The sequence below is a fragment of the Dioscorea cayenensis genome, chromosome 5 (genome assembly GCF_009730915.1).
Source record: "Dioscorea cayenensis subsp. rotundata cultivar TDr96_F1 chromosome 5, TDr96_F1_v2_PseudoChromosome.rev07_lg8_w22 25.fasta, whole genome shotgun sequence".
Lineage (NCBI taxonomy): Eukaryota > Viridiplantae > Streptophyta > Magnoliopsida > Dioscoreales > Dioscoreaceae > Dioscorea > Dioscorea cayenensis.
In genome coordinates, this window is record NC_052475.1 from 118,149 (window position 1) to 187,572 (window position 69,424).

General features: G+C 36.7%; 10 protein-coding genes across 17 annotated transcripts in view; 8 read left to right on the top strand and 2 right to left on the bottom strand.

The window, feature by feature from the left end:
- LOC120261402 (pleiotropic drug resistance protein 2-like) overlaps positions 1-5,499 on the top strand; it is a 6,781-nt gene extending 1,282 nt beyond the window's left edge. The window contains 18 exon segments of the mRNA XM_039269285.1: positions 1-74; positions 171-255; positions 375-653; positions 764-943; positions 945-1,768; positions 1,851-2,011; positions 2,155-2,258; positions 2,349-2,514; positions 2,604-2,735; positions 2,872-3,040; positions 3,043-3,373; positions 3,463-3,753; positions 3,819-3,902; positions 3,996-4,123; positions 4,197-4,424; positions 4,521-4,692; positions 4,820-5,074; positions 5,166-5,499. The exon segment at positions 1-74 is cut by the window's left edge and continues 15 nt beyond it. Of these exon segments, the coding sequence (XP_039125219.1) occupies positions 1-74; positions 171-255; positions 375-653; positions 764-943; positions 945-1,768; positions 1,851-2,011; positions 2,155-2,258; positions 2,349-2,514; positions 2,604-2,735; positions 2,872-3,040; positions 3,043-3,373; positions 3,463-3,753; positions 3,819-3,902; positions 3,996-4,123; positions 4,197-4,424; positions 4,521-4,692; positions 4,820-5,074; positions 5,166-5,435 (3,933 nt within the window). The 3' untranslated portion in view covers positions 5,436-5,499.
- An 8,428-nt stretch (positions 5,500-13,927) lies between these two features.
- On the top strand, positions 13,928-25,466 carry LOC120261282 (1,4-alpha-glucan-branching enzyme 2-2, chloroplastic/amyloplastic-like). The gene is given in 23 exon segments (XM_039269113.1): positions 13,928-14,177; positions 14,514-14,677; positions 14,911-15,383; positions 15,656-15,754; positions 16,132-16,174; positions 16,354-16,413; positions 16,900-16,980; positions 17,652-17,768; positions 17,913-17,996; positions 18,692-18,813; positions 19,165-19,284; positions 19,949-19,985; positions 19,987-20,079; positions 20,175-20,285; positions 20,698-20,826; positions 21,597-21,700; positions 22,082-22,226; positions 22,977-23,124; positions 23,247-23,347; positions 24,227-24,304; positions 24,427-24,582; positions 24,758-24,832; positions 24,933-25,466. Coding segments are annotated over 23 exon segments (2,757 nt in total). The 5' UTR covers positions 13,928-14,047; the 3' UTR covers positions 25,020-25,466.
- A 4,809-nt stretch (positions 25,467-30,275) lies between these two features.
- LOC120261283 lies at positions 30,276-33,699 on the top strand. Of its 4 annotated transcripts, none has more exons than XM_039269115.1 (4): positions 30,276-30,285; positions 30,660-31,374; positions 32,254-32,449; positions 32,700-33,699. In XM_039269115.1, exons 2-4 carry the CDS (start codon positions 30,667-30,669, stop codon positions 33,338-33,340), a joined length of 1,545 nt encoding a protein of 514 aa, XP_039125049.1. In that variant the 5' UTR covers positions 30,276-30,285; positions 30,660-30,666; the 3' UTR covers positions 33,341-33,699. The 4 variants fall into 4 exon arrangements, with proteins under 4 accessions (XP_039125049.1, XP_039125051.1, XP_039125048.1 ...); XM_039269117.1 differs by lacking the exon at positions 30,276-30,285 and having other exon boundaries at positions 30,292-31,374; positions 32,700-32,874; positions 32,905-33,699; XM_039269114.1 differs by lacking the exon at positions 30,276-30,285 and adding an exon at positions 30,292-30,533.
- A 1,384-nt stretch (positions 33,700-35,083) lies between these two features.
- LOC120261437 lies at positions 35,084-38,988 on the top strand. Of its 2 annotated transcripts, none has more exons than XM_039269323.1 (5): positions 35,084-35,237; positions 35,467-35,636; positions 35,775-36,235; positions 36,332-36,650; positions 37,696-38,988. In XM_039269323.1, the coding sequence occupies exons 2-5, from the start codon at positions 35,529-35,531 to the stop codon at positions 38,851-38,853; spliced, it is 2,046 nt and encodes a 681-aa protein (XP_039125257.1). In that variant the 5' UTR covers positions 35,084-35,237; positions 35,467-35,528; the 3' UTR covers positions 38,854-38,988. The 2 variants fall into 2 exon arrangements, with proteins under 2 accessions (XP_039125257.1, XP_039125258.1); XM_039269324.1 differs by having other exon boundaries at positions 35,089-35,237; positions 35,462-35,636.
- Positions 38,989-42,426: 3,438 nt separating this feature from the next.
- Positions 42,427-43,581, bottom strand: LOC120262054 (heterogeneous nuclear ribonucleoprotein A3-like). Its single transcript, XM_039270106.1, has 2 exons — positions 43,465-43,581; positions 42,427-43,270 (listed from the first exon to the last, which is right to left on the bottom strand). The coding sequence occupies exons 1-2, from the start codon at positions 43,465-43,467 to the stop codon at positions 42,632-42,634; spliced, it is 642 nt and encodes a 213-aa protein (XP_039126040.1). The 5' UTR covers positions 43,468-43,581; the 3' UTR covers positions 42,427-42,631.
- A 603-nt stretch (positions 43,582-44,184) lies between these two features.
- Positions 44,185-45,760, top strand: LOC120262064 (proline-rich receptor-like protein kinase PERK10). Of its 3 annotated transcripts, XM_039270118.1 has the most exons (4): positions 44,185-44,307; positions 44,441-44,620; positions 44,743-45,065; positions 45,150-45,760. In XM_039270118.1, exons 1-4 carry the CDS (start codon positions 44,305-44,307, stop codon positions 45,535-45,537), a joined length of 894 nt encoding a protein of 297 aa, XP_039126052.1. In that variant the 5' UTR covers positions 44,185-44,304; the 3' UTR covers positions 45,538-45,760. The 3 variants fall into 3 exon arrangements, with proteins under 3 accessions (XP_039126052.1, XP_039126050.1, XP_039126051.1); XM_039270116.1 differs by having other exon boundaries at positions 44,743-45,760; XM_039270117.1 differs by having other exon boundaries at positions 44,755-45,760.
- A 370-nt stretch (positions 45,761-46,130) lies between these two features.
- On the top strand, positions 46,131-47,582 carry LOC120262066. 2 transcript variants are annotated; one of them, XM_039270120.1, is made up of 2 exons: positions 46,131-46,750; positions 46,975-47,582. In XM_039270120.1, the coding sequence occupies exon 2, from the start codon at positions 46,992-46,994 to the stop codon at positions 47,499-47,501; it is 510 nt and encodes a 169-aa protein (XP_039126054.1). In that variant the 5' UTR covers positions 46,131-46,750; positions 46,975-46,991; the 3' UTR covers positions 47,502-47,582. The 2 variants fall into 2 exon arrangements, with proteins under 2 accessions (XP_039126054.1, XP_039126053.1); XM_039270119.1 differs by having other exon boundaries at positions 46,132-46,862.
- A 3,406-nt stretch (positions 47,583-50,988) lies between these two features.
- Positions 50,989-51,882, bottom strand: LOC120260430. The gene is made up of 2 exons (XM_039267904.1): positions 51,737-51,882; positions 50,989-51,629 (listed from the first exon to the last, which is right to left on the bottom strand). Exons 1-2 carry the CDS (start codon positions 51,833-51,835, stop codon positions 51,051-51,053), a joined length of 678 nt encoding a protein of 225 aa, XP_039123838.1. The 5' UTR covers positions 51,836-51,882; the 3' UTR covers positions 50,989-51,050.
- Positions 51,883-61,811: 9,929 nt separating this feature from the next.
- LOC120261408 lies at positions 61,812-62,544 on the top strand. The gene is made up of 2 exons (XM_039269289.1): positions 61,812-62,108; positions 62,203-62,544. Exons 1-2 carry the CDS (start codon positions 61,812-61,814, stop codon positions 62,542-62,544), a joined length of 639 nt encoding a protein of 212 aa, XP_039125223.1.
- A 6,760-nt stretch (positions 62,545-69,304) lies between these two features.
- LOC120261068 overlaps positions 69,305-69,424 on the top strand; it is a 4,969-nt gene continuing 4,849 nt past the window's right edge. The window contains exon 1 of the mRNA XM_039268741.1: positions 69,305-69,424. This exon is cut by the window's right edge and continues 27 nt beyond it. The gene's annotated coding sequence lies outside the window, so the exon portion shown is untranslated.

Genomic DNA, 69,424 nt, shown 5'->3' on the forward strand with positions numbered 1-69,424 from the left:
CTTGGTCTTTTTCCGTCCAAGAAAAAGGTCCACAAAATACTCCACAGTGTCAATGGTATCATTAAGCCATCCAGGTAGTGAGTTTATATATATTCTAATATTGATTTCTAATTCAGCTGAGAAATGTGAGTAAATCTTTGTTTTTTTTTAATGTATTATTACTATTCCAGGATGACTCTTCTTCTTGGTCCACCCGGCTCTGGAAAAACAACATTATTACGTTCTCTCTCAGGAATGCCAGATAGAAACTTAAAGGTGCCTGCTCCCATGTCCATTTTAATATGAATTTTCATAAAACCATATATATATATATATTTTTATAAACAATTGTGTGATATAACAGTAAATTTCTGTGTGTCAGATATCAGGGTTGAGTGAGTTATTGTGGACGTGATCTGTCAGAGTTCATCCCTCAAAGGATAAGTTCATATATAAATCAGCATGACATGCACATCTGTGAAATGACAGTCAGAGAGACATTGGATTTCTCTGGACAATGTTCCGGTGTTGGAGGAGGCTATGAAATGCTGCTAGAGTTACTAAGACGTGAAAAGGCTGCAGGTATCAAGCCAGACCCTGATACTGATGCTTTCATGAAAGCATCAGCAATGCCAGGACAGAAGTCCAACCTTGTCACAGACTACCTTCTCAAAGTTTGTTCTTTTCCCTTCATAGGCTAGTAGGCTACTACATATATATATTATTATAGTCTATATTCCAAGTCATATTCCTGTTAATATATATATATATATATCTTTTGTAGGTGATTGGTTTGGATATTTGTGCTGATACTATTCTGGGTAATGAGATGAGACGTGGTGTTTCTGGGGGTGAAAAGAAACGTGTAACTACTGGAGAGATGTTGGCAGGGCCTAACAGAACACTGTTCATGGATGACATATCAACTGGACTTGATAGCTCCACCACCTTTCAGATTGTTAAGTTTTGTGAGACAAATGGTTCATGTCATGGATGGAACGGTGCTCATGTCTCTTCTCCAGCCGGCACCTGAAGTCTTTGAACTTTTTGATGACATAATCTTACTGTCCGAGGGGCACATTGTTTATCAAGGTCCAAGAGAGCATGTTCTTGAGTTCTTTGAGTTCATGGGTTTTAGATGTCCTGAAAGGAAAGGAATTGCAGACTTCCTGCAAGAAGTCACTTCAAAGAAGGATCAAGAGAAGTATTGGTTCAATGTAAACCAGCAGTCTTTTAGATACATTTCAGCTCTTGAGTTTGCAGAATCCTTCAAGACATTTCATGTAGGCAGGTACATCTCAGACAGTCTCAGCATCCCTTATGATCAGAACAGAGCAGAGTATAATTTAATAGTGAAGGAGACAAGTAATAAGTATGGCATCTCAAACTGGAAGCTCTTCAAGGCATGCTTCTTCAGGGAATGGTTGCTAATGAAACGCAACTCATTTGTTTATATATTCAAGACATTTCAAATCTCAATCATGTCAGTGATTGCCATGAGCGTGTTCTTAGGATCACAAATGCATCACAGAACCATTGCTGATGGAACAAAGTACATAAATGCTTTATTTTACGGTTTGACAACTGTGATGTTCAATGGTATGTCTGAGATAGTGATGACTATTGAAAGGCTTCCGGTGTTCTATAAGCAGAGGGATTTTCTGTTTTTCCCTTCTTGGGCTTTCGCATTGCCATATATAATTCTTAGAATTCCTATTTCACTACTAGAATCAGGAATATGGATGTTGATTACTTATTATCCCATGGGTTTCGCACCTGCTGCTAGTCGGTAATGATCTATAAACATAATTCATCTACTTGTGCTGCATGTTTGGAGAAGTTAACATCTTCATTTGTATATAAATATTCAGGTTCTTTAGGCAATTCTTGGCATTATTCTTTATACACCATATGAGCTTGTCAATGTGCCGGTTTATCGCTGCAGCTGCAAGGACTATTATTTATGCCAACACATATGGGAACTGTTTTATGCTTCTTATTTTTGTGCTAGGAGGTTTCATTATATCTAAAGGTTGTAAGCTCATCTTTGTCCAGCAACTCCTCAATTTAAAACCATATGTTCATATATTCAATGCTAAAACTAAATTTGAACTATACTAAGCATTGTTTTTATCTATTTATTTATTTTTGTTTGGATCCCTTTCCATTGAACAGATGATGTCAATTCTTGGTGGGCATGGGCCATTTGGGTTTCTCCTATGACTTATGGGCAGGATGCTATTAGTGTCAATGAATTCCTTGATCCTAGATGGAACACTGTAAGAGATTATATATATTGATAATCATCTAAAAGCTTTTGATATTGATGTGATTAATCCTTACTTGCTTGTGATTCTGATCTTTTTCAGCCAAATACTGATCCAAGAATTAATGAACCAACAGTAGGGAAAGCATTACTCAAAGTCAGAGGCATATTCACAGAAAGCTACATTTACTGGATCTCCATTGGAGCTATTTTGGGTTTTGCCATGGTGTTTAATGCTTGTTTTGTCATCTTTCTTAAGATCTTAAATCTTAAGTCATAACATGCTCTTTTTATTTTCAATGTTAATCTAGCTATTCATTTAATTCAATTTTGCTGACTGGTTTTCTCTCCATGGCAGCAATTGGGAATTTTCATGCTGCCATTGTAGATGAGGATGCAGACGTTAATGATGTTAAGGAAAAAAGATCAAATGGAAATCAGAGGCAAAACATGTCAGACGATAATACATCATCTAAAATCATCGGTTCAGGTTTGAGTTTCTAACCACTTTGTCATTAATATTCACTTCCTTGCCTATAAGAAATTACATATCTTTAAAATTCTTTGCCGGGATAATTAGCAATATATACTAGCTAAGCAATCTGAATGCTATGATAATATGACAGGTAAAAAGAGTAGTGAACCGATGATTTTGCCTTTTCAGCCACTTTCACTCACATTCAGTAATGTGAACTATTATGTAGACATTCCAAGTGTAAGTCAGGTAAAAAAAAAAAGGTTTTCAAGTAATCATACACCGTTTTTTTTTTCAGTGTTTAAGAAATTCGAATTACCATCGCTAAGAGTAAAGGAGCTAAGAGTAATCGTCTTCAATTACTGTCCAATGTAAGTGGTTCTTTTAGGCCAGGTGTCCTCACTGCACTAGTTGGTGTTAGTGGAGCTGGAAAGACTACTCTGTTGGATGTTTTGGCTGGAAGAAAGACACAAGGCTTTATTGAAGGATGCATTAACGTTTCTGGTTATCCAAAGAAGCAACAATCCTTTGCTCGCATTAGTGGTTATTGTGAACAATTTGACATTCATTCACCCCATGTTACTGTCTATGAATCTCTGCTTTTCTCTGCTTGGTTACGTCTCACACCCGAAATAACAGAAAAACAAAGAAAGGCATTTTGTACAAATCTTCTCTTTTTATGTTTATAGGTAGAGATTAATGGAAGATGTTTAACATTTTAGCACACTGTCATAATATGTAGATGTTTGTGGAGGAAGTGATGGGCCTTGTTGAGCTCAATACATTGAGAAATGCTTTAGTGGGTTCTCCTGGGGTGGATGGATTGTCCACTGAGCAGAGGAAGAGGCTTACGATAGCTGTGGAGTTGGTAGCAAATCCATCCATCATCTTCATGGATGAGCCAACAACTGGACTTGATGCAAGATCTGCAGCAATAGTCATGAGAACAGTGAGGAACACTGTTGACTCTGGACGTAGTGTGCTTTGCACCATTCACCAACCAAGCATTGATATCTTTGAATCTTTTGACGAGGTTGGCTGCATTTGCTTTTGCTTTGATATGTTTCTTCAAACTAAGGTTGATGTGTTTGCCTGCAGTTAATGTTGATGAAAACTGGAGGCAAGCTCATATACTCTGGTCCCCTTGGTCAGCATTCACAAAACCTTATTGACTACTTTGAAGTGAGTTTCACTCTCCTTTTTTTTTTTTGTTCAAAATTATTCTGCTTTTTATTGAAAATGAATGCATCACAGACTAACAATCTTGTTCTATAGGCTATTCCTGGAGTTCCTAAAATCCGTGAAGGTCAAAACCCTGCAACATGGGTTCTTGAAATAAGTTCCTCTGAGGCTCAATTGAACATTGATTTTGCAGAGCTGTATTCCTCTTCCTCTCTTTATAAGTAAGTGAAAAGCTTTGCTGTTCAAGATACACTGGGAATTTGCATAACGTTTTCTGTGGTGTTGTTCATTCAGGAGGAATGAGGACATTATCAATGAGCTAAACATTCCAGCACCAGGCTCCAAAGATCTCAACTTTCCCACAGAATATGCACAGAGCTTTGTGACTCAGAGCATTGCCTGTTTCTGGAAACAACGGCAGTCCTATTGGAGGAATACGAAATATAACAGCACACGCATCATCACAACTATCGTCTATGGTCTCATGTTTGGTACTATGTTCTGGAACAAGGGTAGTAAGATGTAAGCTTTTGCTTAATCAATCAGCACTAACATGAAAATTCTTTTGAAATGAACTAAAACAGTTGCATGACAATATTGTTGCGCTTGCATGAACAGAACAAAGCAACAGGATCTGTTCAACTTGTTGGGAGGCATCTACTCTGCTGTCTTCTTTCTTGGTGCAATGGCTGCCAATAAGGTGCAACCTGTGATTGCCACTGAGAGAGCAGTTTTATACCGTGAAAAAGCTGCTGGGATGTATTCATCCTTGTCCTACGCCTTTGCTCAAGTAAAAAGAACAATGATATTTGATACACTAAAGAAAAAAAAAAACAGAGCAAATGAATGAGTTGAAGTTTCACTTATGATTATATAATTCTAACATGTTGGTATTATTATAACTTTTGGCTTTACAGGTTAGTATTGAGATGGTGTACGTAGCAGTGCAGAGTCTTATTTACACCATCCTTCTCTTCTCTATGATGAACTTTGGATGGCAAGCAGACAAGTTCTTTTGGTTCCTATATTTCATTTTCATGTGCTTTGTTTACTTTGTGTTATTTGGCATGATGCTTATGGCAATGACTCCGAATATCGCCGTTGCGAGCATTCTCTACGCCTTCTTCAACTGCCTATGGAACTTGTTCTCCGGCTTCATCATACCGAGATCGGTAAGCACACATATTTATAGAACTGGCTTAATTTGCAGCATATAACAGTGAGCTTCATTCAGTGATCCGTTAATGCATGTCTTTCTTACAGTTAACTCCCATATGGTGGAGATGGTACTACTGGGTTTGTCCTGTTTTTTGGACAATCTATGGCATTGTAGTTTCTCAAGTAGGTGACAAAGAGAACTTGGTTCTGGTGCCTGGGCAGGCTAGCATCCCTGTGAAGGATTTGCTGAATCATACTCTTGGATTCCAACAGAGCTTTCTTGGTTACATGGCAGTACTGCATTTAGCATTTGTGCTCATCTTCTTCTGTGTGTTTGTGTATTGCATCAAGTTCCTCAACTATCAAAGCAGATAGATTTGTTCTTCATTTTGACACCCATGTGGGGACATCATTTATCATATTTTTAGACTTTATTCTATTCAAATGTTTATCATATATATATATATATATATATATATATATATATATATATATATATATATATATATATTTTAATAAAATCAATAAATTCTAATATATATATATATTCTAATTTATATATATATATATATATATATTTTAATAAAATCAATAAATTCTAATTTATATATATATATATATTTTAATAAAATCAATAAATTCTAATTTATATATATATATATATATATAGGATGAAAACAACTATTCTATTCTAAGGCTTCATCATATCTTTTTTCTTCTTTTATTTATTTTTTTAAAACAAATATGGGCACAATACTTTATTCTAATTAAGTGAGTTGATGGTTTTGTAGTCCCTTGTAATCTACATCCACCTCTAGTAGATTTAGGTGACATTTATTAGCGGAATAGGAATGGAATGAAAATGAAAAAGGGAAAGAGAAAGAAAATAAAGCGGTAGGAATAGAATTAGAAATAAAAACTGTGTTTAGTTTGAAGTAATGTCATTGAGAATGAAAAAAGATAAAATTTATAAATATGATAAAATTACCTTAATACCTTTAATACAAATAAATAATTTATAGATATAAAATAATGAATAATATTCAATGATAATTTTTTTAATTTATAAAATATTTAAATATCATTGTTAAAAATAATTATTATGATTAAATATTTAAATTAAATATCTCTTTCATGATTATTATAATTATTTAATAATTTTTATTTAATTAAATATGTCTCAAGGTCAAAGTGTCATTTCACTTTAATTATAATAACTAAATACATAAATTAATTATTTTATTTGATTAGATATCTATTAAGGGCAAAAACATCATTTCACTTAAATAACTATATTACATAATTCATATTACTTATTATTTTTTAATTATTTTAACTAAATACTTAAATTAGTCCATTTTGTTAAATATTATTTATTTTAATTATTATAATTAGTTATTAAAATTAATAATTTTTATTTAATTAAATCTAATCAAGGGTAAAAATATCATTTCATCATGAATAATGTTCATTACTCCTCATTCCTCCCAATTTTAGGGGTAATACAACTCCTTAACTGTAGATAATTGGATTATCTAGAGTGACCATTACCATTCTAATAGTTGGTTACCCAAACATGGAATTAGATTACTATAGATAATTAATTCCATTCCAATAGCGCCCAATCCTTGCATCTAAACACCCCCAATTTTTTTTTCCTTCATTGTTGTTTTGTCTTTGGTTTTATTTGTTGTTGTTTTTCCACTTGTTGTTTTATTGATGTCTTTCTTAAATAAATTATGGTTTATTCACTTGTGTATATATATAATTAATGTTCACTTTATGAGATAAAAAAATGTAGCTTTAAATTTAATTAATAATTAAACAAGAGATAGTACCAATTTTGCCTTTAATTATCGCAATACCTTAAAAAATAATAGCTACAGTAAGGGGAAAAAAAGCAAAAAGGTATTACAATCTAAAGCTGGTGATCTATGGTATCAAACTGCAAAGCCCTGTTCAAGCAAGATTGAGTGTTGACGGTGACGGACTATCACCAGGCAAGTAAGACTCAAGACCGAGGAAATCCTCTTGATGGCAGGAGGGACGAAGGATTGGCTAAATTGGTTGGAGGAGCGCACCGAGCACGTGGTTGGGCGCCACGATGATTTGCTAGGAAGCTTCAGCAAGGGAGCAGACCCCTCTAGACTCTTATGTGCTAGGTTAGAAGACCTAGGCCTACAGAATTTGGAGTTATGAAGTTATGGTGGAGAAGCCGAAGGGTCGAGGATGCTCAAGTAGGACAGAAGTCCTTCAGTTCATGGGAGGAACTGAAAAAGGAGCTGAAGGTCCAGTTTTTTCCTTGCGACACAAGTTGGGTTGCAAGGCTCGCCTTGTCAAAGTTGAGGCAAACCGGCACTATCTGGGAGTATGTGAAGGCATTCACATTTCTTATGCTCGACATCACCGACATGTCCAAGGAGGACAAGCTGTTATATTTCATCATTGGATTGGAATAAGAATGCAAGCGGGGCGGGGCGGGGCGGGGAATGGGATCCCTTTCCACGGGCAGGGATTCTCCGCCTCAAAATTCCCCATGGGGAGAAATTCCCCCTACTCACTCCCCCGTGGGGATCCCCGCGAGGTCGGGGAATACTCTCGGGGACAAGGAATTCCTATTCCATCAAATTGTTTTTCTTAATTACACATGTAACACATCATATATGAAATTTTTAAAAATAAACAAAATATTCCTCAAAATAAGTATTATTTAATGTATAAGAAAACAACAAACTAATGAACTAATCGATGGTATAAAGAATTGAAGATGGGGAACTGCGGAAGTTGGGATTTCATAAGAGATGTTCCACTTACAAGTTGAGATTTCATAAGAGATGTTCTACTTACAAATTGAGATTTCAATAAAGTTGATAAATTAATCAATTTAATCTAAATTTTAATATAACATATTTATCTATAGGAAATAAAAAGTTTTGATTAAAATTTTTAAAACAATTTTTCATATAATTATCTCCAAGTATTACATTGAAGTAACACTAGTTTTTAATTTTATTAGTTTGAGTTTTAATTTTATAAATATATTATATAATCATTTTATTAAAATAATTTAAGATTTTATTAAATAAATATGTTTTAATGAAATATATAAATATAAATAGTTAATAAGTTGTATAAAATAATTGTGAGTCCCATTTTATAATATAAAGATAAATTAATGAGCAAGAGTTTAAATGTTTAATGGATTGAAAAAATAATATTTATAATATATAATATTATTTCAAATTTATTGTTACAATTAAATTAAGTTTCTATTAAATATGAAAGTTATATTTACTGAAACTTATTAATAATTAAAAAAATTAACAAATAAATATTTATTGATTATATATATAATATTATATTAATGTTGAAATAATCTTTAACAAATATACTAAAAATATATAATATATATTTTTTGTTGGGGAATCCCTGTGCACCACGGGGAGCGGGGTGGGGATCCCCGTGGGGCGGGGAGAGCATTCCCAGCTCCCGTCCTGCCCCGCTAGGCGGAGAGGAATTTTTCCCCGTTCCCCGCCCCGGAGGGATGTTTCGGGTAATCCCTGCCCCACTAGCATCCCTAGATTGGAACCATGGGAAGCGCTGCCATCACCAACAAAATTTCTGACGGAAACTATCACCAATGGAATATGCCGTTGGTGATAATATGAAATTCCATCACTTATATGTTCTAAGATGCTAAATCTTTTTTGTTGAAATTACGTCACAAAATCCGTCGGTGATATTGACTTTCATCAACGAAAAAATCCCGTCTCTAATGCCCATGTTTTCTTTGTAGTGGAATCATCATAGGACACAGTACAAATAACCTTGAGAAGGGAGGGACCTGTGTGAAAAATACTTAGAGAAAAAGCTAGCCGACGTCATGAGCAGAAACTCCTCTCTGACCTTAAAATACTAGCATTTTATAAAAAAGAAACATATATATATATATATATATAAAAGTCGTTCTAGAACCATTTTAATGTATCTTTACTAAGTCATCAAGGTAAAGATATTATTATCCCAGAGTAACTTGAAGTATAGACGATGCGAGGAAGAGGACTTCTGCTACCTGTGAATAAGACAAAAATAGAGGAAGTTGCCGTAGAATCAATGGTTGGCAATGAGCTGCTAGCATCTAGTGATGTTAAATGGTCTTATAGCGTTTTGCTGGGCAGGAATGTGTCCTTTGCAGTGAGGGGAACATGGAACCTTGCAACGAATTCCATAAGCTGCATGGGGCATGGGAATGCAGCGAATGCTGTGTATATATATAGTTTTCTGCCTCTTATTTCCACAACCAAGTGAACTCACGTGCTCACTAAACCAACGAGACGATGAAGGTGGACTCTCATGGCAAAGGGGACGGAGGTAATAACAACATGTCCCTTCAAGGTGTTCAAATTTTATGTGGTTTCAAGTTTTTCCAAGTTATATTGATAAATACTGATCATGATCGTAAGTTTTACAACATTTCTCCCTTGTTAGTATTCTGCATTTTAGTACTAGATATACTATGATCTGCACCATCCATCAACCAAGCATTGGTTTCTTTGAATCTTACAATGAGGTTAATTAGTTCTCTGTTACCTCTTTGGTATGTTTCTTGTCAATGCTAGCAACACAGCGTGTGGCTCTATTCCGTTTAGAGCTGCCATTGATGAGAACCGGAGGCAAACTATCATATGATTGCCTCCTTGGCCAATATTCTCAAAGCCTCATTTGAGTATGTACAAGTGAGTTTCTACTTCGTTGAGGAGGGAAAAACAAAGGCATCTCTTAACACACATCATCCTGACAAGTATAATTTTTTTATGTAGGCAATTCTGGGGATTTCCAAAATCCAAGGTGGTCAAACCCTGCTACATGGGTGCTTGACATCACTTCCCCATCAATTGAGGCTAATCTAAATCTTGATTTTGGCCAGCTTTATATCTCATCATCTCTGTGCATTTAAGTTTGGTGTTGTAAATAATTTACCATAGATGTCCAATTGCATCCTTCATCTTTTTCCTCTGGTTCTCTCACTATATTTCTTAATGTTATTCAATAGGACAAGGAGCTCATCAAGGACCTAAGCATTCTTGCACCATGTTCCAATGACCTCTACTTCCCTCACAGTGTGCAGAGTTTTGGAAGTATTCAGAGTATTGGTTGCTTCACAAAGCAGCAACAGTCTCACCCACTTCTTCATAACTCTAGCTTTGGGTATTCTCCTTGGCACCATGTTTTGGAACAAAGGGAATGCAACTAGTTTCAATTTTTATTTATTACATCCAAGAAATACATCCATTTTTACTGTCCAACTGCAACTCTGAACTATGAACAGAAGTAAACAACAAGATGCTCTTAATCTACTTGGGGGTCTTTATTCTATTTTTGCTGTATTTCATAGTGCCCTCATTACCAAATTAGTGCCACTCATCATCTCCACTGAGAGACCACTTTTCTACAGGCTAGGGTAAGAGCAACACGAATGTATTCAGCATTGGCCTATGCGTTAGCTTTGGTAAATAACCATTGCTACCTATTTTCAGACTTTTTAATTTTTAACACACACACACACACACATATATATATACACATATATTTAAGATTGTCTGCATCGCAAGTAAGCATTGAGATTGTTTACATTGTAATCCAAAATCTTGTTTACAACCTGCTCTACTTCTCCGTATTATAATCTGTCAAGATGGAATTTATTCTCTACTCAGACCAGTAGGGTATCTTTTTTTTTGGAAAGGGATGGTTAGCTGCTTACCAGCTCTTAGGGGGTTGTATTGGGTGTAATGTCACTTCTGGACATGAGACATTATTCTGGAAAGATCGCTTGGCTCAATGGTTGTGCACCCATGTTCTTATGGCCGGATACTTATAGAAACGCACAACATCCAAATGGTTTTGTGCGGGATCTCGCCCATTTGTTAGATGAAGCCCCATTCATCGAGGAGCCGCCTATTCGAGTACACAATAATCGTCTGCGACCACAGATTAGGGAAGCGGGAAATAAGAAATAATGGTTGCTCACGGTAATGGTGCCTTCTTGGTGAAGTCCTTCTATAATTTTCTGAATGACGGCGGGTTGCGTTGCCCTGTGGCTAGGTTTTTCTGTCGTAACTTTTGCCCTAAGAAAATAAATCTGCTTAACTGGCTGGTATGGAAAGATAAGGTTCATACTCTGGAGAATCTTGCAAAACGTAAATGCAATAAGCTACCGACCGCTACTTGTGTGATACGTCACTTAGCAATCGAATCGGTTGATCATCTCTTTACACAGTGTTCTTTTGTACAACAAATATGGGGTCACTTCTATAGGCTCTTTCAGCTTCCTGAACGACCTCTATCTATGAGTAACCTGTGGGACTCATGGAGGACGCTAGTTCTATATTCCATGCGGGAGATGGGGAATTTAGTGGTGAAAGCACTTGTTTGGAATATATGGCTTGCTAGGAATGATTGTATTTTTAATGCCATTATTGTGCCTACTGATGTCATTATTCTTAAGATTGACTGTATGCTTTTATCCTGGTTCTCTGATGTTACAGACGAAGCAAAAGCGAAGTTGGAAGACTCCATGACAACCATTCGCCGTAGTATGGAGTTTCCTGGACCTCGAGCTGAGGAATCTAGTGGGGTTCCGACGTTGGAGGCACTTGGACCGAGTGTGGGCTAGATTTTTTATTTTGTTTTGGGGCCAGGAGGATGGACTTCTTTCCTCCTTGTTTTCAATTACTTGCGTTTGTTTTCTTTTGAGTTGTTTCACCACATCTAGTGGTGCTAGGTGTTTATTTTTGCTTGTTCTTTTATCGTGTGGGTAGATTGTTGTATTTCATTTGTCTTTTAATTGAAGTGGTTTATCTACCTTTTCAAAAATAAATAATAATAATAATAATAATGCAATTTGAATTAAAATTAAATAAAGTGATTCATGACTTTATCTAATGGAATCCTAAGTTAACTTTAATTGCCATTTTGGATAATGATCTACAATGGAGTTAATATCCTTTGATGGTAAAGATTATATTTAGTACATCACCAAAAGTCTCCTATCTAATATTTTGGAAAACCCAGTTCCATCGACGGGAGAGAATGTGATAGATTGGAAGAGTCTGCGGATTCTTCAAATGCAGATCTTAATCCCTTTGTGCGTATTGTCTGAATTGCTATGGCTGAAGGTAAGTGATCATGCTTCCGCTATTACATTAATTATTCAATTAATTTGACATATTAAATACCTTACTCTAATTTTATAATTTGACATAATTAAATAAGTAAATATTGTATGCCAATTAATTTCAAACACAGCAAATATGTTCCTTTGGTTCCTCTGCTTCGTGTTTTATGTGCTCCATTTACTTTGCTTTGTACAACGTGATGGTGACAGCATTCACTCCCATTCCTAACAATATCATATCCTTCATCTCAGTCTTCACAGTACCTAAACTCAAAATCAAACACACGTGGAGTTTTACATGAACGCCATTATTCCGTCTTTCATGCAGCCGACCCTTGTGCAGTGGAGGTGGTACTACTGGGTTAATATGTCCAATGTTCTTAACTATTTTTGGGCTAGTGACATCTCAACGTGGGGATAAAACAAACTCGGTTGACAAGGCCTAACATTAATTATGAGTTTTCCTTGGAAGAAATTAATACTGGGTTTTAATTTCCAGCAAGGTTTTTCTCCCTGTAGTTCACGCTGAGTTTGTGCTAATCTTCTTCTTTGTCTTTGCATGCATTAATTATACTTAACTCCACCAAGTTCCTCAACAACGAACCAAAATAGGCAAAGAGTACTATATTTTTATGAACCAAATTTATGACAACATCCGAGTTCTGTAACATTTTCACTGTACTTGAATTGAAAATGGCTCCACCACGAACTGTAGGCCGGGCTGACTACTGTGTGTGTAATGTATGCATGTGGTCCCATTCCAAATATATTTTAGTATTATTTTATACAAGACGAGATACATGCATGCAATAAGCAAAAGTGCAAACTGACCACCGTTGCAGTCCTTTCCATCGCTCTCAGCGGATCAAAGCATCATCATCCGGGATCCAAAGAAAATTCCTTTCTCTTCTTCATTGATCATTGGCCCACATCCTCCCTAGAAATCAAGTTATCAACAACCGCTAAATAAAAAATAATCCTCAATGATATATTTTTAAAATTTCAAAAACCTTCATTGTAAAAAACAAATGCCAACAGCCAACTCATCTAGGTATTCTTCGTCGTGCCCCTACTCATTAGGAGATCCTTTTTACCCTTGGGAGCTTTTTTTGCCACTCTCTTTATGCTCTTTTTACTCTTCTTTATGTTTTTTTTTCTCATCCTGAGATTGGTGGATGACGTTATGCTCTTTTGGTTCATCATATATGATTACTCTATATATTTTATATTTAGTTTTGTGTACTTGATTGTTGCACTGTTGTCTTACTACTTTTAGTTTAATTAATGCATTTATGGACCATTTCTTTAAAAAGGTAAAAAAAATCTCGTCTATCATTGCAAAAAATCAGTTTGTTTATAACCGAAATTCAAATTCATGAGCATTGTTATAACTTATAATTAGAGCTACCAATTTTGTTTTAAATTTAGCGGGATCTCTTAACTTTAACTCCTTGGTAGGAATTGTAATTTAATTTCCAAAATTAGAGTAGCGGCAGTAAAGTAATTATTATTATTATTATTGTTAAGTTAAGTGAAAGAAAAGCAGCGCGCCAAAAAGCTACCAACCTTTCGTTTCTGATCTCCTCCACGTGGCCCCCATCATATCACTTTGCTGTCAGTTCCACTATAAAAGGCATTGTGGGGCCCCACTTGCAGGGGATCCACACCATTCACGCAGGGCTGAGTGAGCCGTACACGTAGCAACACGGCTCTGCTTCTTCTTGCGCTCCGTTTCCATTAAACTTATCATCCCTCTCCCTGAACCCTTTGTCTCTTGATCTTTCTTGAACCCCCTGAAGAAAACCCCATCGAGATGCCGTTTGCTCTCTCCGGGATCCTCCTTCCTACTGTGCCGGGAACGTCCTCCCGATCCGATTTTCGCGGCGTCCGCCGGAGTAGAGCGAACGTCTCATTTCTTTCCACCACGACGAACTCCAACTCTAGTGAGTGAGATCTCTTCATCTTTCTTCGTTTTTTCTTTTTTTCCTTTCCTTTTCTTCTTATTGGCTGCAAAGTTTTGGTGTGATTGGTGTCAAATATGGTATCCCGTGCTTCTTCGGGATGAGCGTTCCCGTGGTGATCTTTTTATTTTTAGTAGATTTGCCTTTTTCTTTTTTGGTTTTCTTTTCTCTGATCTGATTGGTTTTGTCCTTTTTTTTTTTGCTGTGATTCTGTTTTGTTCTTGGTTTTGGATTGGTATGTGAGTGATGGTTGTGGTTCTTTTCTCGATCTTGGATTGGCCCTGCTTGGTTTAATGCTAACCTTATTCTTCTTTTTAGGGAAGATATGTGCTTCGCTCTCTCCTTCTCCTTCTTTTGACTCGGATTCTACTTCTACGACTGTGGCTGCTGCTGGTGGGAAAGTTCTTATCCCAGGTGGCGAGAGCCAAGAATCTACTCCCCCTGCAATCAAGGATCCTCAGGTAGCCGATAAAGATCACAAGGTATAATCAACTCTGTTTTTGTTATTATTATTATTTTAAAAAAAAATATATAGAAAAGAAAAATAAAAAACCAAGAATTGTGAATCTTAAGATTTTCCTGTATAATCAAGAGTGTTTGATTTACTCTAGTTTCACATTGTGGGTTTTGTTGATTTCTTGAAAGAAGAAAAAGAAAATTCAAGGACGCCCCTATCAATTGTGGATGTTAAGATTTCCCTTTATATTTTGCACAGGTGTTTGAAGATGTAGTAATTTTACCCACCGAAGTTGAGAGTGCCATTGAAATTGAACAAAAATCTGTTGCTTCAGAAACCCTTGTTGAGGTGGATAGTGCCATTGAAGTTGAACAAAAATTTGTTGCTTCAGAAACCCTTGTTGAGGTGGATAGTGCCATTGAAGTTGAACAAAAATTTGTTGCTTCAGAAACCCTTGTTGAGGTGGATAGTGCCATTGAAGTTGAACAAAAATCTGTTGCTTCAGAAACCCTTGTTGAGGTGGATGGTGCTATTGGAGTTGAACAACAATCTTTTGCTTCAGAAACCCTTGTTGAGGTGGAAGGTGGTGAGCTTCCTGAGTCTTTGGCCACTGTGAAAATTGATGAGCCAATGGAAGAGAAATTAGGAGTTATTCCTCCCCCTGGTAGTGGCCAGAAAATTTATGAGTATGACCCTCAGTTAGAAGCTCATCGAGCACATCTTGACTACAGGTGAGAAACACTTACAATTTTATGATTGTGATGTATTTTCAGATAGACTTTGGTTATTACTGTATTTATATCTATAGACTATAGGTAACAGATGGATGTTTGTATCTTCTTACTATTTGGCTTTTCACATTATGGATTCTTCTTTGATGTTCCTTTTGGAAGTACAATGTGCTGCCTGGCTGCATCTAGCAAGAGTCTTTTGGGGATTGTTCCTGCGTGAATGTCGTATCTATGATGCTACCATAGCTAAAGTTATCTTTCTTCAAGTGCAGATATAGCCAATACAAGAGACTGCGTGAGCTTATTGATGAACATGAAGGAGGTTTGGAACCATTTTCTCGTGGCTACGAAAAGTTTGGCTTTATCAAAAGGTTACCTCTGCATTGCCTTATAAAAGCTGTTTCTATTTTTGAATTTGATCATACAATTCTCATTTCCATCTAGAATTGAGGGTTTTGTCTCTACTCGATAATATTCTTTTTATTCTTATTTCTATATGTATCAATTGTGCCAAGCCAACTTTATTTTTAGTATATATGTTGTGATTAGCAATTAAATCTTGCATGATGCATTTTTGGTTTTTGTCTAGATTTTTCCTTGTATGCTGCACAAAGATGAGTTTGATCATCTGCTTTATCTTATTCCTTTTACTTAGGTTGATTGCTTTAGGTTATGATTTGCTCAAATGCTGGTGATAGTTCTCACAATTATGTATGATGAACCTTTCTTCTTCTTCTTTTTTTCCCAGTGACAACGGCATAACGTATCGGGAATGGGCCCCTGGAGCAAAGGTTTGTTGGTAAACATGGCTTTGCTCTGTGTGTGTGTGATTGGTCATGATGATGATCCATTTTTAATCTATGTATTACCAGGGGTTGATTCTCTTAAATGTCTGGATTTAAAAATCTATTTCAACAATAGCATCCTTGTCTTTTAGTACCCGAAAATAATGTCGTTCATTTGCTTTCAGTGGGCAGCACTAATTGGAGATTTTAACAATTGGAATCCTAATGCTGATGTCATGACGAAGGTATGCTACTATCCATGCTTCCTTTTAGACTATAATATTTTGCTAGGATCTATTTATTACCTTTTTCATTATCGTGAGCAGCTCTTGCTTCAGCTAATTCTTTTTACTCATATTACTTGTAGAGGGTTGTCTACTGATTTATATTAGACTTTCCTGAAACACAAATTTTGAACAACAATAAGGTGGATGATTCATTGGTAAATTGTTAGTGCTGTGAAAGCACGAAAGGTGGTCTTGTAATAAAGATCTCCATCCCTATGTTAGATAGATTCTGTTGTAAATTTATTTTCCTTATGTAAAGAATTGGAGGCCTTTGTTTTTTTTTTTTTATGAAGCCAGAGTTTAAGGTCTTGATCTTAGGTTGAAAACTCTCAGTCTTTTGAATTGAGTTTTTAGCTTCATTTTAAGGTGTTTGAGTTTCAATGGTTGATAAACAAACTAATGATTTTATTATATGGGTGACGACTCTAATGCTCGACTGTCTAGAATGAATTTGGCGTGTGGGAGTTATTTTTGCCCAACAATGCAGATGGCTCACCACCAATTCCTCATGGCTCACGTGTGAAGGTACTATTTAGTTGCTGACCATTAAATTTTGCCCATTTCTTATATTGTAATAATTTATTGAAATTCTTTGGAATATCTGAATGATATTAGATCTTGTTTATTCATGCAATCTATCATTGTTCCTAGTTTGAGTTATCAGAATTTAGGAGTTCTAAAACATGGATGATCTATTAGCTCATTAGATTTCTTCCTGGTAAAAAAACCTGATGTTGCGTGCTTTTATAGCATTTGTTGATGAAAGAAAGTTAAATCTCTGTATGATGGAAGAATTGATCGTATAGTGACAAGCTGCTGCCATGTTATTGCACACTTGAACTCTGCCATATTTCTATTGCTTTCTTAGAAATGTTCAAATATAAAGGGGGAGAAAGCTTTTATCTGGAAAAGCGAGTAACATAATAATAGTCCTATTTTGCAAGTGAGAATAGTTATATATGTCTCAATTATCTTCATTGTTTGATTGTTGTATATTCATCTGTTTGTGTCTTTTCAGACCCTGTCAAACACTTTAAGAATTTAATGGCCATCAATGTGGTTTACAAGTTGTTCATCGGTTGTTTTATTATCCAAATATATCCAAAATATTTAATGATCAAACGCACCCTCTTCTTCACGTATAATTATCCGGCGAACTAATCATCACTAACCCTATAATCACAATGTCACCACAGATACGTATGGATAGTCCATCTGGCGTGAAAGACTCAATCCCTGCATGGATAAAGTTCTCTGTTCAGGCCCCTGGGGAAATACCTTACAATGGTGTATATTATGATCCTCCGGAGGAGGTATTATTATTTCCCTGTTAAATATCATTTGGATAAAAAGCTTCCGAATAATTAATTAGTTTTTTTCCTGTGATGGGCATTTGGTATTTTATTTTTGAGTATTTATTTTATTTCTGAAATTCAGTTTTTCATTTATCTACATAGGAAAGGTATATATTCAAGCATCCTAGGCCAAAAGCTCCAAAATCTATACGTATTTATGAGTCACATGTTGGAATGAGTAGCACGGTAAGCCTTCCACATTTTTTTTAACCATTCCATCTTTTATTTGTTTTACATCAATATTTGGTGCAAGACCTTCCATATTTCTTGGTGTGCCTTCTCAAACAATTACACAACAATTATGGTGAAGGGCTAAGGTAGTCGCTACTTTATATTTTTCCGGACGTGGTTTGGTTGGGGTTAAGAAAATCACGTTTAAGTTGGTTTTTGAGTTAAATTTGACTTAATTAAAATAAATATTTTAAAATGATGGGCATTTTTTATTACTTATTATTAATATATACATATATTTTTAATTAATTCAATCTTGAAATATAAGTTGGTGGGACTCCCCCCAAATAGTTCTTAATGATTGTTGATGTTGACATTTTGATTCTTCTATTGAACAATAATGAGCATTCCTGTGCAATTTATTTCAATAATTTCATGGACAAACTATTATTGAATTATTATTTCCTGTGTGGAAGTATAAATTTTTCATATAATACTTTCAAGCATGGGTTTTTGGTGCAAACTTGAAACAGTGTTACTGCCAAAACATGATAGTTCTTTTCTTTTTTTGATAAATAAGTAAATTAATAAAATGGCCATATCTATAAGGAACCTTAGGCGACATTAATTTCTGTTGTTCCATGCTTGTATTGTATACAATATTCACTGGTATTTTGTTTCTTTACCTAGACTTGGGTTGTCACTTGCAGGAACCCAAGATTAACACATACGCTAACTTCAGGGATGATGTATTACCCCGGATTAAACGACTTGGATACAATGCTGTTCAGATAATGGCCATTCAAGAGCACTCATATTATGGAAGTTTTGGGTAATTTACACCTTTTTGGATTTTGTGGAAGTTCAAGCTTAACATATTTTTTTTGTTGTGACCTAGCTAAAGTACTGAAACTTGCAAGCCATATTTTTGGCATTCATTGAATCACCTGTTTGATATTTTCCAAATTAAACCATTTGAAATCTGTCAAATCCGACAGTTCCTCTTCATTATGTATTTAAGAACCAAGCTAACCCTTTTTATTAATTTTGTTCAGGTAGAGAAATTTCCTAGATGTGAAAGTTATGCTATGCTCTTCATGTTTCTGTTGGTCATATATTATCAATCAGTGTTCTTGATACCTGTCTAGTAACCATTATGTTTGTTGTTTTATATTTTTTGTAGGTATCATGTAACCAATTTCTTTGCGCCAAGCAGTCGTTTTGGAACTCCAGATGATCTCAAATCCTTGATTGATAAAGCTCATGAGCTTGGAATAATTGTCCTAATGGATATTGTGCACAGGTTATATTCAAAATTTTTTTGTATCAGTCTTTTTTTTCCTTCAGAAGTATCCTTACCTCTTTCATATTGGTCATGTTATCTTTAATAATATGATGGTTTTGTCATTATCCATTCACATTTATTGTTTTCCCATTGTTTCTCTAACTGATAATGCTAGCAACTTGATCAGACGGGGTTATCGAGTGAAATTTTAGAAAATGAGGCTCTGTACACTTCAAAATAGAAAAGGAAATCAGCTGATGACACAGAAATTTTCAGATGAAAATAAAATAAAATTATTGACATTTGAATAAGCTGTGATGTGAATTAATATTTTAAGTAATGGGAGTAAGATATGACTACTATTTTTTTATGTTCAAGAAAGGTAATGAAGTTGTACTTTCACTTAATCAAGATGTGCCTTCTTGGATTTCTGAGAGAAGTGGCTGTTTGGCTCAAGTAATAATGAATTTGTTGCTCAACCTTTTATTTCCGTTTTCTATATATGTATGCTGGTGTTTTTTGGAACTAAGCCTTCATCAGGAAAGCATCAATGCCCGGATTAATGTGAAAACAACGTTGGTGCTGTGCATATCTGTGCTCAATCTTCTATATCTTACATCAACGCCTTATTTTTTGTTACTTGCCCTTGAGGCATCTAACTTTGTTTACATTGATAACCCAGCCATGCGTCAAATAACGTCTTAGATGGGTTGAATCAGATTTGATGGGACGGACACTCACTATTTCCACTCTGGATCTCGTGGGCACCACTGGATGTGGGATTCTCGCCTTTTCAACTATGGAAGTTGGGAGGTGTGAACAAACTCTGTAGATTTGTTGTCACAACAATGTGCTGACTTCCTTATCTCCTGTCACATTATGTTTAACCTGCCTCTGATTCTGTGCAGGTGTTGAGATTTCTCCTTTCCAATGCAAGATGGTGGCTTGATGAATATAAGTTTGATGGTTTCAGATTTGATGGAGTTACCTCAATGATGTATACACACCATGGGTTGGCGGTAAGCAGAATATAAGTCATCATTGTCTGGTTGTTTTAGATCTCAGGTCAAATTGCCTTGTTTGAACTTATCCTATCATCAAAGAGTACATTAGGTTCTAAACATCTCTCTTATGGAAGGTTAAACTGTTTGATTTTTTTTATAATGCTATAGACAACTATATCAGAAGTGGAGAATGCTTGAATTACAGGTGGGTTATCACCCTTAAATTTTCTATTTATTTTCTGCTATTATTTCCAATCTTACTCCATGGTTTTTTGAAGACCATGAAATAATAGCTATTTGGGAATGTTAAGGATATACTTACCCAGATTTTCCTTTTTGTGGTCTTCTTTGAATTGTTTGAAATTCCTTTTACAAGTGTAATTTGTTTTACCCATATTTGCTGGTTGTGTTCTCTTGATGCTTTCAGGTGGGTTTCACTGGAAACTACAATGAATACTTTGGATTGGCAACTGATGTGGATGCGATGGTCTATCTTATGCTGGTCAATGATCTTATTCATGGGCTTTTTCCAAATGCAGTTACCATTGGTGAAGATGTAAGTTAACATCATGAGCTTTACATTTGGTTTTATTTTTTATTTTTTTATTTTTTTATTTTTTTATTATTTATGCTCAATAAAATGTATTGTGTTGTTAATGTGTTATGTGTGAATTAACAAGAGCTGTAGATATGTATATATATAGTGATTCTTCTGTAGTATAAATGGATGTATCCAACTGGTTTTTGTTGTGAGATCTAGATCGGTTGGGATATTTTGTATTCAAGGTACAGAAAAATCATTGTACCTGCATATATTGCTGTGTTCCTTGAGTATTATGATTATCAACTGGAGTATCTGAGATGAACCAGCCTCTTTTATGTTGTTGATGGATTTGCGTGCATTAACATCATCTTTTATAGTGCCAAAAGAGTTTTCCAATAATGATTCTTAACGATAAGCCAAGTTAGGTGATCCTACAATTAACTTGTACAATCCCATGTGCCTGTGTGTGTGTGTATGCCTGTCTGTGTCTCTGTGTCATATTCTTGTCCCTATGCATTAATTCATTTTCAATTTATTATGTAGCATTAATTTGAATGTATGGTGTGTTATATTCTTATCATGATGCATTGATTCATTTTCAATTTATTTTGTAGCATTAATTTGAATGTATGGTGTGTTATATTCTTATCACGATGCATTGATTTATTTTCAATTTATAATGTAGCATTAATTTGAATGTATTATGTATGTTATATTCTTTTCGCTATGTGTTGATTCATTTTCAATTTATTAGGTTGCATTAATTTGAATGTATGCCTCAGGTAAGCGGAATGCCAGCGTTCTGCATTCCTGTTAAAGATGGTGGTGTTGGTTTTGATTATCGACTTCATATGGCTATTGCTGACAAATGGATTGAAATTCTAAAGTAAGTAAAACTGAGATGGTGCGCAGGTACATAACTCTGTTGTTAGTAGTCTAGCTGAATTTTGCTGCACACTGCCAATTATGTGATGGTTGCCTCTTGGCTTTCACATTTTTCGTCAATGTGAAAGTTATCATTGACTTATTTTGGAGTAGGAAAGATGAACTGAGCCTCAGGTCACTTTGTTAATATTCTTGCCTGTGTACCTTAGTCAAACTAGGATAGTATAGTGACTCATCTGATAATAGAATAGTCACTAAAAAAATCTTATTATAATTTTTTTTTTTTTTTATCATATTCTTTACTATTTTTGCAAATTTTCTAATTCCCTTGGAAATCACCATATGCATATTCAGTTTTAATTTACTTTGATGGTTATTATAGGTTAAAGGATGAGAACTGGAAAATGGGCGAAATTGTATACACCCTCACAAATAGGAGGTGGTCAGAAAAGTGTGTTGGATATGCTGAAAGCCATGATCAAGCTCTTGTTGGGGACAAGACTATTGCATTTTGGCTAATGGACAAGGTAATCTTTGCTGTAGAATGCTTTTATCTGCGTTTATTTGGAAGCATTTATGTACCTGTGATTGCTTGTGCATGTATTTCTGTCTGGTTTTTTACATCTATATGCATTGTACATGCCTAGACTCATACACCTCTATTCTTGATTTGCTTGTTTATCTAGCTCTTAACTTAAATGTGTGCATTCACTTATTTTTAGTCTTCTAGAATGTTTCTCTTGAATATTTTTTCAAAAAGTTGTGTTATGCATGGGCATTCATGCAGCATTCAAAATGAAGAATATTCTCATGCATGCACAAACTTAAACAATAGAAGTACATTCCTTATTGAACTCATTTTAGCAGGGTAGTGTCTATCAATGGTTTTCTACATGTCATATCAATGAAAATGCTTAAAAAAAAAAATTGCTCATCAATGTCCACCAATGAAGCCATGATGGAATTAATGGCCTCTAGATTAGTCAGTGCAGAAATTACTATTTCTATTTCATTTAGTAACTCTAAGATACTTGCATTGGTCAACACCTAAATTTTTTGGTCTACTAATTTCCACTCAAGCCACATTTTGTTTTAGTTTGGATTCTGCATATTGATATTAAGACCATACATATGCCCTGCTTCATCTCCATGTCCAAATTTTAGAAAATGGTTGTCCTAAATGCCATGCTAGCCACAGGACAATAATATCATATGTCATGGTTGGTGACTCTATCCTTGTTGGTACTATATCTTATTTTATGGAGTATTTTCTGCAGGATATGTATGACTATATGGCTCTTGATGTTCCAACAACTCCTAGAATAGAGAGAGGAATAGCTCTCCACAAGATGATCAGGTTAATCACTATGGGATTAGGTGGAGAAGGATACCTTAATTTCATGGGTAATGAGTTTGGGCATCCTGGTAAGAATTAGCTTAGCAACGCTATATTTATATCAAGTTCAATAATTATGTTGTTACTAGTTAGATCCTGATAACTCGCAAATTTACTATATATTATGTTCCATTCTTTTCCTGTGTTTCAGAGTGGATCGATTTTCCAAGAGGTGATCAAAGACTTCCAAATGGTAGGGTGATATCGAGCAATAATTATAGCTTGGACAAGTGTCGCCGTAGATTTGATTTGGTAAGCTTCATGGATTGTTGCATCTACTTAATACAAGGTTGTGGTTTGCTATCATATATACATGTATAGGAATGGTTTATCGAATTTGTTTTGGCAGAAGGATAAGAGCAAAATTATTGGAAAAATTCCTTATGAATTTGTGACAAATAGTTAGTTTGAAACCCTGCTAACTCTCACTTATGTAAGCTTATCATGCTGCCTAAGTATCTTAGGTATTGTCATCAAAATTTGGGTGATCACTCTGTTTTAGGTCGATACTGAAGTGAATGGAAAGGTGGCATTTTGGACTATGCTAAGATGTTTTTTTTTTACTCATCAATCTTCTTAGTTCCCATTACTTGCGTGGTTCCATCAATTTCCTTTTAAAGATTAGGGATACCATGAGCACTTTTGGAGATCTCCTTGATATCTTATAGATACTGCAATACAACTATTGCCTGCCTTCTCGATTGTTACAATCCACCAATGTTTTTGCATTGGGTGTAACAGATCTTGGTGCAACAAGTACCAGCATAACTTGGGGGAGGTGATCAGTTAATGGCAATAGGGGGCAAAGTAGGTTGCCCACCTATTAAGAACCATAGACATTTTTGGCTCATCACAGTCACGTGTTTATGATCCTTTTTTGTGTGTGTGTGTGTAATTTTAGTGAAACTGCTGAGGCATTTTATTTGCTCACAGTTTCTATGCCATCTCAAAATGTGATTCCATTGAGATCATTTGTTTTTAATGGTTATTCTTATTTAGTTTTGCATTTGACATTATATATATAGCGACGGAGTCAATGGTTGTTGAAAAATGTTGAAATAGTCTAATGTTTGGACTGATATTTACATGATATCTTTTCTTATTTCCATGCCATTGTCATTGTAATTGCAGGGAGATGCAGATTACCTAAGGTACCGTGGAATGCAGGAATTTGATCAAGCAATGCAACATCTTGAGGAGAAATATGGTGTATGTGTAGCTTTTGGTACCTCTTCCTTGGCAGTTTTTTTCCTTACTTTTACTCCTGGGAAAGTTTTATAACCTTGAAATATGAATTGGCTGACAATTTGTGGATTTATGTTATTATATAGTTCATGACTTCAGAACACCAGTTTGTGTCACGGCAAGATGAAGGCGACAAGATGGTTGTTTTTGAACGAGGTGATTTGGTATTTGTCTTCAATTTCCATTGGAACAACAGTTACTTTAACTACCGAGTCGGCTGTTCAAAGCCTGGAAAATATAAAGTAAGATGTGATTTTGCTGCCCACATTTGTTCTAAATGTTTTGGTACAATATGTTTTTCTTTCATCAATCTTGAGAATGTAACTTTTTTATCTTAATTTTATTGTTTGGCATGCTTGTGATATTTTAAACAAAGTTGATGCCAGGGTCTGATGTGCGATATGCTATTAATTTCAGGTGGTTTTAAGTTCTGATGATGGTTGGTTTGGTGGCTTCGACCGTATTGATCCCAAAGCAGAGTACTTCACTAGTGTATGCATTCACTCATTATGTTAACTACTTCAACCTGGTTTCCTTTTTTGGCTTGTCAGGACAACAATAACATGACTTTCCCCTTGTCTTCCCCTTGCAGGAAGGAAGGTATGACAATAGTCCCCGCTCTTTCTCAGTGTATGCTCCAAATAGAACAGCTGTCGTGTATGCTCTCTGTGATGAATGATTCAAAAGCTTCGTTAGGCCTTTCCAGTTGAATGCGGCAGCTCTGATGAAGTGACCGCAGTTGTGGAATCCAGTGGCATCATCATCCATGCAGATATAGTAGATCAGCTTGACATTGTTATTGATGATGATTATTCTATCCACTCCACTTTTGTTAATATAGCTTCATCCTTGGGCGGTAGCATACCAGCAGAAAGTGCTTTCCTAAACTCCTTCCACTCGCAGCAGCATATGGTTCCTCCTTTTTTCCTGATGAATAACTGATTCGGAGGAAATTTGTGTTGATGTTTTTCCCATCTATATATCATCTATGAATAATTTTTACATGTACGGCATAGTAATGGAATTAGTTGTGGCAGCCACTGATATTCATTCCTTCCTTGTAATACACTACTACGAGTCAATTCTGATGAATAAAGGCGAACATGGTGGCAGTAAGTTGATTTCATGCTGGTGAGATCAAGTGGATTGTGTCTTTGATGCGTAATTGATTCCTATAAATGGATTTCTGATGATGTTGCAAGCCAGATACATAATATATATATATATATAATACATGTCGTAAGTGTCCTTTTTATATGAAATCATAAATCCTACGGTAAAAAAAATCAAAACTTGAAGGTGGGTAGTATTTTGATGGGATAAATAATAACCCAATATATTTATGTTATATGTTGACAGATTTTACTAGTGTATTGTATTTGGTGGCACATAACACTCTTTGAGTAATGGCGTGACGCGAAACTATCCAGATGCTCTCTCTACCACCAAACCAAAGCAGCGTATTGAGTATTCTACAGCGACCGCGGTACTAGAATAGATTCCTGATGTCCACCAGTAGCAATGAGGCATCCACAACCTATCAGTCAGTCTATGATTCACAAAGGCATTTTGGCATTTGACAAATCAGGGTTTGATCAGATCACACTACTCTAGTAGTAGTTGGCATGTCAGGGACAAAAGTAAAGATGCATATATATATATAATGAGTATGGGACAACACTATGGTATATACATCACTGGTTGACATGTCAACCACCTATGGATACCTGCCTAGCCTAACCAGGCCCCACTCTTCGTCCTCCCCAACATTATGAGAACTCGTCGTATTTAGGGCGTTTATACCATAGTTATCAGACCCGGCCCGGGCATTAACCCGGTCAAGACTCTGGGTCACGGGTCAATTGGTTCAACCGTCGGATCATTTGGGTCAATGCTGGGTTGATAAAAATATTTTAAAATATTATTTTTTTAAAATTATAAATTAGTTTTTTAATTATATAATAATATATCATAATAATATCCATGAATTATTAGTTATCAAATAAATAATTTGATGGAAAAAATACAAAATAATTGCTAATCTTTGATTTGGAAGTAGTAGAAAAAGAGGAAAAAAAGCTCAAACTTCACATAATATCGATACATAACAATACTAATTCACGATAAAAGTTTTAAATTTATCATCAAACTATCAAACCAAACTCAATCCAATATATAACCAAAAGTTCAAAAATTGAAATTACAAATCAAAACTGGGTCAATTAGTCGATCACGGGTCAATCTGGTTCGATCACGGGTCAATCGATCCCGACCATTGGGTCAACCGGTCTAACCACCGGTCAAAAGCGGGTCAATCGCGGGTCGAACAGGGTTGATTGCATAATCGGTCTAATTAAAGACCCGGGACCGGTTGAAGCACCGGGTCACCGGGTCAACCGGTCTGACCGCCGGGCCGGTCCGGGTTTGATAACTATGGTTTATACCATAGTTATCAGACCCGGCCCGGGCATTGACCCGGTCAAGACTCTGGGTCACGGTCAATTGGTTCAACCGTCGGGTCATTTGGGATTCAAATCTTTCGGGTTGATAAAAAAATATTTTAAAATATTATTTTTTTAAAAATTATAAATTAGTTTTTAATTATATAATAATATATCATAATAATATCCATGAATTATTAGTTATCAAATAAATAATTTGATGGAAAAAAATACAAAAATAATTGCTAATCTTTGATTTGGAAGTAGTAGAAAAAGAGGGAAAAAGCTCAAACTTCACATAATATCAATACATAGCAATACTAATTCACGATAAAAGTTTAAATTTATCATCAAACTATCAAACCAAACTCAATCCAATATATAACCAAAGTTCAAAATTGAAATTACAAATCAAACTGAGTCAATTGGTCGGACCACGGGTCAATCGGTTCGACCACGGGTCAATCGATCCCGATCACTGGGTCAACCGGTCTAACCACCGGGTCAAAGCGGGTCAATCGCGGTCGAGCGGGTTGATTCGATAACCGGTCTAATTAAAGACCCGGACCGATTGAAGCACCGGGTCACCGGGTCAACCAGTCTGACCGCCGGGCCGGTCCGGGTTTGATAACTATGGTTTATAGTTTATACAATGTCAGCCTTTCATCTGATTGTCCCTAAGATCCTTTCATGCTTCCCTTCTTAGATACCTCAGTCATGTGTGTGTGTGTGTGTGTGTAAACGACATTGGAGAATGGTGCTAGGTGAGATGTAAATGACATGTCAACAACCATTCCGTTTTCGTGATTGGATGAGACTAGTCTAATAAAAAGAAAAAGGCATTAAGCTCACATATCACATGAACCGTGCAGTTTTTATATCATAAAGTTAATTATAGTTGTCATTAGTCTATTGTGATGTCAGGAGCGCCTAGCTAGGCTGTTCTTGGATTCTTTGTAGAGGTAGAGACACATCAGTTCCAACTGTTAGCTTGAGAATCTGAACCATCACTTTGCATTGGGACCTTTTCTAGGTGCTATCTTATCATCCCTATTTTGAGTGGCACTGTAGACCATGTCCAAGCCAGTTAATGAAATACAAATAAGCGCACGCACACAGTCACACTTGCATGTATCATTTTATTTTTATTTTTTTTTAAATTTACCACACCTGAGCATTCATATTTATATCCCTTTATATTCCCTTGCGCATGCTAAATTGTCCATGAGAACACTGTAGAACATCAATGGCGAGAAGAAACAAAAACAAACATCCATGAACCGATGGACAAGCCACCAGCAACGTAAATGAACTGCTTTCTTTTATCATAGATCAACATGAATTGATAAAGACTAAAGAGACGTGCACGCTAGAAACAGTGAAGCATTCAATGTAATGGTCCTTGTAAGGACCAACCTCATCCTAAAAAAAACAAAACTAGCTAGAATTCACCAATTATATATATCAAGAGGAATTATGCTATGTATATATTTTGATTGCTTGTTGAAGAGTAAAACACCATTTTTTAATTATATATAATGAATGAAAAGAGAAAGAGATAGAGCCATAGAGGCATGGAGTTGTGTCCTTCCATGCCATGCCATGCCTGTTCGTATTTATAGCCAGAGACAAGCATTTAAGTAAAATAATAATAATAATAATGATAATGATGTATGTATAAAAGAAAGGAACAGACATATGAATCCAAAAACAGGACTGTTTTGCAGTTAAAGCTTGAATATTGCTCCACGTAATCGCTCTCGTCGTCACGTTTATAGAAATATCAATACAAACCCATGCAAAGCTCGTGCATGCGGTGGCTTATGCTGGTCTTGGTTGAGCTTCACCCACGCCACCTCCTTTTTCACCGTTGGTCTGGGTTCAAGTGATAATCAAGAGTCCTTTGAGATCCACTCATATTTCAATATCTTCTTGTATTTCTCCTTCATGAAAACGACTGCACTCCTGGGATATGTCCTATATCTAACTATCAATCCTGCTACCAAGAAGCCATATACTTCCGCCCATTTTTCTTTCCAGAGAATGTTTCAAAAATTCTTTATAGTCTGATGTGGTCCTCTCCGAAGTCAAAGATGGTAAAAATTGTGACTTGTTCCCACATACTGTTATTTTTATAACATTCAGTGTCCATCCCATCACATTAAAAAAAAAATAAAAAATAAAAAAGCCCAAGCTAAAGTTATTATTAGGGGGCATCTCAAGTTCCAATATGTCTCGTCTCCTCATCACATAGATGACTGAACGGTCAATGATTTGATAATCACACCGAATTAATTTCTTCTTTTTTGTTTTTTTCTTTTCTGAATAAAGGGTCTTGATGGTGCCTTTGTTTTTTTTCACTTTTTACAGAGTAGTAGTAAGTAAAGTTACATCGATTTGGCAGCCGATGGGAGCATGCGTGCTGCCATGCTCTGCTCTACAACCACAAAAATACACATCGGGAAAAAGAGAAAAAAAAAATAACAAGGCCCACAAATCTCCATATCAGTCCTTCTTTTCTGTCCTTTTTATCAAAATTAAATATATATTTTTTTATATATAGTTTTTATAATTCCAAATATGAACCATTTTTTAAACAAAAGCACACGTATGTACGGCCCACTAGCTACCGACGGGCCCACGGTAGCAGACGGATCCATGATCGCATGCGAGATCCGATTTCCCGGCTGTCGGCCTCCGAATCCGATATATATAATATCACAAAAATATATATATATATATATATATTTATATATTTGAGAATTGAGAACCAAGTATACGAGAGGTCCACGTCCAGGGTCCTGCCACCACACCACCACCCCTCACTCACGTGACTCCATCCATCCATCCATCCATTCATTAATTCATCCACCATACACTTGCCTCGGAACTAGAACTGCCCGCATCTTAAGACGATGATGATTGCTCGCCAGTTACTATCTGTAAGCGCCACGTAATTCGAGGCGGTGCCGTCATGGACCCGAAAAGTGAAAACTTTCATTGCTTAGAGAGCCTCCAGGTGCAACATTCATTCATGATTCATCCACCGCCACCGCTTCATCAAAACATGCTCTCCTCTCTCTCTCTCTGTTTCTATGTATTTCGTCACCTGTGAATAAATTAATAATTCCGCGGTATAACTGCTTTGATAATTGTTCTATTTTTCATTGCACTGTCATTTTCCATAAGGTAAACAATCACTATCAAACAATTAATTGATAAATAATTTAGTAAAAAAATGATAAAAATCCAATATTCACTTTTTTTAAAAAATAAAAAACAAAGATACATACAATTTTCAAATCTTTGAAGAGTCAATTTTCTTATTTAATTTTGTTTTATAAATTACTACCAGTATTTATATAAAAAAAGATACTTAAAAAAAAAATGAAGATATATTATTATAAGAGCAACCTTCCTTTACTTTTTCCCTTAAAAAAAACTAATATTATTATTATTCATATATGATATATATATATAAAAAAAAGTAGGAAGGAAGAAGCAGTAAGTCCACAGTCCAGAGTGCAGCAGTATATCAGCAAAGTGCTTTATTTGTAGCCTTTCTCGTTCCCCTACCAACCAGAACCAGAACCAGAACCAGAACCAGAGAGCCAGAAAGCCAGAAAGCCAGAGAGGCACAAGCACAACCCCAGGCCCAGGCCCAGCCTAGGCTAACAACACACTTGTCCACCTCCCTCCAATCAAAATATCCGCCATTTCAAAACCCCACTACACTTCTCCTTCTCTTTCCAGTTTCGCCCCCCTACTACCTCCTTAACATTAACATTAACATTAATGCTGTTCCTCTTATAGACTTCGTCATATATATTCTTCTTCTTCTTCTTATTATTGTTGTTGTTGTTGTTGTTGTTTGGTAGCTAACAAATGGCGCAGAAAAAGAAACACCTTCGTGAGCTTTTGAGAGAAGAGCAGGAGCCATTCCTTTTGAAAAGCTTCATCCAAGAACGCCGGGTACTGCTACGGAGACGACCACCGTCACCCAAGAAAAGTAGCACAACCGCACTCGTTCCTTCAACTCCAACTAACGCTAAAACCCCTCTCTTTCTCCCTTCCAACTCCAAAACACCATCCCTTTTCAGTCTTGCAGCGAAGAAGACTCCTGCCTCCTCCTCCTCCTCCACTGCTATCAATCCAACTGCTTACTTTATATTGGAAGCGGCTCTCAGGATTCAAGAGAAGCAGAGCATGAACCATTCCAGAAGGTCCATCAGAGGTCTTGGCATTGGCTTCTTTGGATCGGTTTTGAAGAGATTAGTGTCGTTTAGGAAACCTAGACGTGAGATTCAGGCCAGAGATGCCACTCTTTCCATCAAGGATATCAAGGTCTGGGATTCCCCGCACGCCGGAGACTGCCGGAAAAGGATTCAGGTAACTCACTGCCTTGAAAAGCGCCGCTCCGCTTCTCACGGAGATGGAAATCATGGGATGGAGAAGAACGAGCTGGTTGAAGACAAGAGCTTCTGCTTCTCGTCCTCGGAGGACGGGAGAGGAGGAACATCCTCTTGCTCAGACGAGAACCGATCGCCGGAGTTTGAGTCTCCGGCGGCCTCTCCCACCCGCCGGAAACCAGAGGTAAGCTTATTGTCTTTCTTTGTTTTTGTCCTTTTCGTCTTTCATTAATAAATAGATTACCGAGTTCTACTCTTATCTCTCAACTCGGACGACTCGTTAATTACTCGGTAGAAAAAAATTATATACAACTGCACTCTTTTCTTGCTTGTGACCCGACTGCCATGCTTGGTCTCGGGTGATTCATTCAGATTAATTGTATATATTTTGAAAAAAAAAAGAAGAGAGGATATTTTAGTATGGTTTAAATTGTCGGTCAATATTAGTGGTCTAAGAATTTGGAATATTGCATGCTTTGAGCCTTTAACAATAGTGTTGGTATTGGTCGTCTTGTGTTTTTGTCATTGTTGTTTGGGCATTTAATTTGTCCTTCAGCGATTCTGTCACGGTAAAAAATAAAAAAAAAGAGATGAAATTGTTGATCTGTTGGTTCTTCTTGTCTTTACTGTTGAAAACTATATAGAATTTCCGTGTAGTTGTCCGGGTGTCTTTCAGCGGCATGGGCAAGTAAAGGCAACGCAAAGTGGCTTTTTCTCATAGAAAGTAGAAAAATAAAAAAGATAGTACTAATGCGACATAATGGGCATGAGGACATTATCAAGCTGCATAATCAAATATTAACAAACAAAACAAAAAAAAAAAAATTTAATCCTAGTCCAGCTCCTGCATAATGCATATGAGGACATTAAATTAAACTAACTAGTAATAAATCCAGTTATAGGTGGACCAGAAGAGATTGTTCCTGTGACTTTATTGTTAGAGACAATGATATGTTTATGAAAAAAAAATGAATAACATTTTTTTATTCATTTTTTAGTCTTAGTATTATTATATAGTATAGAAGTAGTTTATAATTTATTTTTCTTTTTTTTTTAAAAAAAGGAATTGATAAATCAGGGACAGCTGGTTAGTGGCACGGGGCCAGAGGAAGAGTACGACGAGGAGCAGCGGCAGGAGAAAGAGCAACAGTTGAGCCCCGTCTCAGTGCTGGATCTGGACCCCACTTTGGAGGAGGAGGAGGAGGACCACCTGGAAAGACACGTGGACTCATACGAGCGAAGTCTGGCAATTGTTCAAAGTACGGTGCACTGAACTACCCTACTTCTCACTACTACTAATAGACTTTAACATTTTACCTTTATTTTATTTTATTTTATTTTTAAACCCACTCACTCACTCACCTAATCACAGAATCACTCACTCGTGTTGCTGTCTCTGTTTCAATAAAAAAAGTTTTTTATTTTTTTATTTTTTTATTTTTTTTGAGGCGGGCTAATTCTCTTTTGAATTCAAATCTGATATGCTTCGTTTTTTTACTGTGCATGCAGGAGCAAAGCAGCAGCTTATGCACCACCTTCGAAGGTTTCAGAGGTTGACCAGCTTGGATCCTATTGAACTGGACCGGCTCTTGGCTGAGGATGAACTTGATGATGCTGATTATGATCTAAATAATTCAGACTCACATATCATGTTGCACACCCATAACCAACGTTCTCAATTAGCAGAAGAAGAAGAAGAAGAAGAAGAAGAAGAAGAAGAAGAAGAAGCATGTTCATGTTCATGTTCATGTTCTCCTTCTTGCATAGAGAATAGCCGGATGGACATGAAGAAGCTGACTATGGACCTAATTGATGAGGAGAAGTACACAACAGAGAAGTTTGGCGAGGAGGAAGAACAAGTGTTGTTGGAGAAGGTGCGCCAGAGATTTGAGTCATGGAAAGAGGTTGAATCTAACACTATCGACATGATGGTTAGCTTGGATCTCAGACATGAGACACAAGGTTGGGGCGGGCCTTGCAAGGAACAAATGTTAGAGATTGCAACTTTACTTGAAGCTGCCATTTTTGAGCTGCTAATCTTTGAGTTCTCTGATGAACTTACTAATTATGATCATCATTATCAACATCATCATCATCATCATCATCATCAGCAGCAACAGCAACAACAACTACTAGTTGTAGTCTCATAATCTTAGTCTAAACTAGATGCATGATGCCTTTATTTCAAGTGAGCCATGCAGTGGTCATGATCACCTACTTCATGGTTAGGTCTTACAAAAGATAGCAAGCAGTATCCTAATACTAATTACCTTTGAGTCAGTGAGTACCTGGATCGTTTGTGTGAGTACGTTGTCACATGGCTATCTGAAATTTTGCCGGTGTTACAGTCGGACTGTAACAGAGGACTGCACGGAGCAGTTGTATGTGATTTCATGTACATTCATGGACCTGTCTTCTTTCTCTAGTGAATGTTTTCTTGCGCCAAGTTCATCCCCCCAGAACAACTTCTATTATAAGTCCAATTCCATTTAGCTTTTTTACCGTGCTACTACTATGCCAGCTCTTATGCTTTCTGTTATATATATGTATATATATATATTATTTTTAAGTTTTATATATATAGAAGAAACGCAATGTCACTCATTAGATGACGAAGGCTCGTTGGTCTGAAATAAATTTAACTTTGTATTCATTTTACTACTTGATGAATTCCTAAGTTTTCCATAGACATGTGGTTTGTGCAGGGGATCAAATGACAATGAACGCATGGAATTCTATGGATGAAACAAATTAGGAAAAAAACCCAGTGGTAATTACAAAAGATACTTAACCGATCATATATATCCATGGAGAGGAGTTGAAAATAGAATATTATCCAATTAATTAAATCTTTGTGCAATTTGTTATTGAAGATGAGGATGAGTCACAGTTTAGAAGTAGTAATATGGAAAGTGTATGGTATAGTGGTTAAATGTCCGCGGTGGGCTTGTTAATTATGCAGAGGAATTGACCAGCAATCCCTGCAAATGGATCCAATGCCCTGGTCAGGAGGAAACCTTTGTGCATGTTGTGGACCGTCTTCTTCTTCTTCTTCTTCTTCTTCTTCTTCTTCTTCTTCTTCTTCCGGGCCATTGATACTCCTGCTACATTTGGCAATATATTCTCATAAAACTGGATTTGCAATAACTTAGGACAAGAGTGATGACCAAAGTGTTTTGTTTGGCCCCATTACTATTATTTCTCTCTACTTCTGTCCATTTCCCTTGTAAATCCGTTTCATAAGTTGGCATTTTGTGGACATATGTCTGAATTGATTCTCATACTTTAATTTGCATGGTGTTCCTCTTATTTTAATCTTAAGTAGATTAATATTTATTTTTAAAAAATGATTAGTAGTGACTAAAAAAATAATTAAAATTGAATAAAGATGAGTCTAAAATTTAATTACATACTAAAAAATTTATCCCTTTTTCTTGTGTGAATCTATTTTTATGTTTTATTTATTTTTACATTTGTTTTTTTTTCTAATAATTTTTTTAAAAAAATTGAATAAATCATAATTAATTAAAGAAAAAAGAACCAAGGGAGACTTAAATTTTTTTTAAAAAACTATAATGAAATACAGAAAAAACCAAAGCCAAGAAAAAAAAAAACACAACTTTAATAAAGAACAACAAAAATAAAACACAGTTCAAACGAAGCATCCACTATGGGAGAAAATTTGCTAATTAATGAAATGGATAAGAAAGGAGCGGCAATGATTATCAACAGCAGATGAACATCGAGGAAGCCATTATTACTGTCTGGCTTGCCATGCGGTGCTACACGTGCTTTATGACGGGTTCTCAGATTGACATTGTGGTCTTTATTGTAAATTAAATAAAAATAAATAAAAAATTCCATGTTTAAATTAATATTTTATTTAAAAAAAAAAAGGTGGATTTGGAGTTGGAGAGACCGTAAACCCCACGCGGAGGAGATGGAGACCAAGATCTTGTGACGACTTCTCTTCTCGCGAGAAGTCGACCCTCAAAGTCTTGTGTTGGAATGGAAGTAAAGGGCCTACGCATGTGATGATGAAACAAGGTAACAGCACTTGTTAATCTCAATCTTCTCTTCCAAAGTCCAACTGATTATTCTCACTGTTTGCTTCCTTACATGTTCCTGTTTTCTTTGTTTTTTTTTAGTTGAGTTTTGAGTTTTGAGTTTTAGTCTTTTATTATGTTTGTGTTGGTGTGTAAAATGTTTTTCATTGTTATTATTTGATTTATTTTTTGTGGTAATTGAAAATTAAATTGATTGGGTGTTAGAGCAGTGCTGATTGATTGAGAGGAGGTTCAAAGTGTGGATTTTGAGGAAGAGGGGAAGGGGTTCATTATGGGAGATTCAACGGAGATGACTATTGAGTTTCTTCGTGCCAGATTGCTCTCTGAGAGATCCATTTCCAGGACTGCGAGACAGAGAGCTGATCAATTGGCCAAAAGGGTTGGTTTTAATTATTCTCAACATTTTAGCTCTTATTTGCTGTTTATTTATTTATTCATTTATTTATTAAAAGAAAAAAAAATTGTGTTGTTTCAGGATGCTTTTTCTTTGACTGATTTGGTTAATGTTTTTGGGTAGGTTATGGAGTTAGAGGAACAGCTGAGAGCTGTGACCATCCAGAGGAAAAAAGCTGAAAAGGCAGCTGTTGAGGTTCTTGCCATACTGGAATCTCAAGGTGCTGATGGCTTCTCGGAGGTCATTGATTCAAGCTCTGAGCATGCTGATGAGGATTGTGATGAACGGAAAGAGAACGGTTATGCTCATAATGGTAAAAGGGATGAGAACTCTATAGTATTGAAGACAAAGACAAGTGAGGAGGTGGATGGATTGTCAGGTTCAGAGGTTGAAGTTTCTGCTGCCTCAAAAGGTCAGAGCTTGTCATGGAAAAGCCATAGTAATAGTCCCAATTCTCGCCAGAAGTTGAGGCTTAAACAATTTAAGCAAAGACAGAGACGGCCTAGTTTGCTGTCTAACAGGGAGTCCCTCCCAAAGTATCAGCTGGGCAAGTCGTGCCGGAGGATCAAACCAAAGGAGATGGGGTAATTCTCTGAACATTTTTATTTTATCTTCCCCAATCTTATTATCAGAGAGCTAACATTTACTCGTTTATGTTTTTTTTATTTTTATTGTCCCAGATCACCAGCAGACAATGAGTCTGGCAAGAGTGTTCTTGATGCCGAAGAACAGAGTGTGTCTACATTGTCTAGTAATCATTTTGATGACCAACCCGATGAAAATGGGGAGGCTTCAAGAGATGAGATTGTTCAAGGCCCTCCTCCTCATGATGAAAATAACAGAACTATTGATGTTGTTTCTGTAAATGATCATGATGAAGATGAAGAAATGAAGAGAGTTCTACAACAGCAGGAACAGCTGATTGATCAGTTCCAAGCAGAGGAAAATGCTCAGAGAGAATGGGAAGAGAAGTATAATGAGAACAAAAGCTCCATGCTGGTATGCACGCTCCTAATCCCGTCTATCAATCATGCCTGCAATATAATCTTTCCTGCTTGTCTCAATTATAGAGTCCTTATGAATTTACTTTGAGTTATACTTCAATTATGCAAGAAGGGAATTTTTCAAATGAGAAATGTGAGACTAAATCCCATCCACAAGAGAATTTTCTCTCATCTTGAATTTCATATAGATTGAGGCCTTTACATGTGAAACCAGCTTACTAGCATTGCTGGTAGACAACATGCAACTTTTTCAACCCTGAAAATCATAGCTATAGAATTTCATCTTGCCTGGCAAGCACCATTTCACCATGTTGGTTTTTATGACCTATTTGATTTCGTGAAGCCGGAATGGTGCATATTTAAGGCCTTTTTCCTGTCATCAAGTATTCATTATAGACAAGGTTGTTCATTATGTAGTTTTATTACCTTGAGAAATTAGAAAAGAAGTTTTGATCTCATCTCCTTTGGATGGAGAATTAGTTTATTTATGTCAATAGGTAACTAGATATTACCAAATACTTTATTCTCAACTTATTTTAAGGCAGGTCTTATTTTCAACTGGGACAAATAAACTCCATCAAAGTTCTAATGTCACGTACCTCATGGATCCTTTGTACTTGCATCAATTTCTCACCATCAAACTCACTCAAACTGTTATTTAGATTTACCCAAGGTGGCAATTCACTGGAAAATCTTGTTAGACATGGTAGAGCTGAATGCTTTAATTGCTCACTGCAAGATTCACTTAAGTCAGACTATTATTTCTTATAGCCCAGTCTGCTTGGCAATTCTCATTTGCTAGCAAAAGAAAGAAATCCTGATTACCATCTTATTGCTACAAATAGTGTACGTTGTTTTCATTGCCAGTCATTGTTCAAGTGATCGGTCGCGGCGCGGGGTGGGGGTCCCTAGCTAGCTCTAAATTGATAATAACTTGGGTTCTAATTTTTTATCTACATTTATTTTTTTATGTTTTCTTGGTTAATAGTTTTTCACTCTTCTTGACTAACCAATTTGCTTGCATCACCTTTAAAAAATAGAGCGTTTATGAAGTCAAGAACCAGCTTACTGCAGTTCAAACTGGGAGTAATCAGGGGCAAAACACCTATCTTCCCGACTTGAATTCAGACTTTCAAAAAGCAGAAAAATTGAGTGATCGGCAATTTTCAAGTAGTGGACGACCAATTGCTCAGATTCCTAATCAAACCATGCCTAATGACCAGAAACCACAAGGTATTATTCCTGAAAATAATGATAGTAACCATCGGGTACTTGCCCCAAGGCATTCAGATGGCTTTGGTCCTAATGGCCTGACAGCAAATCCCCCTGGGCGTATTTTCACTGATGGTGGGCTTGGCAAGCCATTAAAGCACCATGACATGCTGGTGGGCAGGGATGGAACAAACATGCAAGAATTTGCTTTCCCAACCGAAGTGAGTTTTGATGCCATAACTGGGAAACAGGATCAGGCATTGTATTTTGATAGATCAGACTCTAGTTCACACAGCAATCAAAATTTGAACCCAGATACTCGGAGATTTTTTGAAAGCACATCTAGTTGGAGCCAATCATCTGATCATTCTGCTGCCAAATTAACTCCATGGGGATCTTCAGAAATTCAAAGGAGGTTACCTCAAACAGCACTTAACAATTTAGGCGGTGTATTGAATGCCCTTCAGATTGCTAAGACATCGCTAAAGCAACAGCTGAATGCATCTCCTTCTCCAAGCGGAGGCACATTAGCAATAGCTGCACCAACCTACTCTCGGGTTCAGGCAGAAACTTCGGACATCCCAAATGGGGCCACGGCGCTTTTTAGGTTGCCGACAGATTCATTTCCACAAGATAACATACCTAGGCAAAAATTCTATGATTCACCATTACGCTTGCCATCCAGTTATGCTGACATCAAGCATGCGCCCAGTGCCAATGGTTACCGTTCCCGGAGCTCCTCATACATCGAAACAGAACCTAGAGTTTCAGTCGGGACGCAGTTATATGATCCTTACTTAACTTCCAGCACAATATATTCTAATTCCAGTCAGTATTCTCTTCCTTTCTCAGACTCCTCGAGAGAGGGGTCGCCCTTTCAGAACGGAGTTTCAAGACCTTATCTGGAAACAAGGAATCAGATGTCAAGGAGAGACCCTTATGTGTACCATGCTCAGACTGCTCGGTCTGATTCAAAGAGGCTGTAGGCTTTAGCAGTGCCTTAAGAGTCCAATCTTCGTTGAGTGAGATTTTCTTTGCTTTGCTTAATTTTGTATATCAAGTATTAATTTGTCATGAGATGGTTCAATAATGATTGAAAGTGATTATGCTTTAGCGCGCTCTGTGATGTACGAGGCATTTTCAATTTTTTGCTATATATATATATATATATATTGAAAGCGAATATGATTTCATTTCAATAAAAAATGTTTTGAGTTGTTCAAGAAATTATAGTGGCCTGTTTTGCTCTCTTGATGTGGTCTGGGTGCGGACAAAGCTCTATACCCGGATGGTGTCACGCTCCGAACCCAGTTTTATGGAATCGGGACGTTGACAAACGGCGGTACACCTACATGGCCGAAACCAAGTAGGCATACAAGGCCTTAAATCTTGATCAAAAACAGAACAATAAGTCAAACTCAGTGGATTGTAATAAAAATATAAACTTATTCAAATAAAACCTAGGCCAACAACAATCGGGACTTATTACAAGCTAAATAAAACGGCGATGACCCAACGATCCTTACTAAGCTATCTCGCCATCGACCTCTACTCCCGATCCGAAAAAAATATCAACAAAATTTATGAGCTCGACGACTCAAGTAAGCACCCACTAAAAAAATATAGGGATCAATTAAACAAAATCATAATTTATCAAAAATGAGAAAAATCGAAAAACCGGAATTATTTCAAGTAAACAAAGATATCAAAAGCGAGCATATAGGTCCCCCAAAACAACTATTGCAAAAACAAAATCACAAAAATTCATATATTTACCTTCGGTGACCCGAGACAAAAATTTATCAAAAGCCATATTTTTTTACCCTCGATGACAAGAGCCAAAAATTATCAAAGGTCGATATTCTTCACCGACGGCAGCGGTGGGAAACTATAGTTTCTATAACAAAATACGTGTCGACACGGTCAGTGTTTAACCCCCGATGATGAGGGTTATTGCATAGTTAATTGGGGGACTAGTTTCTATGTCAAAAATACGGCGATATTCACAAAACAATAAACTAACAAAAATTCGCATTGGGCATAATACGAATAATTTGCCAAACAAAATTTTTATCAGTCGTATGATCCCATTTTATCATAGCAAAATAAACCAGTTACTTGAATACAAATATGAACAGATAATTTAAAAAATATTAATAATTATTATTAATCAGAAATTAACTAAGACATATCTGAAATTCATAATTGGAATAATACATATTTAGATAAACTATATAAAACTTTAGAAATTAAATAATCCGAATTTAAAATAAATATTTAAACCTTTCAGATAATTCTAATCCGAAATAAAATATCATTAACTCAAAATTTCAAATAATTTAAGTAATTCCAAAAATAATAATAAATAACTAATTCAAAATATATATGTCAAAATAATCATTAATTTTCTTTAAAAATTCCAAAAGTTCACAAAACTTGAATTTTCAAGTATATACATATAATAGGATTTATATGTGGGATACTTACTTGATTAACGCCCAAAAATACTCTCAAACCTTACACTCTTTGCATGTCCTATATTTGGGAAGAGATCCTATTAGTTTTCAATAACAAAATCGAGTCTAACAAACAATAGTATAAAAAAGATTTTCGAAAGGGTACAAATGCAAAAATAGTTCAAGCTATTGTTCTACACTCCCAAATATTGATTATTGTGGGGTTACAATAGCCATTACTCACTCTAAAAGCCATATCAATAATTTCAACATGATCAATAAGTACTAAAACCCTCATAACTTCACTTATATTTTTCCAAATCACAAATTTAAAAATTCTGGGAATAATAGACACCTAACACTATGACATATCCGAAATTCACATAATTTAGAGTACTACTCAATTTGTAACATTCAATTGAATCTCCAAGTATTTCTGCAAACTTATAATTCAGACATATACTTTTAAACTATGCATATCTCTCAACCTACAACTCCAAAAGTAATGAAACTTTACTGACAATCATATAACTCAAAAATGAACGACTTTCTTATTTTTCACCTTATCTAATTCAATCTCCCTGATCATCAAAATTGGTCATGATTCTTCAAGTTCTGCACAGAAATATCATCCGAGACAATTATATTAATAAGGCTATATCTCACAGACTATAGATGCATAAAATCTGGAATTTTGCAGGTATTTAGGTAACATCAAAATCTACAACTTTTATATTTTACTCTCCTTCAAATTCTTCCTCTAATATCTCTAAAATCGGAGAGGAATTTCTGCTATAGTCAAAAACGAAAATCTGAAACCTATCAAACTAAAACAATTAGCAATTTCCTTTCACATGGCGAAAGATTGTATCTCAATCAACTATACTTCATATTACATCAAACATATCATGCAAGATCTCATCCTTGAGATGTGATTTAATCCATAAAAACATCATGATCAAGATCCTAAGTGCACACATCAAAAGAGAAACAAAACTCCTTCAAACCACAAATTGGGAACAAACCCTAGAAGCTAAATCTAAAGTTTAAAGGTGAATCACAAATAGGAACAAATTGTAGGGTTTCAGAAAGAAAGAAATCTAGAGCTAACCGGCATCAATAATAATTGCACAAAGCTTAAAGATCCTACCTTGAAAGAAGCAAAACAACTCTTGAGAAGAAGATCCACTTGTCCTTGTCGCCGGCACCACCATGAAATAAAGGAAAAGAGGGCTAGGGTTTTTTTTATATATATATAAGAGATCGTGGCGGGGGTTTTAAAATCTTTTAAATCAATGGCTCTGATTGAAAAAGCTTGCATTGATGGCTAGGATCTAATTTAAGCGGTGGGGCTCACAGATGGGTTCCGATTGCTCTCTTTCAAAAGGATCACGGTCGGTTTATATGGGTCTCAGCCGGCTGTGCTGCTGTGTGCTGACTTTCACAAGGGCAGGGCTAAATCTAACCCGGCACACAGTGCCCTTATTTCAATCCGAAAGAAGTGGGATTGAATAGGCGTAAAAAACTTTTGACATTTTGATGTTTAGGAAACAATATTGCATTTAATAGGCATGCAAAAAAAATGTTGAATTAATTTGATCAATGTTTGATTTTGAGAGAAAAACCAATGTGCTTGTTCCTCATAGATTGCATGTGGAGAGGTGCTCCTTTCGTCACTGACAAAATGAGGCAACCATGTAAAATAAAGAAAGACCAAGATTATTTCAATGGTTTATTTTACTCATAGTCAACGATAACATAATGCTGCATTATGTGAATAAAGAACAGAGTCAGGAGTATTCATATTAAATACCAAAATTTTGTATGTGCTTCATTTTACAAGGACCAAGTCCTGCAAAGACATTGGCATGCAGCTAGTAGGAATTCATTGACTTTATAAAGATGTATATATATGTATATCGGCCCAATAATTGATTGCTTTCATCGGCGGAATTGTATAATTAATTCTAACAGGGCCCAGAAAATGATTTCACCAATGTCCCATGGTTACCTATGAAGAATGAACCCCCCAACATATGCATTCATTAATTCACTCAAATAAACATCATTAATGCTCACAAAAGAATCAAAACAATAGTGGTCTTAGCTCCATAATCTCACAACTTCAACTTTATTCAGCTAATAAATCACCAAAATAACAGACATAACCTTAATAAAACCCACGACAGAAGACTAGTAAATTAAGAGGAAAAAGGAAACAGGGATTCCAGCAAGGAAGCAAGCAAGCAAGCAAGCAATTGCAAAAGAACACAAATCTCCAACAGCAAGCACTCATGTAAATGTACTACTAGTCTCGGCGAGTGTAGTTGCCGGCGACTCGGCCATCGTTGTCACGACCACCATAATTATCCGTGCCCACTCTGGCGCCTCCACGGCCACCTTGGACGTTGTTGTTATAGACATCCATGTAATTGTTTCTTCCGGCACCGTTCCTCATGCCTATATCCACATCTCCAACCGCATCATCAACGTTGTTGCAGAACACTCGAGCACGGTTATCTTGACCAGCATAGTTGCCACCACCTACACGGACTTGGTTACCGTAGTCTCCACCCCTCACGTTGTTCCTGAACACCTCCGCATAGTTATCACGTCCACCGTAGTTCCCACCGGCGATCTCAACGTCCGCATTGGCACCGTAGATTCCGTTCTCGAAGACACGACCGCGGTTGTCACGTCCGGCGCCATTGTTAACGGCGATGTGGGCCCTCCCACGACCGCCGATAACATCGTTGTTCACCACGTCCATTGCGAAGTCTTGGCCTGCATAGTTGCCTACTCCAATGCGAGTGTCCCCAACGTTAGGACAGCTAGGGACACAACAAGGACGGGCTGGCCGACAGGTTGGCATGCATCGGGTTACCACGTAGGGGCAGCCAACCACGCAGCATGGACGGGGAGGACAGCAACCTGGCATGCACCTATTCTGTAATAATGCCATCATATAGATATATATATATGTATGATCAGTTGTAAGCATTATCATAAAAGCAATCAAAATTTCAGTCACTATTTTATTTTTTCCTTTTCCTAAGTATGCAACATAAGTATGTTTGTGTGTGTGTGTGTGTGTGAGAGAGAGAGAGAGAGAGAGAGAGAGAGAATGCATATGTGGCTCACCATTTTGTTGATGTGTTCGGAGAAAGAAGGGATGGAGATAAAATGTATAAGAGGGACTCTTGGAGAAGGTTTGTTGTGAGACTTGAGGGTGGTTGTGACAGGGAATAGAATGGTGGGCTTTTATAAACAAAGGCATTGAAATGGTCAATGGCTGGTCGTATTAAAAAAATATTATAAATGTGGGTCACCATTCATAGGGTCTTTTTATATAGAGGAGAAAAGAAAGAAGAATAAGGTGGTCATTCTTTATGTTTTCGGTTCAGGTCAGCAGCAACCTTCAGGGAAAACCCACACATTTGTTTTCATATTTGTACATTAAAAGAATATTAAACGATCTAGGCGTCCCTTATGTTTCTCCCAAATGTTTTTTTACAAGAAGCAATGGGTAGTTCGAGGCGCCTTAAATTATCAGGAACGTACAAAAAACTCGGTAGAGTAAGTGGAGGTGGGCCCATACACATGGGCATTGAGATCATCGCACACAATTACCGTTCACATTTCTCAAAAATATATCATCAGTTGAAAATCAAATTCTCATCACTAGATGAAGAGTTCTATTGTTGACTCGTATATTAATAGATTATTTGGTCATAATGTTAAGTGGATAAGTTCTAGTACACATTGTACCGGGTTTGCGGTTGGTTTTTAGCAACAAACTTGCCCGAGAAGTTATGCTAATCAAAAGGGGCTTCTTTCTTAATGACCAAGGTCTTACTTTACTGGGTCTAGTGAACAGGAATTAATACTTTACTAAATCATCAGCACCACCACCTCCACATCCACCTCATCCTCTGTATTTGCTGAGAAGATCAGAGGCAACCCCAGTCCAGTTGGTAATTAATGGTAAGTTTTCTTCTGTTTTTTTTGGTTGCACATGCAATAAGTTGCAATCAAATAAGAGGAGGCTTCCATCATGTCTGATTTTGCTATTTTTATGGCATGGCTAATGGCTTGTTATATGGTTGCACGCATCCAGGGAGCCTGCGATCCATCCTGCAGTGAGAGGCATCCTTGTGGAGTACTGGGTTGTCCCAGCTCTCCCTTCATAGATCCACCAGCCGTAATTGAACCCGAAACCGGATCTTTGCTACCAAGTGGAACTACTGGCGCACTGGAGGAGACATCTCCACTAATAACGGCGGCTAATGAGTCTCATGTAACCAATCTACAGATTCTCTCCAGCTGTTTTCTCTCTCTCTCTCTCTAATTTCATACAAGCTTTCTTTCTTTCTTTCTTTCTATATATCAAACTCTCTAAACTCTGTCTTTTAATTATAGCCGCTTGAACAGCCACCAAGCGCTCCAGTGCTTCCGGACAAGGCCATCTCACCGACACCACCTATGATGGCAGTTCCCATGCCTTATCAGGAGCAAGCCATTCCACCACGCCAATTCGTAGGGGAGAGTTCAGTCCCAGTCCCAGCACCAGCACCAGCACCAGCACCAGCACCACCTCAAGGTGTGGATAATCATGACGTACCAATCCAGAGGATGGAATCGATGGATTATCCCCCTCCAGGTCACCGTCCATTTGGTGGAGAAGACCTGGGTCGGCGTGGCACGAGGCGGCCATTCCCTGGTCCTCACACTCACAGCCGGTGGTATGACTATATCCCCTTGATATCCGACTTAGGTCGTTATAGATGCCGCCAGTACTACCCAAACGATCATTACTTGAATAACAGGCCTTGCTATCGGAGGGTGGAAAATTTCTGGTATAACCGTGACTCTGACAACTGTGTACCTCCCCGTTCACGGAGGGTTCGAGATCGTGTACCCAATTACTGTCCCAATATGGATGACTACAACTACGTGCCTGTGCCTCCTCCCCCTTTGAGGAGATGGAATACTTTCCCTATTAGAGAGCCTCCATCATCCTCCTCTGCACACCAGAATCATGAAGATCCGCAGGCAGGACCCAGTGATGGCCGTCAGCCTGCAGCTGGTGATCAAGGCACCCTTGTTCGGGATAACATTGTCATTGGTGATCCGACCAGGGTGAGGATTGGAGAAGGAAATCGTGGTGGCCGTTCTACTGGTGGTCGTGTCACTGGTAATGTAGTCATTCGCTAGACCAGACCAGACCTGACCAGACCACGTACACCAAAACCAAACCAAAATTATGCAACAAGATATTTAATTTGTTATGGTAATATGTTTTAGTCTTGTCTTTTTAATGCTTCTGATCATGGATGTATGCATACTTTTCGTTAAGTTCGCTTGTAAGTAGATGTAGTAGTAAGTTTGTAATAAAGAGGAGTAGTTTTTCAATAGAACAGATCCTTGTTCAAGTTTATCTGGGCATGCATGCACTAGTGTATCCATTTTGTTAGCTAAAGCATAGGCCAACCAAAGGTTAATTTAAAGTGGCCCACTTTCCACCTACAAGGCTGCAACGCACAATTTGCAGCCACAGGATCTGGCCGACGTGTGGACAATTTGGTGGTTGATATATATATTTTATCTCCATGTTTTGTTCTTATATTACCATTTGAAGAATCCAGGCTATATTCGGACTGGCTCGGATTGTGACTATAACTTCCACTGTGAAAAGTCATGAAACACTTAACTTTTTTATCAGAACGTATTTATGCCCAATAAATAAATATTTTTTTTAATTTCTATGATGATATTGTTACATAATTAAAGAACATCATCAGAAATAGGGTTATGATCCTCCAAGATTTATTGAAGAAGTAACCAGGTCGATCAAAAGAATTCGGACAAATAATAAAGGACATGGTATATATATGGCTTTGCATATTCCTGTGTTAATTTAAAGTTTTCTTCATTTGATACTGATGTAGTGATATTCCTACTCAAAATGAAGATTTTAGCTAAGATGCGAATGTCGTCATCACCCAACTAAAACAGAGTCACTAAAACGACGTGGTTGAAAAACCAATAGCTGTTGAGAGGGGATCTGTCAAACAAACCTATCTAATTAAGTTTAGGTGATTATTTTATCACTTAAAGACAAGACAATAGTGTGATTTATTCTCACCATTTGGTCATAATGTATTTACAATATTATGTCTTAGTCAAACCTTTCACACTAGCCAAAATTTCAGATCAACAAAATATGAAGTAGACCAAAAGTAAACTGAGCTTAAATTCCTGATATACTAATGTCTTAAAAAGTCAGAACAGCATGGTCATTGTTTATCAGAAATGCAGGGCAGCAGTTATCACAACGGAAGACAGCAGGATGGTGATCGCGGCGGTGGCCTGTCCTTGTTGCTTCCTTCAACATGATGTATTATGGAATATACAAAGACTTCACCAGGTCCACTCTCATTAAATTTTCAACTAGTCTTTGTTTATTGGAGATTGAGTACATACCACAAAGACTTGGATGAAGGCGTCTGAATGATTGCAACGAATTAATAGCTTTACCAGTAATATTTACTCTTAATTAATATTATGATACTTGTAGTTCCTTAGTAACTATATATCCCATCCAACGCTCACAACTTGTGTCCCATCTTATTATTGTTGGTGCCAATTAAGGTATACGTCACTGAAGCATGGCACAGAGGGAGGAACGAGCTCGCCAACCACCTCGCCAAATGGATTCTGATCCAAGGCCTTATGCCCGGGCGAATGTTGGTCGTAGTGCTGCTTCCGGTGTTGGTGCTCGCCATTCGGCCCCTCCCAGATCACATGCACCTGAAAGTTATGATGAGTATGCTCGGTATCCACGGGGTGGCGAAGGCCGCCGGAATGACTTTGTTCGTGAAGGGCCAAGCAATGGAGGAGGCCAAGGTCAACGTCAAGGTGAAGGTGAAGGTGAAGGTGAAGGTGGGGGGCGAGGTGCTCCTCCTCGCTGGCCTCGCTGGACGCCTGCCAACCAAACCAATGATGATGACGACGACTGCTCATCCTCATCGTCTGATGACGAGCCTGAATTCAGAGACATGCATATCGTCATTGACCGCAACAGGATTAGGAATGCTAAAGGCGCCAAGATTGTCACAGGCCAACGTGTCAAGAGGGATCTCAGTGTTACTATAACCAACAATGTGATTGGAGGCTAAGAAAAATACATATATGTATATATATATGTATACTTGGTCCTCTCCTTTCTGTGGTATTTATTTCATGTTGTTATGTTACAATTCTGCTGCTCTTGTTATTATCAGATGAATAATATTCCGCTCCTTCAGGGGCAAATAAAAAACTGTTTGAGATGGGATTGCATGAGTAAATTAAACATTGGAAAACCATCACATATATATCTAGCTAGGAGTAATTATTATTATTATTATTATTTATACATACATACCATTGAAATAGATGTATAATTTAGCATTTTAAGGAACAATTTTAATTTTTTTAATAATGTTTAAGTTTTTATTTATATTACTTATAATATTAATAATTGAAAAACATTAATTACATTTAATTATTTATGTAATAAATGTTCATAAGACTTTTGAAATCTAAGGTATATATAAAGTTTATATGGTAGAAGTTGTTTAATTATATTATTTTATATATGATATTGTCTCAAAACTCTTCGCAAAATTTTAAAATCTCCGATGCAAAGCCGGGGAAAATGTCTAGTTATTATTAAAATAGACAAATCAGTCACTCAAACTTTTTGTGAGAGGGACACGATTGAGAGAAAGTTGATTATTTAACCTCTCATTCAAGAAGGCAAAAAATTATGATCTTTACAACTAGCCGAGAGATCGAATTGGTTTTAATTATGGTGTGAATACTCTTTGTTATTTTACTCTCGATTTATTTTTTAATGATGGATGAGATAGGAATTACATTGTGGAAGGGTATTTCTCACAAAAAAAATATATACTCACAATCACAAACAAATAGACTTATTCTATGAAAAAAAGTTTATTATAAATTAAAAAAATAGTATAATTTTATAAAAGTTCATTCTCCTTATAAAGTTCATTCTCCTCCATGATCAAACATTGAGGGTTGATCCTAGTGGTTAGTGGCACAGCTAATCCAAGGATTTTATAGCTTGTTTAAAAAGAAAATCAAATAATTGTGGTTTGTATGTTTTTTTTAAAAAATTTAATAAATAGGTAGTTATCATTTCAAAAGTTTTTTTCAACTCAGGAAACTCTACCAAACATTTTAACTTTTCAGTATTACTTTTATTTTTTTGACAAAACGGACAATTATATTACTTCCCTCAGAATTGACACTTCTTCTATTTCACAATTTCAAATCAAATTTTCAAAAACTGAGAGCCCCTAATATATGTAGCCCACAAAGAGATCCATTTTGTTATTATTTGAACGAAATAATTTTGAATTTTTATCTTAAGTTGCCCCTTGAAGAGATCCATATTTTTAATCTGATAGAGAAATACAAATATTTGACTTTATAAAGACGTCATCACTGAAATTTTTATTCATCTTAGTTTTATAAAGCAGTCATTCACACACACACACACACACAAAAACATGCTATTTTTCAAAAATTATTATGACAATTATTGTTACACGCTATTTTTCAAAAATTATTATGACAATTATTGTTATTCATCACTCTATAATACACATTATCTTTTCATGATTTATCTCATTTTATTTTTTTAAAAATGTTAAAATTTTAATAAATAATCGGGCAAACATTTTGTGAATAAATTGGATAATCAGTACTGTTGACATTTAATAGGAATTGAAGTGATTAATTTCACAAAAAACTAAATGTATGATTAAGAACGGCTTTGCCCTTTTCTGTTTGAAATCAATTTTACTACAACAATATAACGGTAAGAAAAAAGCCATAGTTAATAACTTTATTTATCATAAATTACATATTAATAAAAGGACAAATATTTAGTGAAAAATAAACTTTTTAAATAATGATGAGTATTTAACATACCATGATAAGTCTAAACACCACACAGTTCTCCAATATATCACATTTATAGTTTACATAACATATGATGCTTTATATAGAATTGTAAAACACATAAGTTAAGTGTCATTAAAATTTAATTTGATTGATCTTACTTAAATTTAGAGTTAATTATTATTATGATTAAACTATAATTATATTTAAAGTTAAATTAAGTTGTAAATAACTGAATAATTATAAATTTATGTTTCCTGTATAGTACAACAAGGCAAAAAATGTAACCAAACTACAGCTTAGCTGATTATTTTATTAATCACCATTTATCAGCATGCTGTCAAAGTGAGAAAGAATAGAGGTTGTCACCGAAAGGCAATTTGATAGTATGATTTATTCTCACCATGATATGACGGCCTCTTTCTTTTGTTGCTTTTTTTAAAGTCATTTCAGAATTATGCCACGGGCAAAGCCTCAACTCTAAAATAAATAAATAAATAAATAAACAAAAGAAAAGTAATGCTAAATTCCTATATACTAAAAAAAAAAAAAAGACTTGAACGGCAATCAAGGTGGTCTTTGTTTATTCGAAAATGGGGGCATCCAATTCAAAGGCAAAACAATACCATATCTGTCACTTCAAACTTCCCAAATTGCACAATTTTATACATATTAACTAATAGCGAGTCGCATATAGGATAAGGGTATATATCCCATCCCACACGACAAGGATTATAATGGAATATAAAACGACTAGACCCAGTCTACTCTCTTTCAATATCAAGGTAATCTTTGTTTATTGGAGGAGGACATATAGAAAGAAAAAAATGGGTGGAGGAGTTTGATCAAATACAACCAACACTTTTGAGTTTGATGCAACAATTACACTCATATTAGGATATATCTATCTACTCGCTACTCGCTGCTCGCTGCTCGCTGCTCGCTGCTAATTGAAGCATGGCACGGAGGCTAGGCCGAGCTTACCAACCTCCTCCTCCAATGGATTTTGATTTTGATTTTGATTATTCCGATCCAAGGCTGCCTTTTGCCAGGCCGGGTGTTCGTCGTGCTGGTGCTGGTGCTGGTGTTCGCCACCCGCCTCCCAGACACGCACCTGAGAGTTATGAATTCGCTGGGTATCCACCTGGTGGCAATGGCCGCCGGAATGAGTACTTCGTCCATGAAGGTCCAAGCACTTGTGATCAAGGGCGTGGAAGGGCTGCTCCTCCTCGTCGGCCTCGGTGTAAGCCTGCCTACCAAGTTGATAACGATGACGACTCCTCGTCCTCATCCTCATCGTCAGACGACGAGCCTGAATTCAGAGACATGGATATCGTGATCGACGGAAACAGGATCATGAATGCCAAAGGTGCTAAGATCGTCACAGGGGTTCGTGTCAAGAGAGACCTCAGGGTTCGTATAAGCAACAATAAGATCGGAAGTTAAAAAAGAATCAGTATCTCTGCTTAATTAATTGGTCGACCTTCTCTGCTTGCTACTATCATCTTCTGTAACTGTTTTGCTTTGTATTATGGTTATGGTTCTATATATGTCTCTGTGTGTTGTTATATATTATCAAATGAATAATAATAATTATTAATATATGTTCAAACCTTCAGTACTACTGTCATATAAAAACTCATGGATGACTAGATAACATGATCGATCGAGTAGATTATTAATCATGGAAGACTTAAGCGATACATAAACAAATTAAAAGGGATGGAAATTTTACAGAAAGTTGTACGTGTTAATTAATGTCTACGTCGATCTCCAAAAGGGGAGCTCCACCTTTCCCTGCCTCTGTGAGTGGAACCCCTGCGTATGCCATCTTCATGGTTAGCAGAGGAAGTTGGTCTTATCCGGTTGCCGGAAATGACAATCCGAGCATCACCACCGGACTGGTTGCCAACCCCAATTCTGACACTCCCCTGTCCTCCCCTGTTCACGTTCATGTAGCTACTCCCAGAAGCATGAAAAGCATCTTCTTCACCACGGGAAACATTGGTCACTGTAATCCCAGAAACACGAAGAGCCAAATCCTTGTGTGCAGTGTTGCCAACTCCGAGTAGAACGCTGTCTCGTCCTCGTAAGACCTCATCCACTTGGATGTCCATGTTGATGTCCTCTGCAGAATTGTGGCCTACGCCAATATTCCTGATGTTGTTATTAGACCATGAATATGGCTCTTCTAATCCGTCAGTACTATTGTTGACGCCCCTTCTCTGTGAGCTCGGACCAGGGGAACCCGGCACGTTCGTTGACGGCGGTGGTGCGTTGGGACATCCAGCCGAGTAGCATGGCTGCCATGCTCGGCATGTACTCCGACAAGCCTATAAACAATTACAAAAGTAGAGTTGGTTTGTTATGCGAGTATGTAATAAGTGTCTATGGAACAAGTACGTTTTTGGCCGGTCGAGGGAAAGAGCAGAGGACTAACCATGTTATTTAGCGGATGCAGGTGAGACCTTGGAAATGAATACCAAAGCACCAGAACAGACCTGCAGTACGAACTCGGCACACTGGAAGTGGAACCCATGTAAATTTATTAAATAGACGCAGGCGTCTGGAAAGACTCCCTTGGTTTGCTGTCACTGATTTCGACCAGCTTGATGCCAACGGTACATTTAGTTATGATAAATATTAGATATATAAAAATAATAACAACAATAAAATTAATGGAATTAATCATTAATATATTATCATGTACTTCGCATTTGAAGGAGATTAGTTAGTTTGAATCTCTCACCTAGGAAAATTCACAGAGTCACCAGTGGAAAAAATAGTTGTTTTTTTCCTTTAGAGATTGTATGACAAGAATTTAAGTCTTAGGGGTTCATTGACTTACTATAATTAGTACAACTCTTTATTTGTTTGTCCCTTAATAATCTTTTTAATTGAGAAGCATTTAGCACTTATTCGTAAAAAAAAAAAATGAAGCCACTTTTAATTACTTTGTTACAATATTTTTAAAATAAAATAGATAACCACAAACATCAATTAAGAAAAAAAAACTACATATTAAAAGAAGATAAAGATAGAAATATAATAAACAAATGAAATACAAAAAATAAAACTACAAATAAAATCCATTAAAAATGGGAAGAAAAAGTACAATAACAACAAAATCAAGGACAAACAAAGCAATGGAAAGTAGACCTAGCAAAGATAGAGAAAAGTTTTCCACTAAGATGACCTGCTAAGCAAAGATAACACGATTATCTCTGGACCTCTATGGAGGACATGACTACATGGGTTGCCTTTATTTTTTCCAATGATTTTCTTCCACCACCATTTTTTAAACGAGGGCAAGATTAAAATCAACGATGTTTAATATCCCTCATCCACCCAAATCATTAGGTTTGCACAAATATTTTCGATTGAAAACCTTATGATTGGACTTGTCGATGTTTGGTCCCAGCTAAAGGAAAATTTTATTTTTGCAGTTTATAGTTTTTTTCACTTAGTAGGATTGTTTAAAAATTGATATTCAATTGTACCTTGTCTCTTTATCTTAATTTGAAGTGCTTTATTCATCTTTTCAAAAAAATAAAAAAAATAACAAGACTAAGTTTATCTTCAAGGGAGAGCCCCTTGGATTTTCAGGAAAATAAAAATAATCTAATTGCAAAAATCAACTTTTGATCAGTTGAGGAGGATTTTCAAGAGAATAATAGTGCTTTATCAACTATCATTTGGGAAAAACAAATGCAAACTCTTCTATTATTATAGGAGTGGTTTCACTATAAATATTTATGAAAATCAAATTAAATTAATTGTTTTTAAATTTTTTTAAATTTATGCAGGACTATCAAAATAGAGAAGTAAAAGGTAAATGTTTTATACGAGTGAGAAATAATTTTATTTTATTTTATTTTATATTAATAAAAGTGGATAAACAATATCTTTCTCCAGAAGCAAGACCTCCCATTGCTCATGAGCTAATACATCTGATGTTGGTGGACCAAGTGCTAGGAACTCTAAATCATGGGATAGCGGAAAATGATGGACCAGAATATAGGAATTAATGGAGGGTAAATTTTTTCACTAGGTCATTAAATTTTGATTCATTTTCACTTTGATCCCCGAACTTTAATTTGTATTAATTTGATCATTAAATTTTAATTTGATTTCATGGGGTAATAAATCAAGGAATTTAACTCCCAACTGATTACATGGCTGTTTGAAAATCCGAGTCAGTCCTTGTCATAACACATTATTAAGTCTTTTGGAGATACCCATGTTATTGAAAAAGAGCCAGATCATTCATTTGGGGGTCAAAATCTCTTGATTTATCACCCAGTGAAATCAAATTAAAATTAAGTGATCAAATTTATGCAAATTGAAGTTCAATGATTCAAAGTGAAAATGAGCCAAAATTTAATAACATACTAAAAAATTTACCCCAATTGATGGATATAGGAGAATTGGAGGATTTCCAAGATCCAAGTGATACAGAGGATGATTTGACAAATCAATAGGAAAGAGATATCAAACTCAAAGCACTAGTTAGAAGGAGAATCAAACTCGGTTCCGACCTAAAAAGGGCTGCTGCTTAAAATCTTGATCTTTTACATTTTTTTTTCATTTTACTTATCTCAATGTTTTTATGGATCATCTAAAAATTGTTTGGTGGAATTACTATGAGTTGTTAATCCGTTCTATATGGCTCATAAACAAGGGTAAATATGCTTAGGTAATGGTACATCCACCGCTACAAAATTTGGTTTCTAACTTTTTTCCGACCTCCATCAGGTCTCTTCTAGGAGAAAATTCTTCTCCTAGCTAGGTATTTGTCAAATTTCTATCTACCTTCTATGTCGGTAGCCTATATCCTATCATCAGCAATGGCCCATTCACATTTTTCTAGCATGACAAATTAATGACTTCATGATAGAACCTCCGTTTGGTTGTGCCCAACTCTGTGTCTTGTTGAACCACATTCACTGGGCTTAGAACTTGCCTTCTAATCATCTCTAGCAACCAATTGGATGACACCAAAATTTGGACCCTCAAAGATAATAGGGTGTTTTTGTTGGGAAAACTTAAATAATTTTCTTTACAAAAATAGCCCCATAATAGATAATATTATGAAAATAAAAAAATTAAACAAAAATATCCAGATAAACAATGTAAACAAATAAAAATCAATATTAAACCAATATAACGAGGTTCGCCAAATAGCATATTCTTCCGGCACCACAGCAGGAGACCATTTCACTATTTTCGAAGAAGTTACAATTATAGGTATGGGAAGTTATTATTAAAAAACCTCCACCAAATTTAAATAATAAAAAAAATAATTTTTTTTTGGGATATTACAAATGAGAGTACATGGACATATTAATAGCAAAAATGATTTTTTTGTCAACCATTGAATAGTCCAATGGTATGACACCAAAGTATAAGGAGGAGGTCATGGGTTTCAAATCCTTCCCGACGATCTATTCACTTTATCTTGTTCATACAGTCTGTCACACGGATTTTTATACTATTCTCATCATCGTACATATCATGTGCATCAGAGTTCCAGATCGCTTTCTAGATCTGCTTTATGTTGGGGGGACTTAAAACTTCACTTAAGACCCCTTTCGGAAGCACTAACACACCCGTAGATGTCTCCCAAAACACATGCAAAGATAGGGCTAAAGAAAGAAAATTACACACAAACCACGACACAGTAATTACGTGGAGTTCGGCACTCTTGCCTACGTCTCCACGGGGGTCGGGAATTGAAATCCACTATGAAGAATATCTCCGATGGCTTGAACAACTCTCAAGCTCGTCTCAAGAAGAAAACAATAAGAAAATTCTGACTTATATATACCTCATCCCCAACTCAATGACAGATAATCTTATTAGCATATATTATATGCTAATACATCTTTACATACTAACATAATAATATATGCTAATATATCCTTATATACTAACATAATAATATATGTTAATATATCTATATAACATAAGTCAACATGTGACTAACATGCACATGCCCAAAAAGCCACTCATAGTTATTTTTTATCATTATTTCTCTTCACAGTTTATATTCATATTAAAAGGGCGTTGTTGTCTATTATTTAAAAAAAAAATGAATTTTTTTGGCTATTTTTGTTTTCTCTTTTGTGTTGATTGGTGCTCCACTCCCAGTGGACTTGGGTGTTTTTTAGTTTGTGGGTGTGTGTAGCTGTTTTGTACTTTATATTTGAGTGCTCCCTCATGTTGTTAGGACGTGAAAAAACTTAAACAAGAGGATGTAAGATTCAAATTAAGGAATACATTTCTCTGACAAGGGTTAGTCATTTTTTATTAAAGATAAATGATATCGAGCAATAATACAAGATATTCCATGCTCAAAGATTCTATTGATCTCAACGAAATGATGGAAAAGTAGAGATCCTTTTTAGTGGAGATAAGATAAGGATCAATATTCGGTTTTAACAGCACAATAAATGCTATCTCAAAGATTATACTCACCATATATATGATAAAAATTATGGGCCATTTTAATATAACTGTGATTTATCCATTTTTTTTAAATTAAAAAAAAATTATGGGGCCAAGAAAGTGGGCTCTTTTAAACTTAAATAATTTAAAATGATTGATTTTTTTAATATGCTAGTTCATTTTGTTTAATTATATTTGTTTGAAATATTTTGATTTTTGAATTTTGTATGATAATTATTGTACAATGTCACTCTTAAGTGTGATTTTGAAATTTATGAAATTTTTATGTGATTATGGTAGTTTTAGTGGATGTTTTCTGAGTTGTGTTGTAAACCTGGTTATTTGTATTTTAAATTTTCCTTTAATTATTAATTATAAATTGGTTATTTGAATCCTTTGAATTTGTTTGTTTTTGTGAAGTTGTTACTTTATTTTATTTTATTTTATTTTTTTTTTTTTGAGACAGATATTGAAACCTTATGTGCCACTTGACTTTGTGGGTATATATGCAGTCATTTGTTGGCGCACATAATTCGGTGAGCCTGGTTCGGGGCTTGATTAAGGGCTTTCCTTCTAATTATCTATAGCAACCTGGAGGGCACCAAAATTTGGACCCTCGAAGGGAATAGGGTTTACTCTTTTAACCATTTCTAATCGACAATGGAATTAGATGCTTGGTCATCTTACCTTTGAAAACCATCCTTTCAATTGGTTTTCGTGGGATAATAAAATCCTTGCTCTTAATAATCTGGCAAAGCAAAGATGCATTAAATTGGCCGATGTGTTCTTTGCCATATCATGATAGAGATGGTTCACATTTGGCATCATTTCAGACAAATTTTTCGTCTTATCATATTCCCACCCTCCGTGATTGAGGTTTGGTCATTATGGAGGTTCCATCTCAAGAGATATTTGGGATCTCATTGCTCTATTCCTGTAGTTTAGGACGTGAAAAGACTGATGTGGGATTCAAATTGAGGAATATATTTCTCTCACAAGGGTTAGCCAAGTTTTTTATGAAGATAAATAATATCCAATAAAAATGCAAGATATTTCATGCTCAATGATTCTATTAATCATGATGCAATGGTCAATAACTTCGTGATTTATTCATTTAATTAAAAAAAAATGATGCAAAGTAGAGATCCTGTTAGTGGAGATAAGATAAGACTCAATATTCTTATTTTTTAATAAATAAATCATAAATACATTAAAAATGCTGTAAAATAGAGTCTTCGTGGGAATTGTTTTACTTATAAGTGCTTGTTTTGTAGCAAACCAAACATCAAAAACGAATTTTTATATGTAAAATATTTTACATCACATCTACTTACATCAAACTAAACAGCCCTTAAAAAAAACAGAGTAACAGAGTATAAGCCAACAAATAAGAACAAAACAGAGCAATAATATGGAACAAACAAAAACAAACCGATGACATCCACCAAGAGTGGAACTTAGATTAAAACAAAAACAACACCGTTAATAGTGGTTACAAAACAAAAACAAACACAAAATCAAAAACATAAAAAAAAATGGACGAATGCTGCTTGTGGAAGGCTTCCACCTAGCATAACGATATTTTAAAAACTAGTTTTATTTTTTTATTTTTTTATTTTTTTTAACAAAGTGGACTATGTTAAAAGATTATATTCATCACATAAAAAAGATTATATGCACGATAAAAATTATGCCGTCAAGCAAGTGGGCTCTTTGAAAATTACATAATTTAAAATGATTGATTTTTCCCCTTGAATGCATATCATTTTACATTAATGTATTTATATAATTATTAAGTTAAAATTATTACAGCTATCACTTTTTTTTCAGCACTCCAAGTCTTAAATACAAATTCTAGTACCATAACATTATCATTGAAAGACGTATCTTTACATATTTTAGATTGGAACATCTATCTTATTAATGGAGGGTTGATTTGTGTCATTGTAATATTTGTTCTTTCTACAAAGCTACCACCGTCAGTAAACTTTGAATAAAAGGCTCCGTGTCATGTTGGTTTCCATATGCTTTTTTAATCAACAAGACATGAGATTCGTAATTTGTGGGGGATCTTCTTGTCTTGTTTGATGAATTATTTTTTATTACACTGTAAATCTTAAGTACTTTAAGTGGGACTATAATATCCTTCTTATCTCCATAATCTTCAACCCTACGATCCATGTAGACGTAGAACTACATGCAAATCACTTTTTTTAACCACTATCAAGGTTATTACCGAGTTAATATTAGACTTTCGCCTATCGGCCATTTTGAAGATAGAGTTGATTTCTTGCAAACAATTTTTAGAAAAGTTCTTTCCGTGTTTAATAATTAGTGGAGTAAAGAATTATTAGACATACATTATAGCACTCATTGATTTTCATGCCAGGAAAGCTTTGAACACAAGATATGTTTTGGATTCAAAGGATAAAGTTTTACGGCCTCTTGTTTTACGAGACCGGATTGTTTGTCAATTGGACAAATTTGGTACTAATTATAAATCCTCCATTTCACTTACTTTGGCATGCGCATCAGTAGCTACAATCCCAATACAGAGAATATTGCATTATGCATTCGGTTTGTGGGAAAGGTTAGCACATTCTTTTCTACGAGGTAATATTAAAATTAACAATTAAGGTTAGGGTTTTTTTTGGAAAAGGTGGATTAATTAAGGTTAGGTTGACTCTATTTTCTATAATAAATTTTAACTATTTTAATTATATTCTACACAATATCAAATTGAGCAAATTAAACTAAATGGTTATATACATGTATCACACTGGACAAAGTAACTAATCAGGCCATGCTCAAGCTATGCAGGGAATAAGCAAGGGTTTTAATAATGAACACAAACATTTTTGTGATGCAAATTGATGACGATGCAAGAAGGACATGTGTCATCAAGTTGGATAACCAGCGAGTCAAAAAGCCAAATATTTGACTCATAATGCAGTAAAACAGCATATGCTCCTTGTTATCCCTAGTGGAAATTAAAGCGGAAAAAACTCCGTCACCAAATTGCCATCCACCTGTAAACGCCTATATAACCTTTGCATGTTGTATAGCCTTGCTGCATACCATCCAACAATTAGCTTACACTACACTACCAATATCAATTCGATCAACAATGGTAATGATCTTATTATAGTACCTTGGATTCTCTTCTGATAAACTATGCATAATATATATATATATATATCGTACATATAAGGGCGTTAATTAGTGAGGCATATATATGTATAATTAACCAGCCATTTTGATCACTCACTTGTATCTTATATTGGCAGGGGCAGGCGTGCTCAGCATCATGCCGTCCCTACAGGCCATGTGGTCTCCCTGGATGTCCCCACAAAGGGGAGGTCCTAATCAGGTGGACAACAATGCGCAAGGCGAGTTAGGCATGGACGTCGCTGGCAACCAAGTTGTTGGCGGACGTGGAAAAGTCGAGATTGGTGTGGGGAACAACGCTGGGGGTGACAATCGCGGCAGAATAATAGACAACGATGTCTACAACACAGACAGGAGTGTTGACATTGGCGTGGGAAACACAGCTGGAAGGGATAACAAGATGCAAGTTTACGGCAACAAGGTTTGCCGTTAACCACTCAGGAACTAGTACGTCTTCAAACGCAACAATAAATACTAGCAACCTGCTGTTGCCTGTCATAAGTCTAAGTACTAGTTGTGCTCGCTACTTTACTTCTGTTTGTTCTATAAGAACGGCTGCATTGTATTGTGTATGCCATGCGTGAAAGCTTGTCAGCTTTATTATATGATGAAATAAAATGGCAGCAGCATTATACGTATAATAAACGCTTTGTGATGCTCTGTCCCCCACTGGTTGTTGGTCTCTGTTTATATATACGAACATGAGGATGTCAAGGATGTTAAATACTTCATTTCTTTTTTTTTTTAATTATGTATTAAGGGAGACGGTAAAGAAGTTCATTCCACCACCCGAGCTGCTTATAATGATCGTCTAGCTTCAGAGAGGGCTAGCTAAGTCTTCCTGCTTTTCTTCCCCTGTTTTCCAACGAACCAGGAGACCTATTTCAAGGCTGTATAATCAGGCCCAGGCCAATTTAAACCATAATAAGACCCATTTCACTGCAAACCTAGATTTTTATTTCTGTTTTAGATTGGCTGACAACCCCCGGCCCCTTTCCTTCTTATTGATACACAATAGGTTGTGAAGAAAAAAAAGACTGTTTCGTTCCTTTTTCCTCTCTTTTATGAACAACTCAGCTGTAGTTTTCTTTTCTTCTCAGCTCCATGTTGTTTGTAGGTGTGGCAGTGCATCACTTTTGGTGATTGTCTCCTAGTCTTGTTTCTTTCTTTTTGTTGTTTTTTTGGTCTTTGTTTGTTATTTTATTTTATATTTGTCTAGTTCGTCTGTTTGTTTTGTTGTCTTTGTATTTGTTTTATTCTAATTTTTTTTAATAAATCAGTAATTTATTCACTCTACTATATAAAAAACACTTGCAACTTCCAATGATACTATTGAACCACTCCTTGTTTTGTTCTTAAATTTCCATTTGAGGAATTGAGGTTAAAGTATTTTTTTACTTTAATAAATATGATTTATCTTGTTTTTTGTTTTTCTGAGGCTACATTTGGCTTCTGCTATCTGGGGATACTTTGGTAGGATCTTTGGTGATCGGGTTCCCCCGCGGAGTCTTAAGGACCTCTTAGGCAACTGGCAGAGGAATGCTTCTAAATCTATGTTTTACTTTTGGGACTTACTTGTTAAGGCTATCTCTTGGTGTATTTGGCTTAAACGAAACGCTCGCATTTTCAATTCTAATTACATGTCGAATGGCTCTATTATTAAAAAATTGATCATTTGATAATTTTGTGGATTTCTGCAGCGCTTGAGGCAAAAAGAGCTAAATTGGAGGAACCAGTGTCTAAAATCAAGAGGAGTCTGGAGTTCCTGTCTTCTACTGATGACAGGCAGGCTATCTAGGAAGCGAGGCCGCCCCCAGGGAGAGTAGTCTTGTTGTTTCCATTCAGGTTCCCTAAAGGATTCCCCATTCCTTTAGGACCCTCTTCTTTGTAGTTTTTTCCCTGTTTTTGTTGCTTCCCACTTCTGGTGGTTGACTTTACTTTGCCAGTTGTAGCCACTTTTCTGGTGGAATTTGTTATCTTTTTATTGCATTGTGGTTTATCCATTAAAAAAAAAAACATTTGGTGCGGCACTAACATGATTGACTATGTCAACGTCCACTGTGGTTTTTTTTAAACGAGAGAGTTGAATCATCAAATTGTATTTATTCCAAATAATTACATAATTTATTTATACCTATAATAATAATAATAAATCATTTAGCGTTTGTGGGCTATTCATTAGAAAGAGCACGATATATATTTCTGTTTTAATTTGTAAAATAAAAATAATAAAAACATAAATCAAGATGCATATGTCATCATCACCAAGCTAATGAAGGAAGAATTAGTTGACCCGTAACCTTGGCTCGAAAAATTATATTAATCGTTTAGAATAATAAAATATCCGCTCTTGATAATCTAGCCAAACGGAGGTTCAATAAGTCAGCCGATGTGTCTTTTACCATGGCACCGTAGATATGGTTGACTCCTCGGCGGAGATCCAATCATTTTGAAGGCTCCATCTTAAACTTCACTTAAGGGATATTTTGTTAGAGAATACAGCTGTGTATACAGCTGTATATCTATATTTGTATAGCTACCATATTTATAAAACTGTGTATCTATATATACCTTGTACAATTGTAGGCTTTTGTAATGAAGATTGATTAATCTTTTCCACCTAACATGGTATCAGAGCGGTTTTTCTAAACCTAATTTTTTTTTCCACACCACCACCCTCGATCCGCGTGCACCATCCTCGATCCGCGCCTTTCGCCCTCGGCTCGCCGCGCATGCACGCGCCCGGCGCCGCCGCGTGGCCCGATAGCGCCGCTGCACGCGTCTCCCAGCGCGTTCCGGTCGCGCCGTCATTGCACATCCCGGTAGCGCGCCGCCCGGTGATGCATTCGCAGCGCGCCCGCGCCCGCCCGCGCCGATCCTCGAGCGCGTAGTGTGTTTTCATGGCCTCTACCCAAGTTTCTTATCTCCAAAAGGCGGACGTCATGCTCAATGACAAGAATTATAAAGCATGGTCGTCCACTTTACGTGTGCTCCTTCGCGGACTTAATCTTTGGGGTCATGTTGATGGTACCCGTCCGCCTCCATGTTCTTCTAGTGCCGTTTCTTCTAGCTCCTCTTCGTCTACAGTTACCAGCGCGTCCTCTTCCACGTATGCTGACTTGCTCAAGTGGACTAAGGATGATGCTCGTACCATCGCTATCATCTGTCAGTCCTGTGAGCTTCATATTCGTTTGGCTGTTTGTGATCTTTCTACAGCCAAGGGCGATTTGGGATCATCTGCGCGCCCTCAATCTTCCTTCCAGTTAGGTGTTACGCTACTCCTTGCTACAGACTCTCACTTTTACCTATCGGCGTGAGACCTCTGTCTCGGATTTCTTTGCCGTGCTCAGTGATTTATGGCGTCAGTGTGATGAGATGACCCCCTCTCCTTCTCCGACCTGTGCCCAGTGTCTTGCCATTGCTCAATATCGTGATTATCTTCACATTTATGAGTTTCTCATGCGTCTTCGCCCTGAGTTCGAGGCCGTTCGGGCTCAGCTACTGCACTGGGTTACACCTCCGTCTGCTAGTGATACTCTGGCATATGTACTTGATGAGGAGATTCTTCTTCGGTCCTTAAATGTGGTTCCACCACCTGATGCTCCTCACTATGTTCTTGCTGCACCCCAGTAGAACCTAGTGCCGACCATTGCTCCTTTGATGCCGTCTCCTGGTCTTAGCGCTCCTGTCGAGTCCTCATCTCGGGTCCTCGGGGGACCCGGTTTCTAGTGCGCCTCCTGGGCGAGTCGGGTTCGATGTCATTCTTGCCATGCTCCCGCCCCGTATTACGTCTCGAGTGTCGCATGAGCTCAGCGGGCTCGGATGAGCGATGCAGGCGAGGGCCCCAGCCCCCACCCCTCGACTACTCGGGGTGGTCCATTGTCTCTTGGCGGTTCGACCTTCTTGCGACTTTCGAGTCGGATATCTCCTTTCTTACGCCCCGGTACTCACTCGGGATGCCTCAGAGCGTCTCCACTCACCCATCAGTCGCCTCTGCCCCTACAGGTATTTTTTCATCCTCTTGGTTACTTAACTCTAGAGCTTCTTTTTATATGACCTATGATGATACCCACCTTCATTCTCTTCACCCTTTTTCTTCTAATCTTCGTGTCATTATCGCTAATGGCACGACACTCCCTGTCCCTAGTCGTGGCCTCTTACACACCACTCATTTTTATATTCCTGATGTTGCCTTTGTACCATAGCTCTCCATGAACCTTATTTTTACTGGCCAGCTCGCTTCTCTTGGTTATCTTCTTATTTTTGATGAGTTTAGTTGTCGTGTGCAGGATCGTCTTATAGGGACCCTCATTGGAGCTAGACATCGCCATAGTGGGGTGTATGTGCTCGATCATCTTCGTCTTCCGTCCTCTTCTACGTTACTAGCGGCCTCGGTTTATTATTTTTCTACTGTTCGTTTCCATCAGTGGCATCATCGGCTTGGCCATCCTAGTGGTTCTCGTCTGTCTTCTCTTATTCATCAGGGTATTTTAGGTCGTGTTTCAGTTGATAATTCTCATTCTTGTTCGGGTTGTAAGCTTGGCAAACAGCTACAACTCCCGTATCCTTCGAGTGTGTCTAGGTCTGGGTCTGCGTTTGAATTAGTTCATTCGGATGTTTGGGGTTCTGCCCCATATGTTTCCAAAGGTGGACATCGTTATTATGTTATTTTTGTTGATGATTTCTCCCGTTACACTTGGATTTATTTTATGCGTGCTCGTTCCGATTTTTTAAAGGTTTATATTGATTTCTCTAATATGGTGCGCACCCAATTTTTTGCCATCATTCGTACTTTCCGTTCCGATTCAGGAGGAGAGTATCTTTCTCATGAGTTTCGTGAGGTTCTTGCCTCCCACGGCACTCTTCCTCAGCTCTCTTGTCATGGTGCCCATGCTCAGAATGGCACTGCTGAAATGAAACATCGTCATATTCTTGAAACCGCTCGTACTCTTCTCATTGCCTCCATGTTCCCCCTCACTTTTTGTCTGAGGGTCTGTCTCTCTTCTTGTTTACCTCATCAATCTTCAACCCTCTTTCCTTTCTTCACGGTTGTAGTCCGAGGGAATGTCTTTTTCCGACCCTACCGGTTATTCTCATCTTCGTGTGTTTTGGTTGTTTTGTGTTATGTCCTCCTTATGCCTCGAGGCGGATTAAACTTTTACCTTTCGATCTGTTCCTTGTGTCTTCCTTGGTTATAGTCCTGAGTACAAAGGCTATCGGTGTTATGATCCTATCACACGTCGCCTCCGTATCTCGCGTGATGTCTCCTTTGTTGAGGATCGTCCTTTCTTTGTCCTTTCCCCTTCCTCTTTTTCTCACTCCTCTACTACATTGTCCGATGTTTAGTTTCTCATTGTGTCCTCACCACCTCCTTTGTCCCCATCTCCACCTGTATCTCATCCATCTGTTTCACCGTTGACTGCTGACCCTCCTGTCCAGTTTTCTATTCCCACTCCTCTTCTTCCTGAGCAGTCACCCCCGGCGCCAATGGCTTCCTCTGATGTGTTCCCTGCGGATGATCCCCCTGCACGTCGTTATCCTCTTCGTGATCGTCATCCTCTTGATCGCCTTAATCTTGCCTCTCGAGCTTCTTGACCTACCTATTTCTCCCTCCAATGACCCTCCAGAACCATCTTCTTACTGAGAGGCTGTCAAAATACCTGAGTGGCAAGCTGCTATGTCTGTTGAGTTGGAGGCGCTCGAGCACACCTCTACATGAGATTTGGTTCTCCTTCCTCCTGGTGTTGTTCCCATTACCTGCAAGTGGATCTATAAAGTCAAGACTCGCTCTGAATGTTCTGTAGAGCGGTACAAGGCTTGCCTTGTGGCTCGTGGTTTTCAGCAGGAGCAGGGATGAGATTATGATGGGACTTTTGCTCCTGTAGCTCATATGACTACCATTCGAGCTCTCATTATTGTCGCTGCCGTTCGACGATGGTCCCTCTTTCAGCTTAATGTGAAGAATGCTTTTCTTCATGGGGATTTTCAGCCGGAGGTTTACATGCTTCCTCCCCCTGGTTTTTCTTCTCCTTCTGGTTTGGTCTGTCGCCTTCGGAAGGCTCTATATGGTCTCAAACAGGCTCCTCGGGCCTGATTTGAATGTTTCAGTTCTGCTGTGGTTGCTGTTGGTTTTCAGCCTAGTCCGCATGATCCCGCTTTGTTTGTGCACTCTTCCTCTCGTGGTCGGACTTTGTTGTTGCTTTATGTGGATGATATGATCATCACTGGTGATGATCCTGCTCATGTGGATTTTGTCAAGCATCACCTTTAACAACATTTTCAGATGACTGATCTTGGTCGATTGAGCTATTTTTTGGGCATTGAGGTCATTTATACTTCTATTGGTTTTCAGTTGTCCCAGCAGCGTTACACATCTGATATCCTCGCACGGTCAGCTCTCTTTGACTCTTGTGCTGTGACCACTCCTATGGAGCTACATCTTCAGTTGCGTGCTGATGAGGAGACTCCCTTATCTGATCCGACACGCTATCGTCACTTGGTTGGGAGTCTGGTCTATCTTACCATCACTCGTCCAGACATTGCTTATGTTGTGCATGTTTTGAGTCAGTTTGTTAGTGCACCTACTTCTGTTCACTATGCCCATCTTTTGAGGCTTTTGCGCTAACTTCGGGCGACTCCGTCTCGAGGCCTTCTCTTCTCTCAGCACAGTTCTCTGGAGCTTCGTTCTTATTCTGATGCTACTTGGGCTAGTGATCCGTTTGATCATCGTTCTGTTACTGGCTTCTGTTTGTTCTTGGGCTCTTCTCTCATTGCTTGGAAGTCCAAGAAGTAAACTGGCGTTTCTCGGTCTAGCACTGAAGCAGAGCTTCGTGTTATGGCTACTATTGCTGAGGAGATTGTTTGGTTGCGTTGGCTTTTGCATGATCTTGGTGTTGTCTCTCATGCTCCTACTCCTCTACATTGTGACAACACGGTGCCATTCGGATCACTTTGAATTACATCCAAACATTCCTTCTCCAAGCATATTGGCGTTGATGCTTTCTTCTTGCGTGATTAGTACATCAAAGGCATTCTGGCTCCCCAGTTTGTTCCTTCTGAGCGTCAGCTTGAGGATCTGTTTACTAAATCTCAGACACGGGCACAACATGATTTTCTCTTGTCCAAACTCTCGATGTTTGATCCCCCGTGAGTTTGGGGGGTGGGGGTGGGGAGAGGGGCGGTGTTAGGGAATCTGTTTGTGTATACAGTTTGTATATCTATATTTGTATAGCCACCATATTTATATAACTGTGTATTTATATATACCTTGTACAATTGTAGGCTTTTGTAATGAAGATTGATTAATTTTTTCCACCAAACATATTTAAGACATGATTAATCTCTTTGAGGATGTCAAAAGACTCAGACATGATCTCTCACAAGAGGATCAGTCATTTTAATTTTTATTAAAGATGAAGAATATTAAATAATTAATAATGCAAGATATTTTATGCTCAAAATGATTCAATTGAGCAGAGGCAGAGATCCTTTTAGTGGTGATAAGATAAGGTTTAATATTCGAACTAACAACATATTAATATTTGAAAGATTATATTCATCATAAAAAGTTATATTCATCATAAAAATTATGAGGCTCTTAGGGATCTCTTTATCTTTGTTGTTTTTATTTTATTCTCGATTGGTGTTTAGTATTTTTTGTTTTTATTATTTTTCCTTCGTGTTTTATCAATTTTTATTTTTAATGAATTGTCTTGTTATATGTTTTTTTAATACACATAATTTATTTATTTTTTAATAAATAAATAATAATAAATAAAAAAAAAAAAAAAATTGCCGCCAAACAAGCGGGCTCCTTGAAAACTAAATAATATAAAATGATTGTTTTTTTCTTCTTTTTGTTTCTGAATGCACATCTAGTTACATTAATGTACTTATATAATCATTAAGTTAAAATTATTACATGCAACTATTAATTTTAATTTTCAGCACTCTTCAAGTCTAAGGTACAAATTCTAGGTTTTTTTTAATAACATAATTAATATTTTCACCTAAAGGGGCATCTTTACATTTTTCAAATTGGGGTATCATCTTATTAATGGAGAGTTGATTTGTCATATTCTAATTCTCCTTTCTACAAAGCTTACCACTGTCAGTGAACTTGGAATAAAGCTTCTGTGTTATCTTGGATATGATTCCATATGATTTTTTAATCAACAAGACATGAACTTCTTTGTGAAGGATCTTCTTATATGGTTTGAAGAATTATTTTTTATTGAATTGCAAGTCTTTAAGTACCTTAAGTGGGACTATATCCTTCGTCTCTTTAAAATCTTTGACTCTACAATCCCTGTAGAACTAATTACACGTAGAAATTACTCCTTTTTAACTACTATTAAAGTTATCACTGATTATTAGATTTGTCGTACCAAAATCTTTGATTCTACAATCCTTGTAGGACTGATTATACATAGAAATCACTTTTTTTTAACCACTATCAAGGTTATCACTAATCATTAGACTTACCACCGATTGGTCATTTTTTTTTTATAAAAAAGTGGATAAACCACTGTTTTATTAAAAAAAACCAGTTCAAACAAGCACAGAATAGACCAACAAAAAAAACATTATTGGCCATTTTTTTAAAGATATATTTGGTTTTTGACAAACAATTTTTACAAAAGTTAGTTCTCTCCAAGCTTAATAAAATCGTGTAGTTGTTGGAGTTTTAGTGGAGTAAAAAATTATTAGACATATAACACTCATTAAATTTAATGCCAAGAAAGCTTTGAACAGAAGAGATGTTTTGAATTCAATGGATCAAGTTTTGTTTTCCAAGACCAAATTGTTTGTCAATAAGACAAATTTCGTGCTATATTACTCATGGATCGGAGGGGTTTGAGGCAGTGAAACCCTAATTATCGCTATTCATCGTTATGATGTAGTTGTTGTTAGCTGTTTGCTCAACAATAAACTTCTACACGATAACATTGAACAAATTAAACTAGAAAGGGTTATCAATATTTATCATGCAAAACAGAGTAGCTAATCAGGGGATGTTAACTAAGCTTGCTCAAGCTCTATAGGGAACAAGTAAGGGTTATAATAAACACAAACATTTTTGTGATGCAAATTAATCATGATGCGAGGAGGACATGTCTTCAAGTCGGATAACAAGCGAGTTGAAAACCCAAACATTTGAATCATAATGCAGTAACAAGAGCATATGTTCCCTCTTATCCTCAGTGGAAAGTGGAAGGAAGTCCGTCTCCAAATTGCCATCCACTTGCCAACGCCTATATAACCTTTGCCATGTTCTACAGCCTTGCTGCATACCATACAACAATTAGCTTACATTAGCAATCTCAACCAGTTTCAAAAATGGTAATGATCTTATTAGTACCTTGCTTGGATTCTCTTCTGATATACTATGCATAATATGCATATATATATATAGATCGTGCAGATATGGATGTTGATTAGTGAGCCATATATTTATGTATTATTAACCAACCATTTTGATCACTCACTTGTATATATATCTTATATGTTGGCAGAGGTGCGCTGCAGCATGCCGTTCCTACCGCCCATGTGGTTACCCTGGATGTCCCCATACAGAGGACGTCCAAATCGGAGTGGACAACAATGCTTACGGTGACTACAACATGGACATCCTTGACAACCATGTCCTTGGCGGACGTGGAAAAGTGAGGCTGGGTGTGGGGAACGACGCTTGGGGTGACAATCGCGGCAGCATAAGAGACAACGATGTCTACAACGCAGATGGGACTGTTGACATTGGAGTGGCAAACACTGCTGGGCGTAACAGCTACATGGAAATTTATCGGAACAAGGTGGATGGCAGCAGCCCTGGTGCTCATGTTCGTATGGGAGTTGCTAACGATGCATGCTGTGATAACCGCATGAAAGTCATGCGTAACACTGTGAAGAACGCCACGGATGATGTGGACATTGGCGTGGGAAACAGAGCTGGAAGGCATAACAATATGCAAGTTTATGACAACGAGGTTCTCGGCGGAACCGGAAGGGTTAAAATTGGAACCGGAAATACGGCCACCACCGATAACAACTGCCGGATTCGTGGCAACAAGGTTTATCGTTAAGTACCACGAACGCAAGTCAAGAATATATCTACATATACTAGCAACCTGCTGTTGCCTGTCATAAGTCTATTAACTGGTTGTGGTCGCTGCTTTACTATATACTGTTTGATATATAAGGGCAGTTAGTTGTATTGCGTATGTCATGTGTGAAAGCTTGTCAGCTCTATATTATCTTTGATGAAATAATATGGCAGCAGTATATATATAAATATATTAAACGCTTTGTGATGCCCTGTCCCCTACAGGTTGTTGGTCTTTGTTTATATATATCATTATCATATATGGACCGGAGGAGGATGTTAAATACTTTATTTCTTTGTTCTTTTTTAATTATTTATTAAGGGAGCCGGTAAGGAAGTCCATTCCACCACCCTGGCTGCTTATAATGATCGTCTAGCTTCAGAGAGGGCAGTGACCCAAGTCTTCCCCTG

Bases quoted from the DNA above. Each gene is read 5' to 3' on its own strand.
- LOC120260430 (XM_039267904.1), bottom strand. From the start codon at position 51,835: ATGGGTTCCACTTCCAGTGTGCCGAGTTCGTACTGCAGGTCTGTTCTG. The intron at 51,630-51,736 runs GTTAGTCCTCTG...AATTGTTTATAG, and splicing joins TGCATCCGCTAAATAACATG to GCTTGTCGGAGTACATGCCG.
- LOC120262064 (XM_039270116.1), top strand. The intron at 44,621-44,742 runs GTAACCAATCTA...TTTTAATTATAG, and splicing joins CGGCGGCTAATGAGTCTCAT to CCGCTTGAACAGCCACCAAG.
- LOC120261437 (XM_039269323.1), top strand. From the start codon at position 35,529: ATGGGAGATTCAACGGAGATGACTATTGAGTTTCTTCGTGCCAGATTG. The intron at 35,637-35,774 runs GTTGGTTTTAAT...GTTTTTGGGTAG, and splicing joins CTGATCAATTGGCCAAAAGG to GTTATGGAGTTAGAGGAACA. The intron at 36,651-37,695 runs GTATGCACGCTC...TTTAAAAAATAG, and splicing joins AGAACAAAAGCTCCATGCTG to AGCGTTTATGAAGTCAAGAA.
- LOC120262066 (XM_039270120.1), top strand. From the start codon at position 46,992: ATGGCACAGAGGGAGGAACGAGCTCGCCAACCACCTCGCCAAATGGAT.
- LOC120261408 (XM_039269289.1), top strand. From the start codon at position 61,812: ATGGCCTCTACCCAAGTTTCTTATCTCCAAAAGGCGGACGTCATGCTC. The intron at 62,109-62,202 runs GTTTGTGATCTT...TCCTTGCTACAG, and splicing joins AGCTTCATATTCGTTTGGCT to ACTCTCACTTTTACCTATCG.
- LOC120261283 (XM_039269115.1), top strand. From the start codon at position 30,667: ATGGCGCAGAAAAAGAAACACCTTCGTGAGCTTTTGAGAGAAGAGCAG. The intron at 31,375-32,253 runs GTAAGCTTATTG...TTTTAAAAAAAG, and splicing joins CCACCCGCCGGAAACCAGAG to GAATTGATAAATCAGGGACA. The intron at 32,450-32,699 runs GTACGGTGCACT...CTGTGCATGCAG, and splicing joins AAGTCTGGCAATTGTTCAAA to GAGCAAAGCAGCAGCTTATG.